Genomic DNA, 72,089 nt, shown 5'->3' with positions numbered 1-72,089 from the left:
CAATAAATATATACAGTAGCAGCAAGAAGAAGCGGACTGATCCAAACATCCTTCTTGATTGGTGTTGACTATCTGCCAGTAGCAGCTGTCTATGAGAACCTTGCATATGTCAACATGTGCAAGCTGTCAGCAGCTTCGAAGTTGATGAGGAGAAGGCCTCATGTGAAAAAAGAGTGTTTGAGAAAAAGGTGACTTTGCCCATTCCTTGTGAGCTCCATGCGCCGTGCACTACTGCAAAATTTGGCTGAGATGTTCACAGCAGCGTATGCTATTCGTGGACACTAGTTTTTCTACCAAGCCCAAGGGGTGGTTCAGGATCCCTTTAATTCTGTATGAATGCTCTCCAAATGTGTTCTGTTCCTTGAAGTTGTCGATTAACTGACACAGTACAGTCCGTCATTTGGCAGCGCCTTCTCAGCATTGTAACTTCTGGGTTGATAGAGGAGGCTTTGTAATCTTGACCAATGCACAAAAGGCTGAACACAAAGAGAATTAAAGAGATAAGACAGTCTTCTCTGTTTTCATTTGTCAGTGCATTTGCCATATTTGTCATGAACCCTTACTGTCTTCAGATTTAATGTTTTGATGATTATGTCAAGTTTTGCATGCATTATACTGTATTTTTTGCCGAGGTGGCGGTTAGGGAAGAGATTAGATTAGTTGCTGTGGTGACTGTTCTCTGCTGATTACCACAGACCACTACAACATTGACTGTCATAATCATTATTGTCTGCACTTTGCCATTGACTAGTGCCTGTATGAAAGGGGCTGAAGGGATTATCAAGATCATTAGCAGCATTTTTCCTCTGCCCTTCTCATGCAAGAAATGGGCAAATAAACTTTCACTTTCCAAGACAATAAAATGCAAGGCATTCGCCAACATTGCCAGCTTGATCGTTAAAAGTATTTTTGTCTCAAATGGGGCCTAGCATCCATTCTTCTCATCTTTCACCAAGGCTTACTTCTGCCATGTTATTTCATAGAGGCTATTATTATGATGAGTATAGTGCAGTGAAACAGTCTGTTGACAGGAAGATATGGGTTTTCTGTCTTCTTGTATATTTCACTGCATTGCATTTATTGCAGCGAATGTCAGTCAATTTGTCCAAGTATCTGCTTTGCCATATCAGGGCTACATCTGAGAATGTATGAGAGCATTAAATCAGGACCTAGAACTGCTCTGAGCTAGATCAGTTTTTTTGCTTCCAAAGCTCATTGTCAAGAATTGAAAAGTGCATTCTGTATTTGCGTGTTTGATGACTATGGCACTTTCATTGACTCTAGACTTACAAACACAGGCTGTAAAAGAGATTTAGGGACCTTATAAGCAAACAGTTGTCAACCTAAACTGATGGATTATCATTTTAAAATAAAAGGTGCCTACACTCTTAAGCAAAATTACACCTTTTTGCCACACAACAATAATCATCATCTGCCTTGTCCGCATTTCCTTTCTTTAACGCGGCGAGCTCGGTACGTCCCAGTAACGAACGGCATGCATGTTATCAGCATGACATAGCATTCCTGACAGGACAGTAGTGGGCACGGTGTTTTCAAGAAAGGAAACACAAGCAAGGCAGATGACGATTATTGTTGTGTGCCATAGATACACCCCAAAGGATGCAACTTTGCCTAAGAGTGTACTGGTGCCAATTGTCGATGACAGAGCTTTTGTCAACAGAAGGACATAAACGTGAAAGTTAAATAGTAACATAATTTTTTTTAAATTTGAAATAGCCACTGCTGATGTTATACAAGTGTCACATAGTGCACTTTTGATGATCAACTCTGATCATCAATCAGTCAATATAGTATCAATCAATAACAGCAGCAATTGCTCAAGGGCAATTATTTTATCTTGTTAGAGAGCACATTGTATATGAGCATTAACTAAGGTCTTATCAGATATTATACAAAAAAATTAGCTGATGCTGCTCCCTTCATACTGCCCTGTCATGACTATGTTCAGGAATGTGGCATCCTCTGTGCAATAAACTAGAATTTGCCAAAGGAGTAATTCTTTCTGCTGTCGCTGGTAAGCATTGGATGTGCTAGGCCGATGTATAAGTGACACACAATACTGTGTTTCATTCTGGGATGATCTAAGGGACATAAAGTGTTCTGCCTGAAACTGAAATATTTTGAGCAGCTAATTCGTCTTCGCTGAGGACAGATGCCAAGAGATTCATAGGACTTTGATCACTAGTTCTGGCCTGACTTCATAGTTAACTGTAGTGTAGCTGTAAGGCTCGTGGCTTCTTGTGTGACATGTTAAGTGGTGCACAGTTCATTCTGCTTAATTTGTTTTACTTTCTCATGGACAGTTAAAGTTATGGGATTCGCAATACCTGTTGACAGTACTACTTATCACAACAGGTTGACACTACACTCTCTTTTTTGGATGGATACATATGCAAAGCTCTTGAGGCAGGTGCAATGCCTTACAAGCCTCGAGTCTTCACTGCAGTGACCTTGGAAGGCAAGTGAATCTACTCCTCCTTGTTTGCAGCTGCAGTTACTATCATGACATCAGTTAAATTTATAATGTGGAAATTCTTAGCTTGAATGTATGTGGGCCACAATTTTTAGTGTAGAAGCTATTTATTGACAAACAACTTGAGTGAACTATTAAGTACATGTTGAAATGGGAAGCCAGAGATGTGTACTGTGGGTGAAGACTAAACCATGTTGGTAGAAATGGGTCTACTTGGGTGATGTGCTGTTGTGATATTTTGGATTCAAGCCCATTCTGGTGCAAAATGCTGAACAATGCTCACTCAAGTGCAATGGCACTAAGTGAACATTGCAAAAGAATACAAATGTGTATAAAAGTGGAAATATGTCGACCCATTCAGTGTGCTCTCATGTGTGCACAGTGAACAGATCAATTAACATGTATACTTTGTGCGACCGCAGCATCGTTGTACAGCACATAGTCTGCATCCCCTAATAGCTCTAATGCTACTTGTATCTGCCCTTGACCAGTCATGTGGTTCTAGTGCTTCAATATGACCACATTTCATGTGAAGTACACAAGAAGTTTATTCATGTTTTCACTGCAGACAGGAGGGGGGCAGAAGGAAAGTGAAAATGACCTTTCGCTTGATGGGGTCTGAGCCCCCTTCACCGGGCAAGGCAGCGATCAGTTGATACAGTGAAAACAAACATAGTTATTCACTGACATGGTCACTAGCAAAAAAATTTATGTACACGATGGGAAGTACATTTGCCGTATAAACTCGTATTAGGGCTGCACTTTTTTTTTTTTTTAACAATTTTGACGAGGTGTGGCCCTTATACAGGACTGAACTCTTAGGTCAAAATGGTGCCGGCACAGCTGGCTACTTGTGCACACCCTGGATCTTGTGCGTACCCTGGCTCTCATCATCTAGTAGTGGCACATGGAAGTATGCAGTGTGCAAAAATTCGCCTATGCATGTGCGTGACATCGGGGCAATGAACGCAATCGCTCTTCTGTTGGATGTTGTTTTTTACATATTTTGGGCTAGCAAGTTGGGGCTGTGGCCATTACACAGGAGTGGTCCTTTCAGGTGTCTATACGGCAATATAGCTATACAAATGCTAATAAAACAGCACAAAATAATTTATTTGTACGTACAAAGAAATCATTTTTTTTTTCAAAGTTTATTCATTTACTTTTGCATTTACCTCTCCTTTGTAAATAAACATTAGTGCACACCAGAAAATACCTGTACATGTAGCACCAACACAGGTGATAGCAAACAACACAAAATCAGAATCCAGAACGAGCATGCAAAACAAGTCATGGAGGGGATACGTTTATGCTCACAAAGCACATTAAGACTCCTGTGGCTATTGCTGTGAATTCGCCTTGCATTTCATAGAACTGGTGCCATTTTCAGCTGTCTTTACAATTACCACGGCTGAATTAAATTCTTCTTGTGCTGCTGAAGCGCATGCTCAGTTTTTACTTTATTTCTGTACTAGTGTTGACTGACTACCATCATGATTAACTCAGAAGCTCATAGGGGTCCTTGATTTGTTATTTCTGTGTTTCAGATGTGAGAACTGCATCCGCTGCTGTGTTCAACTTGGACATAGCTGGCGCCACTTGCTGTTCGGAATCAGACATGGATGTTTTGTCTCCGGACTATCATTCATTCGCATCTGATGTGCCATTTTCTGAGAGGTGAAAGGAGCATGCATGCTTCCCATAACAATGCTTAAGCTTAATCATGGGGATTTCTAGTGAATAGTAAAAGTGAAGAATATTAATGAATCTACTTACAAAATATTTTCGTTGTACGTAATTTTTTTCCTACTCAAACCAAAGTGTACTACTCTGAACAACAGCTGTTTACCTGTTCTTTCCATTTTTCTTTTTTTCGCAGTTAAGGATAGAGTACTTTAACTACCAGAATTGTGGTGCTCTATGACCTAAGTTTCATCTAGTCATATATGGACTATAATTTAACAAGCACTTGCATTATACTCTTTAGCAGTGTAACGCAGCATACTGCATTATGCTACTGCTCATTGGGAGACCCCGAATTCCATCTGTTGTGATACATCATAACCATTAGCCACCAGAGACCTGTCTGTTGTGGGGAAGTCAGAAAATAATTATGCTGTTAATGGGTACATAAACATCAGTAAGCAATCTCTCCTTTTTTTTTTGCAAATTGCAATGTCATAAACATGTTGTCCCACCTTGTAATTAAGCTTGTTTCCAAGACTGTCTTTATGGCACTATGTACAGACAGTCGAATCTTGATAACTTTAACTCGAGGGGCCCTGAAAATGTGTTTGAATTAAAAGAAGGACTTCTTCTTGAAGTATTCATGCACCATAGCATGATGCATGAAAGGGGCAAGTTGTGAAATATTGCGACGAGCAAGCACACTGTGAGTGACCATGAAACTGCCCACGCTGACCAACGCTCACTTCCCAATAATGGCAGAAAACGAAACTTCAGGGAGCAAGCTGGTGCCGGCATGGAGGCACGCGCACGCGCAGACCGTCGAAGGTGAGGGAAGTATGAGGGAGTTGAGAGGGAGAGTGAGGGAAGCGGATTTGCTTTCCTGCCAGCTTGATGGATGGTGCTAATTACGTCTGCCACGTAAGACTGCCACCGAAGTAGCAGAGTTGCTGAGGCTGGACTGGGCCTTCACCACTGCTTCCCTCTGCGTGCTCGCGTGCTTTTTCCTTCGTCTGCTCACAGATCAGTGCTGTGTGTACATTCTTCGTCCTGTATTCTTAACGTGAGTAATGTCTTATCAAGATGACAAAGTCGTTTCCACTGATCATGATCATGTTGGTGCGCACACTTGTGTTGCGGCGGCGGCACATTCAAAAGACAAGGAGAATGAGGTACTGGGTGTCGCCTTCTTGTCCTTGTATTCAGGGTCTGTCTTGTCATACAGAATTGGATATGGCACTTGTCTCCAACAACCTTTTCATTGAGCGGCGACCTTGTCATTTGAGAGAAGGTGAAATTTCCGTTACGGTTTTTAAATTTCCACTACGGTCCTAAGCTTTTCCTCAACGGCGAGGTAAGATAAATGCTGGTTGGAAGCACGTGATTTGGCGCGCTGCTGAGAACATTGTCGGAGCGCGGTATGTTCGAATTAACCATCGCAAACGCTTGAGCGATCCAATTACCAGGCATTTTTGGCCATTGGAATACACATAACTTTGACCGGACCACAGCGTCAGTTCAAATAAATCGGAAGTTCGAATTAAGCGCGTTCAAATTAACTAGATCCAACTGTATTTGATATTCTTATACTGATTGCCTGTTCCAGTCGGTATAAAATCTAATTTGTGGCAGGTTGCTGTACAAGCAGTAATTTTACTATGCTTTGCATTAGTTAAAATGGAAGGACCATCATGCAATCACGTAATCACAATAACACAAATTTTCATGCGGGCTACTCACAGCCATGTCAAAGGCATTATTCTCATCAAAGAAACTTGCTGTCAAGTCACATGAGATCTGATTGCCAAGGTGTCACTCAGTTTCTAACCAATGGCATTTTTTACACGTCCAGTTCTGAAAAGGCCAGCCCATGGTCAGCAACAGGCCGGAGAAAAAGTGAAAGCAAAGACCGCATAGATACAAGACTCGAAGGCAAAAATGTTGATGTAAGTGGGTTTGTGCAGAATCTTACTTGTATTCCACTGACTCATTTATTTTGCGATATTGTGGCTACAAACTGCTTCTTCATGGCACCTCTAATCTTCCTAGCCGTCATGATCTGCTGTCACATGAAATTTCAGAGCCTTCCTATGCATTTTGAGCCATGGCCACATGTGTTCCCCAGCCTTCTGTGACAGTACTAGAAAACTAGCTGCCTTATTTAAAACCCGCTTACTTGTTTTCGTTGCCATAGTGACTTGGTGCCTGCTTGTTATCCATGTTATAGAACATATCTTACCTTTTCATCCTTGTACCCTGTTTTCCCCATAAATGTTTAGTTGGAAATCGGCTTTCATGCCATCCACTCTTCTTGCACTTTTGTTTCTTTGGTACTGTTATTTGTCATCTGTCCACAGTGCCTGTAGCAGGTTGTGCAGGTGTGCAGAAAGTTAAAAGCTTGCATTAACAGGAAGAAAGCCGCTGCGTCATACACACCCAGTTTTGAAATTCTATTGACTAAGAGTATTACTGGAGAACAATTAGAGTCACAAAGGCCCCCAACCTATGCAGATCCACTTTCTCTTCTACCTGCAGAGGAGTGCAGTATTGCTCTGTGTGATCTATGATAAATGTACCATCTCAAATTAATAGGAACAGTGCAGTCAGTACCTTGTGAGCTGCAGGAAGATCATGCCATAAACATGTGCATAAAGAGTCTGTTACCATGTAAACTTCTGCCAGTCACGGTAGCCCAGTGGCTGGCGTGTTCTGCTGCCGTGCACATAGTTGCGGGTTTGCTTTGTGGTCATGTTAGTATAGTTGCAATGTAGGCTGAATCTGGAAAGGCTCGTGTACCCCCACATTGCATTTGCGGGAAATTAGCGCTAGGTCAAAGTACCTCACTTGGTCAAAATTAATCCCAAGCCCTACTACACTATGGTGGCTTTCAGTTCTTATTGCACAAGTGTTGCTTCAGCATGTCAAATATGTCATCGTGAAATTATCTTTGCAAGAGAACACCTAAAGATTTTTTCAATGCAGTGTAGTTGTCATCATGACTAGATGGTGTGCAGAATGTCTACTCTACTATGTCCACTTTTAGATATGATAGATCACTGGAAATGCCAGTGCTAGCCTAATGAGAAAACCATTGGAGTTAGTGCAATGAAACTCAGAAGAGGGGCTGTCAAGAGAGATGTGTACACACAGTTGCAAATGTGTGGAGTAACCAGGCACATTCTGTGAAATTGCTGAATTTTTTATAAAGAACTCTTTGGAGATCTGTGGGACAATCAACAGTACATCACTTTAATTAAGGCATATAGAAATGATACTTAGTAGGATTAACGTGCATGGTATACTCGCGAACAACTTTCTGTGGCTATGAAGAGAAAGCTACAGCGGCGGACCTTCTGCACATGTGTTACCGCACCAAGTAATCCGCCAGCGTTTGACAGTGCTTTCGATTGCTCGGAACAGATGCTGAATCGACGCAGCTTTCATGTGCGATGGTTTCGCGTCTACGAAGACACGGCAGGGAAAAGCTGCGAAATAAGTAAACTTTTACATTCAGTGATGTGTTTTGCTTTATCGGACTGTTGCCAATAAAGTATTTATGTTTTCTCTTTCCCAGCTTAAATTAATGTGGATGAAAACGCGGGACTCTTTTCAGAAGTGCTCTCACTTGTGCATGCTTTGCCTCCACAGCTTTCCCTTCGTAACCACAGAAGTTGTCCGCGAGTATATGAGAAACATGCCAGAGACATTTTGAAGTTGCAGGTATGCTTTGAGGGTGTTAGAGGAAATTATCAAAGTTGTGGTTAGTTGGTGTTCATCTTGATGCTGGCTGGAGAACCAAAATATTCGCTGTCTGTGAACTTCAAAGATTATATGATGAGGCTTTATAGGACGAAAGTGTACATTCGTGGGAATGTGCCAAAGAAATTTCAAGATTATAGGTATATTGGGGACTCGCTAAGAAATGTTCATTCTGCTATTTCAAGAAAATTTCAAACTGTATAAAGGGGCTCTACAGCGTGCCCAAGAAATCTCCTTAGGAGGTACCAGTAGCACTGTCACGATGGGGCGATAGGTACAACATCACATTGTGCCACTGTTATGATGGGATAAAATTGTTAGGAGCAGTTCGTGTACGTTTGGCATCACAAGTACTATGAAATTGTGTTCTACAGCCATTTTAATTATGACCTACAGCAGAAAATGAACTACACAAGATGATATTTATAGCAGGACGTGTTTTGCCCTAATAATAACCGATGGCACCGCCAGTCTGTTCCTACAAATTGTGCATTTTGGCATCACAACAGACTAGGCTGCTAAATGTCACCTGTGTGCGAGTTTCAAGCATTAATAAACCGCCATGCCATTTTGATGGTACTGGCGATGCAGTGAAGTGCTGCAGACTCGAGGAATCATTCGTCTGAATTTGCTTGTGCCGTACTCATGTTGGCTATACAGAAACATATGTTCCACAACACTGCTGCTCCACATGACCAGATGTGCTCGTGTATACATATATATATATCAGTTTGCTAACTTTTCAGCTAGCATTCTGTGATCACTTGGTTAGCTTATTGCTTACACAACTGTCAAAGTGCTCTGTCAGGTATGTGTAGTGTAAAATGTCAGCGATACGGAGTCTGCTACATGGTTGTGTGAATTGTTTTGTAGTGCACATGAGTGTGACAGTATCTCGTGAAAAGTGTTGCAATCATGGGAGCAATACCATCAACAAGCTGTGCCAGCTTGGTAACCATAGCGTCTTAACTTCTGGTATGTAATGCCACTGCTCTGCTGCTATTCGGCACCACAGTGCTGCTCCATTGGGAGAGTGAAATATGGATTGAGAGCCGCAAGAATTCGAGTTAACGGCAACTCTAACTTTGCTTGTATCTAGAAGTTTATGCGTCTGATAACTTACGCTTGTGAGCATTATCATAATTCTTTTTCTGAAACAGTAGGAATACTGTTTTGACGGGCTGTGAATAGATTTAGAACAAAAATGTAGTGTAAAAAAGTTCCAGGGCCCCTTTAATACATTCCTTATGGCAGTTTATTAAATTTTAGATTTGTTGCTGTAAGCAAATAATGTGTGATTTCTGCTCGTATCTTTGCACATGTATATAGGATACTTCTTGCTCTTAATTTGAGAGTGCTAGTTGTAAGCGGTCATGCTTTCAGTGTTGGAGGCATTGTGGACTGTGCACAACAGTTGTAAAAAAGGTACACTGGAAATGAAAATGTCTTTGCCAGAAAAACACTCCGAGGCTACAACAAGTAGTGCTCTGGACACAGTAGCCTCTTCATGTGAAGTGCTGCATCACTTGAATCTTTTCTGTGATTATGCAAAGTTGCAAAAATCTGTCGAATGTTTTTCTCATGTGTCCATTTAAATATTAAATTAAGTTAAAAGAAAGTTGCCTTGGAATTGTTGTGATTGCTACCAATATGATCCCATGCTTGTGACATATCTAGAAAGTATAAGCAACGATAAATGTGCTGGATATCTGAGAAAACCACAAATGTAAGGTTATGAAATGTGTACGCTTGATTTGTGTGATGATTCACGAACCATGTATTTCATACACCAGCTGGCTTGACAGCAACTTTTGCTGTGATGCAGTAAAAGCTCGTTAATTCGAACCACAAGGGGAAGGCGCTTCAGTTCGAATTAACAAAAGTTCAAACTAACGAAAGTGAAGGAGAACAACAGTACACTGCAATTTGGAAGCAGTAGGGCATGTCAGAAATTTGGCGCGTCAGAAAGTGATGGCGTGTGCCGCGGGCACACGCCGTCTTCAAGTCGCAGCTCTGGGCCCGACTGTGCCACACCACCGATGTCCACTGAAACGAACGTTAGCCGAGGCTTTCACAAAGAATCGTGACGGCCGGTACCTCCTAAGCTGAAAACAGACGTGCACAACCGATGAAGACTGCCAAGACAAACACGCTGAACATGTGAAGGTGGCGAAGGCCCCGATTTGTCGGTTCTTGATTGCAAGCGCAGCTGCGACGCACTTGATTCACTGTGTTTTGGTGCTTGCTGCACCATCTGCCACACATTAGCAGCTACACAAGATTTGCAAAGCCTCCGAGATAGATTCACGACGGGCAAAAAGTCTCGGAGGTCACGTAGAACGGAGAGGAGGCAGCCGCCGCTGCCTTCTGGCCGAGCCCGCGCCAGTTAGATTTTTCCAGATTTTGCCTTCTCTCGCCGTTCTCTCCGTTCTGGAGGTGACGCAGCCTTGTGTGTAGGCAGTAGGCGCGTTTCCCTGGCTGTGTGCCAGGCGCCAAGCCACCGGCACGGTGGCGCCTAGTTCGAATTATCCGTGACGGAACTTTCTCGCGTTCGAATTAACGGCCTTTTTTATACATAGACTTCTGTGGAGCTTGGCCGGACTAAATCGTACAGTTCGAATTATCCATAAATACGAATTACGGAAGTTCGAATTAACAAGCTTTTACTGTAATATTTAAATATGTGCAAGATGTTAAGTTGCCAAGGAATTTTACATGGAAAATGCTACAAGAACATGGCAATGGCTTATGTAATTCAGTTGGTACATGCTATTCCACTGCCTACAGGGACAGACTTGGAAGTATTGAGAAACCGAATTCCGCCAGCACTTATGCTTCCTTCATGTGTCTTGTTGCTAGCTTAGCTTTTTAACTCTTCTTTGTAGCTATTGAATACAAAGGATCATATTGCTTGGCAGTTGCTAACCATGACGTAGACTCCAGAGATCCAACTGCTGCGTAATGCACATTGGTGTTATACAAGCACTCTCAATTGGTAACTGAGCAGCAGTTTAATTTATCGAACCATACTGCCAGGCGATTGTCATTCACAGTGTTAACTCCGTTCACAGTCTTGTTGTCACTTTCAATGTATGGCTTTGCTGTCACATTTCTGTTGTCATGTTAGAATTAGCTTACAATTTTGGGAACTCGGATATCTTGAACATCATCATTCTTTCTACAAAGGTTGGTCCATCGTGCCAGTTTGCAGATATGCTCATAGATGTTTGTGGCATGTTCTGCAATTTACCTGGTCACTGTAAGCACATCTAGAAAATTCAATATTTTAGACACTGTTGGGGTGTGATAAAGGTTCTGAATGATTTCTCCATGTGCTCTATTTGTCAGGGAGCCGTCTACATGGCGCATAACTCATTTTTGTACGTTCAGGTGTCATCATGGGATTTCAATATGGCATGTACAGCAATCTTTTTCTTTTTTTCTTTTATCTTTCTAAGTCTTCGAAACAGGAGGATGTGGAACTCTTGAAAACACTTTTCTCACCTATTTCTAGTACGAATGCAGCGAAGGTAAGTGCTATATTTTTTATTTCTTGCCAGAAGCTATATTTACACATTTGTGATCAGATGTCCCTTCATTTGAAAAAGTTGACCAGCTCATACCTGCATTTTTATGCTTTTCTGCTTTCTTTGTTTAGGCTTTATTGAGTACGGTTCTCAGCTTAATTGTGTCAACTCATTTTGTGAGCATATGTGTTTGTTGATTAAACTGCCACTCTGCTTGCATAATTCATATCAAGAAGATTAAGCTTGCGATGAGAATCTGGAGAATATCTGGTTCGTAGGAAACAATTATGAGTAGAAGGAGAAAAAAAGAGAGTGGAACATCAAAGCTCAGCATTGTGCTTGCATGTTTCTTCCATCTGCGTGAGTTCAGGTGTTTTCCTGGTCACTAGCATACCAGCACATGTCAATTACTACAGAGCTGGAAACTGGGCCAATTGATTCATGTTTCTCGTTTGAGATCAGTGCTACATATTATGCAGGAATGGATAAATAAACATGAAAGCTGGAGGGGTGCCCGCTTTCTTGTTTTGCTCCCATGATAGACAAAAAGCGATGTAAAGCCAACACAGGGAATTACAACACATTACATTTTATTCTCGTTTTAGTAGTTGGTGTGTAGTAGTGAGCTATAATTTGTCAGCAGTTCTTGTGCAAGATTCAGCTTATATCGTGCTGGGCTGCACTCATTGTCTCGTGAGTTTTGTTTTATTACGCCCTGGTGGCAAATATTTTGATGAAATGGAATGGCACCCCCCAGCGTGATGCAAACGACCTATCCACAGTTCCAAAAAGAAAAAGCCATCAGGTCCCACGCCCTATGGGATCCGACGGTTATGCGAAGTAGTGTGCAGGGAGCCTACGAAGTTAACGAAACCACCATGAGAGCACCAAGACATAGGCAGCTGTTTCATCACCTACATGACACGCATGTCATGACGTTCAAGTCATGACCTATCATTTATGTTTGCCATACTCTCTTGTCGTACTATGCCAATTTTGGTACATACCAAATTAACAAAACAACTATGAAAGCACCAAGATGTAGGCAGCTGTTTCATGACCTACATGACACACATATATGATAGTCATGTCATGACCTATCATTTATGTTCGCCATACTCTCTTGTCGTACTATGCCAATTTTGGTACATACCAAATTAACAAAACAACTATGAAAGCACCAAGATGTAGGCAGCTGTTTCATGACCTACATGACACACATATATGATAGTCATGTCATGACCAATCATTTATGTTCATCATACACTCATGTTATACTATGCCAATTTTGGTACACATGAAGTTAACGAAATGACCATGAGAGCACCATAACGTAGGCAGCTAGATAGATATAGTCAGAGTGGCAAATGTCCGTCCAGAAATACTTCGCATTTAGAAAGTCAGATAGCAACAGTTCATCTGTATTAGAAGTTGTACACTGCTTACTTTTAATTCTCTGAGAGCTCCAGTGTTAGTAATGCCTGAAATTTTTATGTTACTTAGTGTTTAGTTACACACAGGTAGGGTTCCTCTAAAGGGGAGAAGGGGTGAGGAGGTGTAATTCAAAAGAAAAGTGTGCTGTTCAACGTCGGTAGAAGTCTGTGAGGTAGCACAGTGTGTGAGCCAGTTGACATGTTACTGTAGGTTCCTTTTTTTGTAGAAAGGGCTTGGATGACGGGTGGAGGGGGTATTATCTGCCCTGCAGGAGGTCAGTGAACTATCGTCTCTCTGCAAGAGAGAATAAAAGAAAGGTGTTATATTCAACATCGGTGGAGGAATGTGTCAGCCAGTTCACATGTCACTGGCCAGTTGACGTATCACTGTTCTCTCTTGCAGAGAGACGATAGTTCACTGACTACAAGTGGAGCAGATAATCCTTCCCCTCCTGTCGTCCAGGCCCCTTCCACGAAAAAAAGAACCTACAGTCACATGTCAACTGGCTGACACACAACGCTACCTTACTTTCCTCCACCGACATTGAATAGCACACCTTCATTTTGACTTCTACACCTTCGCCGCTAACACGCCCTTTGTCGTTGCCTTGCCCAGCCACGTTCCCACCTTTCCCCTTTAGAACCCTACCTATATATATATTGTGCCGAGGGAAGCATATGTCGCCTTGAAAAAGACAGTTCCACTTGTCGAAACTTTGGCTCCTTCTTTTAGCTAGTTCTCGTTTTGCTCATCATCTTGAAGCATTTTTGTTGTTCGATAGCATCCTGAACGTGCGGCTAACATCTGCTCTTGCTTGGTTAGCTGTGTTCCCAGTATTACCAGCATCAAATAAATGTTAATTTATAATTTTTATTTCATTTCAGGCTGCTTCAGTTGTTTCTCCAGATTTTAACTCTGGAAATGTTGATGCGGCATCGTCATCAGGGCTGCAACAACGAACGGCAGCCGTGTCTAAAAGTGCAGAGCTCTGGGGAATTGAGCTAAAGCAACACAGCTGATGAACGATGAAAAGCATTGTAAAAAGCTGAAGTGCTTCAGTATTGTAATGTAATGTTTTGAATATATGCATGACATTTTCCAAGTGTTATGGTAACTATCGTGTGTTGCATTTTCTGAAGCAGTTCGCTTAGGAAAACCCTGAAAAATGCCCATGAAGAAACATTTTCTCCGCTCGATGGAGTAATATATCTGGTGATTCATGTAATAAGGGTAAACCGCAGCTGGGTGAAACCAATGACTTGTTATTTATCGTCATGTGGCACTCCTCAGAGTGCTGTTTATATTCACATTTTAATATCGCTTCAGGGCCAACTGCATTTCGTTATGTTGTAGAGCACCCACCTCGGCTGCGGGAGGTTTTGCGTCGTATTTCCACCACTGCCGGGCACCCACTGGTTCGAATGGGCACAAGTGTGCCCCGACCTGGTGTTCGGCTTCCTTCAGGGGAGATACGCTTGGGAAAGGAGCCTACACCATAAATTCCTATTGAAACCCTCGTGAACACAAAAAAAAAAAGAGAGAGAAGACATATTTGGACCGTTCCCGTGGCAGCCATTTCCCATCTCGCGCCCCAAATGTACCTATTGAGGTGGGAACGCTTTTGGGCTGGGGACAAACACCCCTTTCCAAGCGTTGAGGTCTCGTAAGGGCCTAGCACCAGGCCGGGAGCGTGCTTGTACCTACTTTACCGGCATGTACCCGGCAGCAGCACTTGCCTCCCACAGCCGTGGCAGATACTTATCAGGCCATCTGTGGTTGGACAAAAAGGCGCCCAGGAACAGCTTGGAAATCTGCATTGGGCCCCGTTTCGATATGTGAAGCCCCAGAAGAGCCAAGCACCAGGCCAGGGAGCATCGCTACCCATTAGAAAAAAACCTGTGCGTTTCCAGTGGCACCGGGATTTGAGCTTGATACCTCCTGCATACGAAGCTGATGCTCTACCACTAGGCCACTGCTGCGGTCCAGTTGTTTGTGGCAAGGTGCCTCCTGCGTGAATCTTTTTTCTGGCATTTCAAGAAAGTCTGCGAAATATTAAAAAAAAGAGAGAAAGAAAAAGGATAGGACTGCAATCATGTGCTATCATATTGCAGGGCTGTCAACTGTGTTTCGTGCATACGAAATGTGTGTGGGAACCGTGACACAGTGAGCAGCTGCCACACCTGGCATCAGCTTGACAGTGCAGCAACTTCTTCAATGACAGCACTTGGAAAGGACTTGCTGCCATCTCTGATAAGCAACAGCCAAGCCGCCGCATAGTTCGTTCGCTCAAAACATGCTTGAGAGCGATGCACTACGATAGCGCATGAGCGCAATCATGTGTTTCTTGATTTTTTTTTTCATATTTCATGGAAATTTTTTTAAATGCCAGAAAAAAGCGCCACGCAGGAGGTACTTGAAAAAAGGGGTACCAGCGAAACACAAAGGACAAGCGCACAAGGAAAAGGTATTAGACACGGACGGACGCTGGATCATATTGGATAATACCAACATCCGTCCGTGTCTAACACCTTTTCCTTGTCTGCGCGTCCTTTGTGTTTCGCTGGTACCCAATTTTTCACGTTCACACGCACCAACTGGCCCAAGAGCTAGCGCTAATGCAGGAGGTACGTTGTCACAAAAGCTGGATTGACAAACATTAACTATGGTTAGCTGTTCATTTCCATCAATTTGTCATTTCTTTAATTAATTTGCAAGTACAAGTAACTTCCCCTATGTTGTCCTTGGTGTCAGTGTTTGTTGGCTTCTTATAATATGCTTAATAAAAATTGGGCCCCACAGCTAACCCTCTTTCTTCTCGTTTATTACGTAATGAGGGTCTCGAATCCAGCAACATTGATGCCTTCAGTAGCATGCATGGGTTTATTGACCAGTTGCCTTCACCCAAAAAGATCACATGCTCATGACGCCTGTGGCAGAAAGGATGTTACACATCTTCCGCCAAGGTTTGCGAGTGGTAGAGGTGGCTAACACTCCCAGGGTTCTAGTAGAAAACATAAATACCCATAAAAGTGGATGGGAAAACGGTGCCGCGGTAGCGCAATTGGTTAGAGCATCGCACGTGTAATGCAAAGACGTGGGATCGTTCCCCTACTGTGGCAAGTTGTTTTTTCATCCACTTTCATTTCCATTAATTTAACATTCCGTTAATTCATTTAGCAACTACAAGTAATTTCCCCTATATTGTCCTTGGTGTCAGTGTTTGTTGGCTTCTCATGATATGACTATATATATATATGGAAAACACTCCGAGGAGAGCCACATGATGAAAAACACTTTGTCAGTGATTTCACCCAGCTGCGCTTTACTGCTTTATTTTTAATCACTGGCTTATATTACATGAAACGCCCAGTATTTTTCACACAATGCAAATCTAATGCAACCATTCAGTTACATAATGACATGGCCTTGTGCGAATGCTAGCTTGGTTGACAATGAGTAGAATGTCAGTACTCTTGAAGTGTTGCAACAGAACTGCTTGTTGGCCTAGTTGGTGCTTGCTAAAGGACATGATTTTTGCTGCTGGTTAAAACGCACACAAAAGGAAGACGCATAAAGGCAACACGGGCGGCAGTTCCAACTGATTTAATTTGCAGCTTTTGTGTGTGTTTTAACTTGCGGCAAAAAACATGTCTCTTGAGGTGTTGCACAGAAGTATAAATGAGAAATAATGTGACAAAGCAGCACCAGGAACTGAGGGGCTGAAGAGTGAAAGAAATGCAACCGTAACAAGATAAAAGAAAACAATGCCCGCTTAGCACAAACAGTAAGCACAGGAAGTTAGGGAGCTTATTCAACTTCATGGTTAACTAACAGGTGCAAAACACATGAAAAATATGCAATATTCTTGAGTCCTATAAATACCAACATTTTGAACTGTTTCGTTCACCTACTGAAACTAGTGACAACAAAGAAATAAGAACAGAACTGGCATTCTGTGACTGAGTTATATACATTTAGAAAGACCAAAAATTGAGACACACAGCATTAAAAAACTAATCACATTATCAGTCAAATGATGTCACTTTTGAGGATGAAATGTGTTATACTTAGCGAACACTTGTATAATCTTAATCTAATTTTATTGAAATAATGCATGCACTGGTCTCGGCATCTCTCGTCATTCTCATCGTAATTTGTGTAAGCATGCAGTACAGTCATTTAGGACAAGAATTTGTAGCAGAACAGTTTGACGAGCATGCAGGGTGTAATAAGTTTGCTTGGTAGGTGTCTGTGATGAACATTCTGTGTAGTAGGCAGCATTGTTTGATCAACAAGTTCCTTGACTGCACCAGGAAACATGCTACCCTGCCTTAGAGTTACTGTCCATGCTCCCGTATACAGTAACCTTACCCTGCCTAGACGAAGAGTGCTGTGCTGCTCCGCCATCAATGGTCAATCTTATGTCGATAATAAAAGCTGCTTAGTGATTGAGACCTGGCAAAAAAAAAAAAGAAAATGTGCAGATCCAATACACATGTTAGAATCTATGTGAAGTGAACGTTTCATGAAGTGGTTAGGATTTTTTTTTATTAATTCTGACATTGAATGTTTAACTCCAACGTCACAAAATTACGTTTACTCTGTCATATACAGACCACCTGATTCATCTGTAAATAATTTCACCAGTGTTCTTGAAAAATTATTCAACTACGTAAATGACAACAACTTAAGACTAATTCTTGGTGGCGACATTAACATCAATGTACTAAAGTCTTCTCCCCTCGTAACTGAGTTTGTGGCTACGGTTGTGTCAAATGGTTACAAGATAGTAACAGATACCCCCACACGTATCGCACCAAATTTGGCAACTTTAATTGATGTTTTTATTACCAACTTAAACAAAGATAATGTGGAGTCAGGTGTGTTGTGTTGCGATATAAGCGACCACCTAGCACTTTATTTTATTACAGACAATGCTGCCAAAAAGCCCACGGAGTTACCGACTAGAACAGTTCAAGACATCACGCCTCTTACCTTAGCTGCTTTTAGCACAAGTTTTTACCAAACAGATTGGGGTAGAGTCTACCTTTCATTAACTGCAGATTCAGCCTACGAGACATTCATAGCTATCTTTAAACAAATTTATCTTAAGCATTTCAAAGAAAAGGTTGTAAAAGAATGCCGTAAAAATCGAAAACCATGGATAACTCATGAATGTTTAAAAATGATCAAAAAGAAAACGAAACTCTTTAGAAGGTTTTAAAAACTAGAAACATATCAGACCTAAAAACATTTAAAGAATTCCGCAACAAAGTAAATGCGTTTATTAGGAAAGAAAAAAGAAATAATTTAAGCCAACAATTTGATCCAGACTGCTGCAATGGGAGTGCAAACATCTGGAGGAAGCTTAATACGTTGCTTCACAGGACACCTATTTGCTCAGGAATTACGGAAATAGAAATAGATGGCCGCATTGTTAAAGATCTAGAGCTTGCAGAAAAATTTAACCACTTTCTCATAAACGTTGTACAGCCAACGCAACAATTACAGCCAACGGTAATTCGGGCAGAGACTACAGAAAAGAACAGCATCTTTTTCGGACCAACCGACCATCAAGAAATAGCCTTAACGTTCTCTGCGCTAAAGAACACCAGCGCGCATGACATAGACGGCTTTCAGATATCTCCAATCAAGCATGTAATCCATATTATAGCTCCTATGCTCACTCACATTTATAACCTGTCTTTATCAACAGGCTGTTTTCCAAAACAAATGCAAACGTCTGTTGTCACTGTGCTATATAAAAAAGGAGACAGAAATGACCTTATGAACTACTGACCCATTTCTATATTACCTATATTTTCAAAAGCCTTTGAAAAAATTGTATTTAAAAGACTCAAACTTTTGCACCAAATTTCACATAATAACAAAATCACAATATGGTTTCATGAAGGGCAGGTTGACTGAGACTGCTTTACTAGCCCAAAGAGAAATAATTCTAAAATCATTTGAAGAAACTCTGCATTGGAATCTTTGTAGATTTTTTTAGGGCCTTTGATCATCTCTGTCATTACACTTTAATTGAAAAAATAGAAATGTGTGGCATTCGTGGCATGCCACTTTCACTCTTGAAATCATACCTGAAGTGCTGTTCGCAATGTGTAAAAATTAACAATTACTTCTCCTCTCTTCAGCTGATAATGACTGAGGTACCACAAGTTGGCATATTAGGGCCGCTGCTTTTTAACTTGTACATTAACGATATATTAAAAATTAGTGATGAACCTAAATATATAATCTATGCCGATGACACTAGCATTTTCTTCACTGGTAATGATATGGGTGCATTGACTACACTTATCAACACTACATTAGAGAGCCTAAATCCATGGAGTGAGCAAAATTAATTAGTCATTAATGCATCAAAAACACAGGCTGTCATTTTTCACTTGCAGATGCAGATTACTTCTCCAGGCAATGCCTTGCGCTTAGGTAGTGCGACGATTGAAATTGTAGAGACGGTTAAAACTTTAGGAGTGTTTTTTAATTGTATAATGTCATGGGAACGACAAATTAATAAGTTAATAACTAATATTTCCAAATGTGTATGTATACTTTGACGACTGCGTTCCTTGCTTCCAGTTTCCGTTAAGATAAAACTTTATAACAGCTTGTTTTTATCGCATGTCAGTTATTGTTTTTTGGTATGGAGAAGTACAACAGCAATGAACATAAATAGACTATACAAATTACAGAAAAAGGCGATTAGGCACATTGCTAATGTTGACTATTATGCACACACGGGTGAATTATTTAAGCAGTTTAACATTATCCCAATTTATCAGCTTAATGAGTATTACGTAGCAATAAGATATGAAAAATCCGTGCTCAATAGCAATCGCGCTTTTTTGGATATTCTTCAACTAGAACCATACATTATCCCATACCCTACTCGTCACCAATAACAATTCCACTGTGCAGAACACACTTTGGCCGACAAACGCTTCACTTCACTCTTCCTGTTTTATTAAACAAATTAATTGAAAAAAGGATAATAATTGAAGGATGTGGTGCACGTGTTATTAGGGAAGCACTTTTATCATGAAGATCAGTGCAATATTATTTATCACTAACTAAACTTTCAGCGTATATCGGAATTTGTCTTCATGTATTGTACTGTGTAATTTAACCGTAAAGGAATCCGTGTACCTATATTTTCAATTCATGATGAATCTATGTGTATTACGACTTGTAAAATATTAACCCCTTCTTGCTATGAACGAATGTTGTTCGTCTGTCCTCAATGCTTTCCATGTATTGGTGAGGCTCGGGTTCCCCTCAAGTGACTAATGTCACTTTTATCCCGAGCCTGCCCTCATCCTTTAGATGAAAATAAACTGATTTGATTTGATAATGAAATGCTATAACTTTGCCCATTACATTCGTGCATCTTTGGTGTAAGCGGCCCTGACACGAGTAGCAGCTCTTCCATACCCGAGCTACAGTGTGTGAGAAATCTTGTGTAGCCTTTTATTTCTTCATTTCATATTACTTATTTTAAATGTACTGGCTGCTTCATGGCCAGTCTCCCATTGTAGGTATCTGACATAGTATGGAAATCAAAATCGTCAAAATGCAGCAATCATCTTAAAGAACTAGTTGCGGATGCACTTCTTGGCCCAAACCCTGTTGTATGTGTCATTAGTATGGGTATAATCATAACATGAGGCGATCATCTCAAAGAACTAGTTGGCGTTAGGACGATATTAATCTCCTGCTTCCTCGTCAACCCCGTTGTGAGTATGCACCATTGTATGGAAATCATCATCATCATCATAATCAACATGCAGACACACTTGGCTGATCCCATGTTGTGGGTACGTGCCAAAGTATGGCAATCGTAATCATCATCAAAATGTGGTGATCATCTCAGAGAGATAATTGGCTATGCAGTGACATGTACCTCCCACTTCCTGGCCAATCTCCTGTTGTGAGTATGTACCATAGCATGGAAATCATCATTATAATCAACACGTAGGAACCATCTGAAAGTGCTGGTTGGTGTTTGCATGAGAGAAGTGAATGTGTGGTTGTGGCCTAATGGTTACAACATTGGGCTGCTGTACTCTGGGCATTTATTTTTATATATATATATATATATTTTTTTTAAGTATGAAAATCTACTTAGTGAAAACCAGAGTGAGTGACCAACCCAGGCGAAACGATAGAATGGGAGACAAAAAAAGTTTCGCTTTAATATTACCAAAATTAGGGGCATGTGCCACCAACTAACCGGAAGGCTCATATAATCATTCAGATTGTGTGCTACTGTATTTGCATGTGGGTGTTATATAAGTTGGTCATGATGAAAGACTGGAAAGGACTGTGGATATATGTACAAACTTTCTGTTACTGAACTGATGCAGAAGAGAATGCTAAAACAGGCATTTGGAGATAAAGTCGTGGACCATAGCCAAACAAACAAGTGGTCCAACTGATCGAACAGCGTCCACTCTGTTACTAACAATAAACGCCCTGGATGCCCTTCAACTGGAATTTCCAACTTAGCAATGGCTTGTGCAAAAAACATGAGCCATTCTACACTGTGAAGGTGGATGACCAGCGAAGCTGGTGAAGACCACCACTACAACTGCTGAGGGTGGTATGCAAGGCTTTATGGCTTTGGAGTAGTAGTAGTAGTGCTGTATTGAAGTAATCGTAGTAATCATAATTTTGACAGCATACCGCAGCTTATATCGGTGCTGCAATGACATTGAAATCAGTTGCTAGGGTGGTTGTTTTATATACGAAAGGCTGGGACGTCACACCCATGTCGAAAGCTAGCGTCGCTGTGGTGGCTTGCGCAACTGTAATCTTTACCAGCAAACGTTTGTGGGGAGCACTATCTGCTCCGCATTGCTATCATGAGTGCCTTATCATCAGTTATGTGATTTCGGATGCTTTTTTTGAGCTTGTTCATTATTGAAACCTATGCTGTTCTGTATGTTGTATGCGTGGTTCTAAAGAATGTATGTACTGTTCGCTTCCTATTACTGAGTGCTTGTAGCCTCTGCCTTATGGGGCTATGAGCGATTGCAGTGTTTGCATGCTTATGGGGTTATGAGCCAGATAGTGATAGTTTTTGTTCGCAGAGAAAAAAAATACACGAAACCCTAAGCATATAAAGCTTCGCTGTAAAATTGTGCTGAGCCACCAGCGAGCTTTAGGAATCATCTTGCCAAACATTGGACCTGCACTGAAACTTGGCAGATGAACTGGGAACGTGCCTCATCTATGCAAAATTTGTTCCCACATCTCCTCACGACCAAAGGGAGCATGGAGAATGCATGGATAAAATGAACCAGTCCGCGTGCAAACACGCATACATTGCTGCATGCCCGGTACTAGTGGTACTATCAGTGAGAAATAGCATTCTAGTAAGGCAAGTAGGAAGTGCCGAGTTTTCAAGAAAGTAAATGCAATGCAGACAGATTATTTGGGTACAAGATACGTCCCAAAAGATGTTAAAACTTTTTTAGAGTGTAGGGTCCATCATTTTACTCTCAGAATGAGGTCAGAAGTATGCCCTACGAGGATGGTTTATCCCCTACCTTAGAGTGTTGATGCTGACGCCGGTTTTTATCTTCCACAAAGCTGTGCATACTTTAGTGCGAGAATGCACAGCTATGAGCGGAAATAGGGGGAAATGGCGATGGTGGCACGTCCCTACGCTCGCCCGATGCAATGGATATCAGTCCATTAATTAAGTGCAGAAGGAGTCGTTAAGGTTATGCGCTTACCCTTTGCAGCGAACGTGTCTGAGAGGCGTGTGCATCGTGTTCAATATATGCCCTGAAACCAGCGGAGCTTGCATGGCCAGGAATTCAACTAGCTCCACTTTTCTCGGTAGCGCCCGCCAAAAGTGTGCTCGTAAATGGAAACGTGGCCCTGAAAGGTCAATAGTGCGCAAGCGTGCATTTGTGAGGGCACTAAGCAAAAACCTGAATTCTTGTATGTATTTTGGCCATTGATTATGTTCTGACACATATCTGTCTCGTGGAGTGGTCTAGTTCATTTGCACCTTAGTTGACTTTCCATCCCCTGGCACCTTTTGTTCGAAAGTTAAGTTAGCTTAGGTTATTTATAGAACATTGAAAGCGCTTCTTTATGGAGTGTACGTTCCTGATCGCGCCGTCCACCTCACAGCATATATAAGGGGCTTGAAGTTGCACGTGTGGTGCTGAAAAATCTTTAGTGTTAGTATTCCGCCAAAATTATTTCCGTTGGGGAAGCTATGGCTGTTTGGTTCTGCCAGAGGGTAGATATATGACAGGATTTGTATATTAGCTACAATACAAGGGTTCGGTAGTGAACAGAAATGTATGGTAGTCAAAAGAGAATCGCAAAGAGAAACAAGCGCAATGCAAGTCACAGTAGAATGCAAAAAACCAAAAGGCGTCAAAAAAAGTTGTGCAATTCTTATCGTCAGTGTGCACCTTAATTACACAGGTGATAACCAGTCACGTCTCTTGCCTATGGTCTCCCTTCGTTCCCCTCCTTTAGCCTTTTGGCGGCACATCTCGCTTCGTGTCATTGCCTAGTCGTACAAACCCGCTCGGAAACTACGATGACGATCAGCTGCGCACATTTAGTAGCTCTCCGGCTACGAGGCCAACACATGTTTCAAAACGATGCCGGACGGTCACATGCCGATCATGTTAACTGAAGAGGGGATTGTAACGCGATAGGGTCAAGTGCCCCGTGTCACTGAAAATCCAGCGTTGACAGTCGTTTCGGCAAAAATCACTCCAAACCACGCATACCCAACCACTCTTCCATCACCAAAATTGCTTATTCGTTGTCTTTCATTCTTTACAAAGTTATTCCTCGGAATTTTAAGAATAACAGCCCACAAACCAATGTCATGAAAAGAAAACGCGGACAGCACATACATTTTATGTTAGATCTCCTCAGACTGAAATATTAAAAGTGCGGAGCAATAACAGGAGGTCGGCCCACACAAGAGGCAGCATTTCTGCCAGAAAGCTCGCCTTCATGCATAATGTTCGCCGCCAGCGTTTCCCAGAAAACATTACGATTACATAAGCTGCATTTGCCAGGAAGCGTGGAAAGCAGTCGGGGATCTTTGAATGCCATTGCATTCCACTTTCAAAGGCGAAGCTTAAGCGTCCTCCAAATTTTCATCTCCCTTTTCTGCCTTGTCATGTTTTTCATCCCGTTCTACCGCTACTCTCACAGCGTAGCTATTAGCCGCTCGTTGGTCGGCGTTTTTCGTGTCCATGGGAAAAAATGTGACCTGTGTCCATGGCCCACATTTTTGCCCACGTGACCCGTGGGCAAAAATGTGGGCCGATCGCGGAGATAGTGCAATACCAGGCCGACACGTGGTGGAGGTGAAGCACGGTTCAAGTACTCGGCAAACTGAAGCAAAAAGTGCGTAATTCTTTAGAATCGCGCATACAACATACAGAACAGCATTCGTTTCAATAAAGAACAAGCACAAAACAAGCAACCGAACCACACAATTGATGATAAGGCGCTCCTGATGACAATGTGAAGCACGTAGCGCTCCCCACATACGTTTTGCGGTAAAGATTACTAGTGCGCAAGCTGCCGCGGCGACGGCAGCTTGCGACGTGGAGAGTGACGTCATTAGCCTTTCATATATAAAAGAACCAGCCTAGAAACTGATTTCATTGTTGTTGCAGCACCGCTATGGGTAGGCAACGCATAGGACTCCCGAGGAGCAGCGTGAATACGAGGAGCGGCAAAGGGATAAAGAGACTGCAATACTACCAGCGGCGACGTGCTGTCAAAATTACCATTACTACCATTACTTCCATCATTCTAAATCACCATTACTACCATTAGTCTAAAGCAGTAAAGCATTGCATACCCATCTCAGCAGTTGCAAGGGTGGTTTTCAACAGCTTCGCTGGACATCCTTTCGCAGGGCCAGGACGGCGAGTAAATTTTTTCCTTGTATTTTTCAACGGTTATAAATATATGACGCATAATGAATGAAAGTGATTCAGGGTGTCTACCAATTGGGAAAACCGGAATTCTCAGTGATTTTAAATAGTCTGCAAATACTCGGGGAAAAATCAGGCAATTTGTGCTTCTATCAGGGAAAATGAGCTGTAATTTTTATTGACAGGGAACGAAAGTCGCGCTAATGCTGGCTCGAGTAACGGAGAGGAATCATAACGAATCGTTTTTGAAGCTGTGTCCGCTGGAGGCGTTGCTACTGTACAGTCAACGACCGAATTTCCGTATGCCCGATGATTCGGATGGCTTCGCGGCACCACCGTACCCCATAGAGTCAATGTATAAGAACGTCTGGAATTTCGGACGCAAGAACCCTTCGCCGTCCGGTTTTCCGGACTTTTGTCGTGACCGCAAAACCGAAACGGCATTAATCAAAGCCACCACCGCCGCCAGTTTGATTACCTCGCTGCCTCGAACCGGCGCTCGCACGGAGATCTGCTGGCAGCCGTACCTCTGCGGCAGCGCTAGGCCTAGCTACTTCGATGTTCGCTATTAAGCTTCTTGCGGTTCTTTGCCGTGTTTTTCATTGAAAGAATTCGCCGCTGTGAGCAGTGGCACCGACTCCGCCTTTGTGGTCCTCGCGATTGGCTTCGAAGCTTGGAAAACACAACGCGTTGCATAATGCCGGTTCCCAAAAGTCAGCTTCGCCTCTATACAGCAATGTTACATTGTGAAGCATACGCACAAGTATTGCGGTGAAGCAAAACAAGCGTGGGGTAGGGCCAATTGCCACGGAACCCAGTATGTATTTCTTAATTATACACGCGTGCACCCGCCATCTCCTGTCACAGTACGAGCACCGATAAGCCTAATAAGTGTTCTGGCAGGCCTTCAGAGCTTTTTCGGATGTGCCTGTGGCGATTTGAACCAGCAGTAGAAGACATGCATTCATTTCTTTCGAACTGTCCTATTTTTCGGACGTTTTCGCGGCCCCTAGGGAGTCCGAAAAATCGGACGTTGACTGTACAACTGACCAAGAGAGTACTTCAAATGGTCCGTGGGGCGAATGCGCGTAGGAAGGAACACGACAACAGAAAGGACCTACGCGCTGAGAAATGAACGGGAAAGGAGGCGTGCAGCCGCCACTTTGAAGGAGCTTGAGCACAAAAAAATCAAAGTGTTGGTTTACGCCGAGATGCAGGTGCCCCTCATGCAAACCAAAATAAACTCTTTAAAGCAGTGAAACCCAACACTGAGGCGTTGTGCGCGAGCTGAGCGTATGTCAGGATAGTTGAGGTTGACTTACCAGCTGTTGAGAGCGAATCTCACTTGTGACAGAGTTCGGGCCTCATACCAATGAGTTTGCTGTGAGTTGATAGAAATAGTCCATATTCGAAAATATTTGCTTCTGGATGCGTCTCCTTTTTATTCGTATTTGAGAATATTATACTCGATTTGCAATGGGATTTACCATTTTTTTTTCGAAGACATTTTATTCGCTGTTCATTTTACTAACCCCTCCCTTCTGTTATCTTTTTCAGTAAACACTACTCCTTACTATTCAAACTGGATTAAGTCGTTTTTATTTTTTTCACTTGCTTACTAGAGAGTGACAGCATCGAGTGACATGGTGTCAGCCCGTCTCAACACGAAACAAAGTTCTGCGTCACTCAGGAAATTTTGCAAAGGCACTCAGGGAAAACATGGAAAACTCAGGAAATTTGGAAATGTCAACTTGGTCAATTGGCACCCCATGATCGCATCTAATGACGGTGACTTGGGGTACCTGCATAAAAATGAAAAGATAAAGGAAAAAAAAAGGCGAAGAAGCCCAGTACCCTTGTTTATAGCTAGTGTTATTCGAGTGAAATATTTTACTGTAATTTGTTGCAAGAACGGACTACAAAAATTCTACGTTTTCACTTCTATAGTTCACTGTTCACCGGATCCTAAACATACAGTGGTGTTTGCTGGTGAACCTCACCTAATTACACCTGTTTCCCAAGCTCAGTGAAATGCTGCTGTTAAGGCTCTACAATATTGCATTTGCTGCAGTGTTCTTGAAGGCAGTCACATTTTACCGCAACAGCTGGTACCGAAACATTCACACATCTCGGCGCGTATTCATAGTCGGAAAACTCGTGGCTCATTTCCATTACAAGTGCAGCGCGAAAACCACGAAAGAAAAAGAAAGAAGAAAGGAAAAGAAACTGGATATAAGCTTGGGGTAGGATCTGAGCTATGTTATAGCCCGCATCCTACGTACGTGTTACGCTGCACAACCGTAAATTCGCGCTATGCAGAATTTGATTTACCCACGCCTTTTGTAGCTGTTGTAGCATTGAATACCATTGTCTATAGGCTGGCTATCAAACTTTCCTGTATATTTAGCGCATATATAACCTATTCGACGCCCCGGTGGTACCACGTGTAGAAGCAAGTTTGCAGGAGGACTTGTAAGCGCTAATGTTCATGTCAGCAATCTTCTTTTTTTTAACATTTTTTTAACATTTTTAGCAGCCGCGTGTGGAGCATTTCTCGTTCCCTTCACCATTAAAACAATCGTCGAGGGAACAATTTGCTTGACTAGGAGTCATTAAAGGCACACGAGACTCGGACTACGTGTCCTACCGCTGTAGTCCATTTTCTGCAATTCACAAGCACAATATATGAGAGAAGTTTCCCTAGCTATACCACAAAGCTTGTAACTCGCGAAGTTTTTCGCCATAGACACCTTGTCCGTGCATTCGGAAAACTCTTCATAGTTGTTATATATGCGTCCCCCCCCCCCCTTCTTTTCTTTCTTTTTCTGGAGGCGCAAACAGAACTTCACTTGACCATGAAGGGCAGGTGCTTCCAGTGAAAGTGACGTTTCCCCGGGCAATCACCTTTTCGCACGGAATGAAGTGTGAGCCCCATCTGAGAGTCATCTCGTAATGAAAGGCGTTGTTCCAAACAGAACAGCTGTCTGCTTTTTTTTAATCTTTTACTTCTATTTTGTCGAACGCCACTTAGTAGACGACTTTCGTAAGGCCGAAAGAAACACGAGAGGTTCCTTTGACTAAGTTTCCGTGAAGTCCTGCTGAAGTCTTTTGACATCCGGAACGAACAAGCATGACAAGGGCTCCAGATTAGGCGGGGAGCTTTGATTAGACCTCTTCGTCGCAGTCCAATAAAGTGTTACAAGCAAAAATAGCAGCTCTCACTATTATGCTATATATCACTGCTTTTTGATCAAACGCCGCGTTGATAGTTACTGCATGGCGCAGAAGAGCACAAAGAATGGTTGCGCTGATATATATATATATATATATATATATATATATATATATATATATATATATATATATAGCAATTGCTATAGCAATTGCTATATTTGTAGCAATTGCTACGAACGGGTGGATGTCTGATTTTCCCTTTATTCATTACTTCTCTCCACCTTGCGGTTTTCCGCAGAACTACTACGTCAAACTTGCCTTTGCTTCGCGTTGTCGACAAATTCGACTTCGCTCTGCCATCTGCTAGCCGCCTGGTTAGCTTGGCTAAATTCAAGCGATTTTAATTTCAGAGAGTCAGCATAAGCTAAGCTGATTCTCTTTTTAACAATGTATTCGCATGGCATTTCTGTAACGAGGAAATAAAGAAAAAAAAAAAAGCCTGGTTAGCTCAGATGGTAGAGCGGCTGCCCCGGAAAGGCGGTGGTCCCGGGTTCGAGTCCCGGACCAGGACGAATTTTTCTTCAACTATAAGGCTTTTCTTTCGAGGAACCCGTATGGGTTTCCTTTGTAACTATTGCTACGAACGGGTGGATGTCTGATTTTCCCTTTATTCATATGTATAATCAATGCCCAACTTCTATTTTTTTTACCTTCGCGCCGAAACGCCAGCAGTGGTATGTAAATATGACGTCACACTGCAGAGGTTGATATATTTATATATTTTTCGCTTTGACAGAACAAGAGCTCTAGAATCTTGCCAAGTTCGTTTTCTTTGGTTCTTTTAGAACACAATTATGTCCATCTTTACCGACAACAAAAACATTTGCCAGACCTGGGCAGATGCTATCAAGATCACTGGCGTCACGGCGATTTGGAGCGGGAACTTCAAGGCGGCGTCGCCACTCGTCTCTCGCTTTTACGGCTTTTCTGACTTGCCGAGCTTCTTTTCACGGTAAAAGGGGCCTTTTTTGTTGTTGTTATTGTAAAAGGGTAATTTGCTAATACAGGGCCGAGTTTTTTTTTTCTCTTGTTCTCTTTAGCGCCCCTTTTAATATAGCCGCTTTTGATATTTATTTCCGGTATTCTTTCGAGCAATGGATACGAAAGAAGCCACATTCATCTAACGCAGTATTTCCCTAGTTGCTTTCCGAACTGTCCGAGGAGGGCGAGTCTGCCTGCAAGCTAGTTTCGTCCCGGACGTCTAGGGGATCAAAGGAGGTGATTCGAAAACAAGCCCCCGAACATTTTCCTCTATACCACTCCTTGCGTTGGCGTATATGTCCCTAGGCGTACATGAATGTCCAAGGGTAACCGTATAACTGGAACGCGCGGAGGAGGCTCTTCTGTCGCGGATCGCCGAACCATCAGCCGAAGTGATGAACAACGCCCAGTACGCCAGAAAAAGAAAAAAAAAAAGAAAATAACAGCGATCTGGCGAGACAACGCACGCTGTTTCTGCCCGGCAGCTGTGGGCGAGCAATCGGATATGGCTTCCGTGAAGCCGGTTTCTTTCAGTGCACGCCGCACATAGACCCTTTCCGGGCGTGTTCTTCTTACCGGAAGCAACACACAGAGAGGACGGTGTGGCCTTCCGTACTACCCCGGGCATGAGCTGTCTTCCATTAGAGATAGCGATATGTTTTCATTAGTAACAATGCTGAAGAAAAAAAAAAAAAAACCAGAGGAAAGAGAAACGAAAAGGCTTACTCGCCCTCCTTTTCCCAATTCACCGAAAAGGAGAACGGCGGTTGGAGACGGGGCAGCGAGTGCAGTCTGGATTTCGAGTCAGCAGCGGAGGAAGCGAGGGCCGACAAACGGTAAACATGCTGCGACGGAGGAGCTCAGTTTTGCTCTGCACACTCTGATGGCAGTTCGCTGGGCGGAGAGTGCATTAGGAAGTGAGCACATTTGGGCGACATATAGTATGAACTTAGGATAAATAGGCGGGGGCCTCCGTCGAAATGTGCTTCCCCTTGTGCCGGCTACGCGCTTGGTGTTATAGGATTACAGTCGTGCAGCGCCCGCTCCTTTTCCGCGCGTATAGTGATGTTGCACCGCTCGCACCCCTTGTCTAGTTACACACCATTCATTCTTTACCCAGCACATCATGGGCGGCGTGCACATGCGTATATCAGCTCCACAACGCCGCTCTAGAACGCGGGACTAGTGAGCCTGGTATACCGGTGGCGCCGCTCGTTCGATACACTTCTTGCTTCTCAGCATGCGCTGCCAAACGGGCAAGCCATGGAGTTCTCGAGAGACGCCAATATTGAAAGTTCGTCTCGGCCATATCGTTGAGCAAATGAACGATTGTAATTAGCTGGCGCATCTGTTTCTACGAAGATATATTTACGACTGCAGTTTTAGGTTCTCACCGACTATATGGTCGATGAGGGAACTCTTGTGTTTGGGATGCCTGGCGAGTGGCTAAAGCCGCTTTGTCGCTGGGACGAGGCATTGGCAAGGCACAGCTACGCGAGGCAATGAAAGTAAGACCTACGAATAGCGGTAGCCTGGTCAGATTGCTTAGAAACAATCGAGGTATTTGGACAGAGCCAAGGCGCTACGGAGCGTATACAGTATACTCAATGGTAAAGAAGGCTCTGCATTACTGGGAAGTTATTGGCTGTGATTGTGAAGTTCGAAATTGAATCGTTGCGGAAGACAGGGGGCTCTTTTACAGCGAAGCTGTCTATGGTTAGGATCTCAGTGGAGTTCAGCGTTGTTTGTGCAGGCGGCTGCATGTAAGGGTCACACGGGGTGGTCAAGAGAGACGCGTGGTTCGACACCAAGACGGCGGCGGAAAGTTATAGCCGTCGGGGGTGGTGGAGCCACGGTGTACGGACAGCGCGTAAGCGAGTTGACTGTTAGTCGGTGCTACCGCCAGTCGGTTCGCAGAAGCAGTGCCACGGCTTTGAAGTCAATCCCTCACCGCTGAACCGCACCATGCCGAGACATTCCGCGAACGGACCAGATGCCCCAACGAGCGTCGAAATGGTTTCTTTGGGGAACTTTGCTTTGCGAGGTTGTGAGACAAAGAGACCCGTTGCACTGCGAAGGATGTGTGACAACGGCCTTGATGTATTGAAACTCCGGATATTGTCACCCTAGAGCACCGTTGTGTGCACACTGCGCGCACCGCGTTGTGATTGGACGAACGATAGGGTGAGGAGGATGTTGGGGATGCTTTTAGGTACGTGCAGGGCCGTTGGAAGGATTCGGTGGAGACTCAGCTAAGAAAAAAAAAGGCTAAAAATTGTAGCATCATTGTAACTTTTGACTCGTAGTCTGATGTCTGTGTAAATAGTTTCCATTATGTCGCTTGCCTATTCTATCTTAATAAACAGTTAACCCCTTGCAACCAACGTCACAGCCTTGACTATACTGCAATGTGACTTCGCGACATCCATGACACCTTCAAGTTTCCCTCGCCGACATCGAGGCGAATATCAACTGGCGCAGTTGATGTTCGCCTCGATGTTGGCACCTTTCGCAGCTCCGGAATGCGAAACTCGATTAATCGGGTTTTGTTTTGAACGAAGTCAGCGGACGAGTACGATCACACGTGTGAACTCGCCTAAACGTGATGCAGATCAGTCCGGCGCGAACATGCGTGCCGGGAAAAGGCAGAAATATCACATGTGGCATGATTTCTCCAGAACAGCATTGCCATTTGTTGGGCGTGTTGGTAAACTGATTGGAAAGCATATTTAGCGCCAGCAAACAAAGACAGAAGGGAGACGACACCACATGGCGCATTGTGGTGTCGTCTCCCTTCTGTCCTTGTTTGCTAGCGCTAAATATGCTTTCCAGGTCTTATTAAGTGCGCGAGTACTCGCCACGTACGTGAACTGATGAAACGCAATTATTTGTAAGCGTGAGGTTGAGTCTGTTTTGGAGCACTTTAAATAACCCACGTTGACCATATTAATATGGACAACTCAATTATGCGGCACCTTGCGCGAAAACACAGTGACGCATGTGCTGTTACGTCGATGTTCCCCACATGCACTGATGGTTCCAGGTTATCCGTACAAAGGCGCTGAAGTCAAAATCGTTTGCGAGGACTTGTTCGTGTTGAATTAGGTCTTAATCCCATTGTTTCGCTTTATACACAACATCACCTACGTTTTATGTCCACTGCAGGACGAAGGCATCACCCAGCGATCTCCAATTGCCCCTGTCTTGCGTTAGCTGATTCCAAGATCACGAAGTGACGAATCGCAGCGTAAAGAACCAACACAAGTTGGTCTATTATTTCAAACAAACAACGAGCGTAAAACGTATTACGGCAGTCTTGAAGCACCAGCCGTAGCTGCGGTCCGGCCACGGTCCGGCTATCCGTGAACAGCGCAACAAATTCAGTCGAGTCGTCCTCACGGCGAGCAGTGGCCTTTCCATGACACGCAGTCTACTTATATCCTTCGCTGTTGAGACCGGTGACATGCGCAGGTGGGCATCGCTGGACGAAGCGACGACGCCGCGAAGGCTTCGGCAGAACAATGGGTGCATTTGTGGTTATAGCATATCGCCACAATCACCCCCACCTAATTTTCTGCCGTCCTTCACTGCGCTTCCCTTCCCTTGGCACCCATTCTGTAACTGTATAGGAACACCGGTTATCTGCCTTACGCATTACCGTGGGGACGTGGAGTAGAGGTATACAGAACATCGGACTTCTAATTCGACATATACCTATTGCCCAGAAATATTGCCTAGAAGCCTCTCTTTCTTTCTTAAAACAAAGCATTATACATTCTTCATCATTAACCGGAGCATGAAAGAGCCAGAAAAACTGCAAAAAAATATGTAAGAAAAAGGGCAAACGTTGAGTCACCGCCTATAAGTTTCCCTTTTACCGGAACGCAAATTTTACGAGCTTCATCTATGGACAGCGCATATAAGAGAGATGATCAAGCTGAATATACAAGTCACCGCGCAGGTAGCAATTTCTATATGAACAATTATCGATGTTCTGTAACTTTACGAAATGACAGGTGGATCGCTTCGCGACCATGTGCAAATAAAAATGGGAGCCCTTTTCACTCACCACCGCACACTCATTTTTGCGAAGTACAACCTACACAACCGCAGCACTGCTGTCACGATAGGAGACTGGATCGACGCGCAGTGTTAGTTTGATTCCTACTGGCGCAGCTCTTTTCATCCTCAAGTACATGTACCTACAGGATTTCATTATTTTTCTGGCCATTCGGAGTAAGCCAAGTTCAAAAACAGGAGTTTCGAAGTGTGCGACAGGCAGCCTCTTTCATCGCCTCCTGCCTCCCTGCCGCACTGTTCCATCTTTCCATTGGCGTGCAAATACAGGGAAGTCCATCGAGTTCCTTTCGCTGTTCGACGCGCTTTCGTAGACCGTCAATTCGTAGTTTGGTGAGAACGAGGGAGACATTTATGATCGAAGATGCTACGTGATAAAAAAAAAGGAAATTTTCACTGCTCCAGAAAAGACGTCGCCTGCGGCTCTATTGGCACGCTACATGTACAGATTGAAAAAGAAGGCCGATAATTATTGATTACCGCAGAGAAAGGACACTGGTAGCGAGGATCGATACACTGGCACGAAGACACAGTTACTGTCCAGCCCTGCGCCTCCGGGGCCTTTCTTGTTTATCTCTCGCTCTTTTGACGGCTTTACTCGCGGGAGCTGCCACCTGGTTACCGCAGCCATCAGCGTTAAGGCAAGCAGAAAAGGAAAGAGTGAACGATGATTCGATGAACACTGGGTGGAAATCCCTGCTGAATTGAGGTGCAGCTGGCGCTGTATCCCGCATCTTCGTCGCTTGGACCTTCCCGCGCAGTTGGCACTAGACTGATGACGCGGTCTGCCTTGAACGACAGCGAATCTTTCGCGGCGACAGCTGCAGGCCAATCGTGGGCATTTAGTGTCACTGGTCAAAACATTAACGATGCAACGTGCATGGAACAACAACTTTATGGGCACGGATTTGATGATATCAGGTGACCTCTTATTCTAGTTGTTCCTTGTTCTAGCGGATATTACGTTTTTATGTTTTATGTTTAACAGACTTAGACCTATTTATCAGTCGCACGTGGTTAACCACGGGGGCCCGGAAGATTATCTTAATTTGCATTTATTTCTTGAAACAATATAAAATTTCAAGATATGTAGCGACAAAGTCAATGAGTGCCTCACAGAGGTCCCCGATTCCGCCCAGTAGAAACAGTACAGCGCACATAAATAAAAGCACATCTCCTACAGGCAATCCTTTTAATTAAATAATTTTACGCGCTGTTTAAGTCTGCAGAACTAATGTATCACTAGTAAACGTAATAGTATTGTCGAGGTTATACGCAACAAAGTACAACCAACATATATGATTTGCAATATTCACAAGAAAGGAAGACTAGCAGATGTGAGCGATCTTGGAGAATTATAACCCGATTTCCAGCGAAGTTGTTTCCTTCGAGCAGTTGCAATAAAAGTTTGTTTTCTGTAATTCTTCCGCGTACTTGAAAAAGTTGCCTGTATATGACTGTTCCGTTTGAAACTTTGCCGGCAGGTAATGTTTCGGAGCACTTGCCCTTGGGAATCTTTTAAAAAGCCAGTAATGTATCGACACACATGTTACTTTACCAGAACATCTACCATGGTGTCCACCCCCCCTGCCCCCACATTTTCACTAGATTTTATACCGGTTGAGTTCACACTTCTCCCAGGGTAACGGAGTAAATTCTGCTTTGTTCGTTAAATACATTCATAAAGCTCCGGATCACTTGCATGCTTAGTTTAATGCAAATGTCATAATAAGTCGCCTGACATTGAAGTTTGCCTGCAAGTTGCGCATAACATGCCATTTATTTTCGCCATATATAAACAATGTGTCCTGTTTAGCTCACCGAAAACATCGTGTAAACCAATTATAGGAACGTCTTATGGCACATGAAAATAGAGGGGGTGGCGGGGTGTTGTGAAAGTCATGGGTCCGTGCGGCCAACGAAGGTTCCATGAATGGTGCCGTGCCAGGTGCCGGGAGAAAGAAGGGTTCCGAGCGACGTTGAAGAGAACGAAAAAAAAAGGATTACATTAAAAAAAAAAAGGTAAATGGTTCAGTTTCACAATACGGCTCCAACTATCGGAGCACACTACATGCTAGAGTATTTGCAGTCGTCCGGGTCTACTTTTTATTCCGTTTATTTCTCTCTTTCCTTCGTCGAGGGAATTCACTGGTCGATCACAAACGCCGAACCCCCCACTTGTCTTCAACATTGTGCACCTGTCTCCAACGTGGCACACCTGTCTCCAGCGTGGCACACCTGTCTCCGACGTGGTACACCTGTCTCCAACGTGGTACAATACGAGGCAACCACGTGGCAAACAGTGAACCCGCCGTTGATTTCCCTGGGAGTCCCTGACAATGACCCTGTCATCGATCGGTGGCCTCTTCGTGACGGTCAGGAGGTCGACGTTGCTGTTTTGAAATCAAGTGAATGATGAAGCGTGAACATCAACCGTGACAATTGCGTGCCGCGGGTGGAGCATCCTTTGTTCTGGGGGATCGTGAGGCACAACAGGGGATAGAACGATGGCTCAGTAATTATTTGCAACGCTTCTGACTGAACCGGGAACACGAAAATTCTGTCACACATTGCACATACCATAATTCCTCTCCCCTTTTCGCGAAATATATACCTCTTGTAAACTACAGATATATGTAGAGACACTGGAAAGCATAGCTGATAGCGGCCACAACACAGGCTGTAGCACTTGAGTAATACATTTTTTTACAAAGGCCCTATTTGATCCAACGACATTCCACACAGATAGTTTCCATAGCGTACCACCAACTTTCGCGAAATTTCGTTTTGGTGGCGCTTACAGTTCTGCCGGGACAGCGGGCTCAATTCCGTGTCAATCGTTAGACACGCTCATAACGCTCTAGAGAGCTTGCATACGTAATTTATTGCCCATCTATTATGAATTACCCATCTATTATGAACTTTACCTGTACATCACCCATTATCTGGTCCTTACAGTCACCAAACATAAAGAAGCTGCCTCCTTTAGTTCAGTGAGGACACCAGGCGAACGTAATATATCACGCATGAAAAAGTAACAAAAAAAAAGAAATGAGAAATGAGGGCTCAATAGTTATTGCTAACGTTCCTGAATAAGCCATAATCGTTAGAACCTTGCGACATAATGCATTAAAAGTTCTGCTTATTTCTTTAAAGCATAAATGGCTGAAACACAGGATTTTCTTGGAACGTTGGGAAACCTTACTTATAGCAGCAGCGTGATACTTTCGAGTGCTTGCTTGCGAATTTTTAAAGCTGTATCTGATCAACACGCATTTAGCATCGCACACAAACTTGGCATATTGTTCGCCTTATGTTTGGAAAATTGGACCTCATTTGTAGTTGTAATTATGCAAGCACAGCAGTTTAAGTTTTACACTGCTTGTAACACACACTAATAACGCTATGGACCGCTTGCACACGCATTCAACTGGAAAAGGCGCGCGTATTTCACTCACTCACTCACTCACTCACTCACTCACTCACTCACTCACTCACTCACTCACTCACTCACTCACTCACTCACTCACTCGCTCGCTCGCTCACTCACTCACTCACTCACTCACTCACTCACTCACTCACTCACTCACTCACTCACTCACTCACTCACTCACTCACTCACTCACTCACTCACTCACTCACTCACTCACTCACTCACTCACTCACTCACTCACTCACACTGCGCGCAGCCTATCATATCCTCTCTTACAACGGTCATTGAAATGCAGCATTTGAATCACTGCCAGCTTTTGCGAAGTATGAAGACTTTCTCACCAATTAGCCAGAGGTTGCAAATGTTCACTACACTATTGAGATCACAGTTACGTGTGTGTGCGTGCAGCAGAGACTCAGACAATTTCTAAGAAACCATAGTGAACTTATTGTTCAAGTATTCGACCATTAAGCGGACCACTAAAATGACGCTCGAGCATAACGGTCTCCTGCTAACTTTGTCTTTGTTATGGCAAATTCTGTAGTACGTCATCGCTTACGATGACAAGAGCATTTAAAACACTTGTACATGTAGCTTATATGCGGATATTTCGGCTTGCTGCGCGGGGGGCGAAGATCGCTCGTATTCTAACGCATGCTTAGATGTCGTTACCTCAAAATAACATGTCGTTTGTTACCTCAAAATTGGATTGACGCTACAGCTAGCACCGATTTAATTCTCGCTGGTCTTAATGTGCAGCACAATACACATATTTGACCGCCAGTGCTTTGCTCCTGAAACCGAGTTCTCAAAATCGTGAATTAAACAGCCTCTGCGGAAAAAGTTCGACTCGCCTGTATATTATTACGTTACTGGAACGGTCTGTCTGCCGACATCACGCACCACTCCGACACTCATCACTTCAAGGCTGCTCTCGAATCACTGTTTTGTTAAAGCCCATCCCTCATGTAATTTAAGTAGAACCCTTTTCGTAAGCCTCCAAGTTTCTGCCTCGTACGTGAGTACTGGTAAGAAAGACACAGCTGTTATACACTTTTCTCTTGGGGGGTAATGGCAACCTGCTGTTCATGATCTGAGAATGCCTGCCATACGCACCCCAGCCCATTCTTATTCTTCTGATTATTTCAGTCTCATGATCCGGATCCGCGGTCACTACCTGCCCTAAGTAGATGTATTCCCTTACCATTTCCAGTGTCTCGCTACCTATCGTAAACTGCTGTTCTCTTCCGAGACTGTTAAACATTACTTTAGTTTTCTGCAGATTAATTTTTATACCCACCCTTCTGCTTTGCCTCTCCAGGTCAGTGAGCATGCATTGCAATTGGTCCCCTGAGTTACTAACTAAGACAATATCATCAGCGAATCGCAAGTTACTAAGGTATTATCAATTAACTCTTATTTCCAATTCTTCCCAATCCAGGTCTCTGAATACCTCCTGTAAACACGCTGTGAATAGCATTGGAGAGATCGTATCTCTCTGCCTGACGCCTTTCTTTATTGGGATTTTGTTGCTTTCTTTATGGAGGACTACGGTGGCTGTGGAGCCGCTATAGATATCTTTCAGTATTTTTACATACGGCTCGTCTACACCCTGATTCCGTAATGCCTCCATGACTGCTGAGGTTTCGACTGAATCAAACGCTTTCTCGTAATCAATGAAAGCTATATATAAGGGTTGGTTATATTCCGCACATTTCTCTATCACCTGATTGATAGTGTGAATATGGTCTATTGTTGAGTAACCTTTACGGAATCCTCCCTGGTCCTTTGCTTGACAGGCGTTTCTTTAACGTGCACATAAATATAAAACCATGGAAACCGAAAGAAAGTTGTTACCATATATGTGTTCTTTATATTGCTTGCTCTTGCGAGCGCGAATACTCCACTCGACTTTTTACTATTCCTTAAATCTTGAGTGCGCCGTCTAGCGGTGCGAATGCGAAGCTGAAATCGCCAAGGGATTAGCTTATGTCTCCATATTTATGTTTCAGTTTTTTTCTTTCTTCCCCGCTCAGCTTTTAGCCCAAGGTTCCGCATATGCGTCCGGGATCGTGTGCTTTGATCGAGGGTTCGCGAGAAAACAGCGCCGAAGAGCCTTCGAGGGAGAAAATAAGGAACAACCGCGGATGTGTCTCTTGGGTCGCTGGTGTGCTGCGGTCCTTACGGCATCTCAATTTATGTGATGGCATGTGAGCGCGGAAAGGCAGCCGTGTCCTTTTGCTGGCGTACGGCTACCATAGTAACTGATTCTTCCTGCATTGCTCCCTTTTCTTATGTTTGGTTGTTTTTCATCGCCTAGGCTTGTGGACCAAGGACCTTTCTCATCAAACGACCACGATAAGAACCTGAAAGTGTCGCGATCGTCGGTGAGCTTCGTTGGTTTGTTGAAATGCCGCGCGATATATCGAGTGACGTAACTTTCTGCCTCGCTGAGTTACGCAGCTGCAAGGCGTATAAGATACGCTTTGTCCGGTCGACATTTTATATGACGCCAGGAAAATTCTTACTTGGACGATTTCTTTTCTCAATTGCTCACGTGCGTTTTCTTTATTGTTCGCACTTCGGAAAATGAGAAGGAGTGAAAAGCTTTAAGTTCATCCAACTGTTTGCCTCCTCACTTGTGTTTGCTGTGTTTGCTTATGTAAGGTCTTGGAGTACTGTTGTCGCGCATACATGCACACAATGACTCAAGAAGGCAGATGAAAGACACTTTCATGTCTTAGATGCAGACACATTCTCGTCTGTATGCGCCAGAAGATGCCATACTCCAAGATGCCATACCAACAAGCCCCTATTCGGCTAGTTCTGCGACCCCAGCCAGGGGAGTTCTCATTTCGAGCGGCGTCGTAGACGTCACAAGCCTCGGCGCGGCAACAGAGATGGTGATTGTTGCGAACGGACGAATCCGTCCAGCTTATATAATATATTACGCATAACTGATATTCGCAATAAAATTAAAATTGGGTCCCCAAGCTTGCTACCGTTTGCGTGTTCACTGCGCAGCCGTATAACTTAATGCAACGAAGACGGAATACATATCATTGTTTGGGAGATGAAGTGTTCACCTGAGTGTCACGAGTATTGGCGCGGCGGCAAATGTGAAGATGGCTGGGAATGAACGAAAGGACGGAAGATTAAACAAGTTCAGTCCAGTTTCTGATCAATGACTTGCAGCGAAAATTTAGCTCTCTCAAGTTCGTACATATATAGTGTCTGTCAGCGAGTATTTATGTACACGAATGCGCGGATGTGGGGGAAGCGTGAAAGAGAAAACTTTTGATCATCGTGAGGGAGAGCACGAAGTTTGCTCTTAGTGCAGACATTATGAGCCACATGTTTTGCAATACGGACTTACATATTTGTGGGAGCAGAGCATTTGCCTTTACCTCGAATGACCTCCTTATCACAGCTCAAGACTCTCTTCACGATTTATTCCTCGTGACGTTGCTTCTACAGTGGTCCCATTTCCAGGATGAACTTTCCACGTATTAATGTACGTCTGATGCTGGGTCTTTCAACGACCATGAATTTTAGGGTCTTGAGCCGAGGCCTTCAATAGCGGTTTGGGTGCCGTTATCGGCGCTTTCATCATGTTCCTTTCCCGAAGTGCTCGTGCTGCCCGAAAAACGCCGGGCATAAAGCAAGGGTATTATCAGCAGTTAATTATAATAGCAAATATAATAATAACAGTTAATTATAAAACACGTTAAGCTATTATTGCTTAAATTTGTGCGCAGCACACAATGTTTTCTCCCTCCCCTCTCCCGGCTTTATTTGTTCACCACATTTGAGAAAGTGATGGCTCAATTAGACATACTGTACTTGTGGCAGCTAAGTTTCTGAGAACACAGTATCACACAGCCGCTGATTATATGAACCGCGATGAAGTATGGTACAGTAATTTGGGCTCGTGAACTTCAAATGGCTGGCGCAGCAGAAAATTCTTATAAACATGGTCGTTTTGCGTGCTTTCTTTAAAGTGCATGCCATAAATTGAACACAAAACAAGAATAAGCCTTACAAAATACTGTATATTTAAAGGCCCATATTACAGCCTACAATACAACAACGCTTCAGGTCCTCAGGCAGCCTCAAGACTCCGTCAGCTGGGTCACTTCAGCTCATTCCCGCGTAGCTTGGTACTCATGCACAGGGCTGCTTCGTGTTTAGGTGGTTATCTAGACGATCTGGCATCATCAACGAAGTTGAGGCTTGAAGGTTTAACAGGAGCAGGGCTGAAAGGTGAAAAATGAGAATACTTATTTACTCGGCATTGGCTATGCTGGTACACCAAACACACGCGTGACAATTCGGTTCAACTATAAGCAACCCATTATTGCCAGAGTACATTCATGTACGCACACTACGGTTTCATTCTTGCCGAGATAATAAAATCCCAGTAACAAATGCTGTCTCGGAACAGTAAGTTTTTACTCAGTGCTACGGTAAATCGGCTATGCTAAAAAGAAAAGCAGAATAAAAAGAAAAAAAGTAAGAAAAGGAACCAGCCACTAAAAAGAGGGTTTAATACGTACAATCGTGCATACTTGGTGTACATTAAGCACATAAACTGCATTGCTAGATTTCCTCTAAATTGCTCTCACTAGATTTACATGTGCGCTCGTAAGAATTTTGTATGAAAAGCAACCATTTAAATAATAAAGAGATATCAAACGTACATTCCTCAGAAAGAAGTGCCGGTTCGTCGATTGATTGACGGTAACGTGCTACGGTTGCGTCGCTACTTTTTTGTTTAGTTGAGTTATTACCGTGTGCATAAATACGTAATTATTTTATTTAGCTTATTTCAATAAATAATTGAAAAGACGTAGCTGTCACCATCATATATACGGTGACTAAAACTCCTCCACTGATTTTCATCTCAACAGGTAAATATAGAAAGAAAAAAATATTGAATATATATGTACGCTCTGAAAAGAGGCTTCACTTCAGAACATTCTAAGTACACTACCAACATAATCTTTCAACCCGGCCGCTCATATATTAGTGACATAAGTCAAAATGCCAGAAACTCAGCAAGAACTGCTTTATCCGGGCGGACCAGTTCAGTACTTGTACTTGTTCAGTGCAGTACTTGTAACACTAGTTCAGTGTGGAGATAGCACGCGTTATTGTTGTCATCTGAACGCGGAGCTAAAACACATCATGGGTGACTGGCCAATACTCAGTTGGACAAGGCTTAATGAACGTGGAAATTAAATTTCACTAGCAAATTTGTTGAAGCTTATAACTTCAATGTGTCGAATGCAAGAAAATGAAAAGTTCGGCAGCATGTTACATTCCTGTAACACGTGAAGACGAAAGCCTGCTGCATATTTGGTAATGCATTAAGTTATACGATTGGAAGAGGGAGACTCCTTGCAAGACGTAACAAGCCGCAGTGTGAAGGAAATGTGTGGCAAGCCGTTGATTTGAAAATTGTAACAGTGCTAACACATGCATCCACAAAGTAACAAGGACGAGACATAAGCGCTGTGTCGTCTTTGTTACGTTATGGATGCATGTGTTAGCGCTGTTACAATTTTCAAATCAAGTATGCACCAACTAGCCCAGAAAGAAGTTTTAACGAAGGCAAGCCTTTGTCTGCGAGCTTCGACCTCCTTTCTACGTTGCCGTCTCGCATCGTCGGCTAGCTGCTTTCGCAGTTCGGCTTCGGCTCGTTTTCGAAGCTTAGCTGCAGCTAAACGTCGAAAGGCTATTGATGATTCGGATGCTTGTTTTGAGCTCGTTGCTTATTGAAACGCATGTTGTTCTGTGTGTTGTATTTGTGATTTAAATGAATGTATGCATTGTTCGCTTCACTTTGCTGGGCGCTTGTAGCCTCTACCTTAAGGGGACATATGACCCATTACATTTTTTGCTTGCTTAGGGGGTATGAGCAATTCTTGATTATTATAATTTTTGTGCCGCTCGACTAGAAGCCGCGCTTTTAGGTATGTGCAATTGGAACGAGCCACTTAAGGCTTTCGCCTTAATAACGTATAGCCTGAATGTACTAAAAATAATAATGATAAAAGAAGCAGCTTTGTTTGATAAAAGAAGCAGGTCAATTGTTTGAAATGAATAAGAAATTCCTGGACGGCGACGCCAGAATCCCTGTGGCTGTATCCCGGAGTCGAAGCTTCAATTGAAAAGATAATCGAATTGTCAGATCCAGGCCGATTTCGCGAAAGGGAATTTCGAAGATTCCTTATCTCTGTATAATAAAGCAGCTCCCCTTCCTTCATCTCTCTGTTTTCCTCTTCTTCTGTAGTTCGGCAAAACCGGGCCAATGGCCCCCACAGCCCATTGATAGAATTGCTTCAGCTCTTTCAAGTTGATGTCAGTTGACATCAGTTTGTAAATGAAGCTCGAGAGACTGAAGAACTAAAGCAAGGGCAGAGATGTCAACTAGAAAGCAAAACTGGTTTCCATCTCTTGCGTGGCAGACGAGAGTACGGGATATGACTATAAAAAGACGAAGGAATTAAGAAAAAAGAAAGCAGATGAGGTTACGAAAGTACATACTATATATTTATTATATAAATATGGTATTACAAACTCCGTTTCGCACCCTTTAACAGATTCTTTGGGGCCCGCAATTCTTTCGAAACCTAAATTTATTTTTTATTCAGCAACAGAAGCATGTGCTACGCAGTTTAATATTATCTTACTGAAACCAATAACTTACCTTGCTAAATTGATTCTTCTGTTGTTATTTTTCTTTAATTCAGTTTTCTGTATTAATTTATTTATTACTGTCTTTCCCACAAACTAGAATTACTTTTCTCAATTTGTTAAAGCTGGATTCACACCCAATTGAGAAATCCGGCCTACTCCACGGGTCAAACAGTCACGTGGTCCCTTCACGTGGGCGCCGCCGGACAAGGCCAGATTGCACGGTGGGAGCGCGCTCACAGGATGCGCACCTCTCGACTCTTAGCCTAACGCTTTCGCTCAATACGGAAGCAAGAGAGACGAGAAAGTTCTTCTCTGCGCGTCACTCAAATTATAGCACATGTGTTTATCGCCAACAATACAACAAAGCAAGAAGAAATCAAGAGCCATCCCACTCTGTGAAGGTGGATGAACAGCGAAGCTGTTTAGCACATGAAACCGAAGGGACAAAGAATTTTGACAAAAGGTGCGAACACATTTATTGTCCTGATCGGTGGTCATCGTGACGATGAGTGCGTAGACATATTATCGTATCACCTCTGTTATTAAATGCGTAAGCATTTATGTGCCTACCCAACGCGAAATTTGTCCGTCACGTAAGACATCGAATGGCTGATACCCCCCTAAGCAAGCAAAAAAAAAAAAAAAAAAAAAACACATCTACCTGAGAGTCTAGTGATCTTGGAAATGGTGCCTATTGATAACTAATCTATTGAAAATGCATATCCAAGTAATAAGACGTATAAGCTTCTGCGTAGAATGAAGCGATTCTGCATCAAATTCGGGGGCTGAGTTTTTCAACACGGAGATTTATTTACTGACACGCGTCCGAGTGCAGCACCGGGTCAGGCAGGAGGGAACTCTCGGTGGTCATGCTCTCCAGGCGGCCTGATCGTACTCGCGTCCAGCAGTAGGAAGGGGATGGCTTGCCGTCCGCCTTGTAGTCCAGCTGCACCGGTTCGCCGAAGTCGTCTGACACTTGCGACGGCGGCTGCTCTATAATCTATGGGCCGTGTGCGCAAGGACGACGAGTACCAGGTTAGAGGAAGAAGACAAGATCCGCGAAAAAGTCACCGAACATCTGTCAACAACAACAACAACAACAACAACAACAACAACAACAACAACAACAACAACAACAACAACAACAACAACAACAACAACAACAATGACGATGACCTGCACACCTCCTTTGCGCAAAAAAAATAATAAAAATAAATGGCAGGGGAAGAAGCATTGAATCCACATAACTGACTACTTTACTCAACACACAGGATGCTGAAAGAAACTCGTGTACTGTCTGCTTTATTTCTATTGAAGATATAACAATAATGTATAGCATAGTCAATATATAGTTTTTGAGTTGAGAGAGTGAAGATATAACAATAATGTATAGCATAGTCAATATATAGTTTGTGAGTTGAGAGAGAAGATTTAATGAGAAGAAAAGCCGAGAAGTATGAAGGGGATATGCTTGTGCAGCTGAATGAAAGTGGGTGGTGAAGAGGTCAGATATGGTGTTGTAAAAAGGGTGTAGGCTTATCTAGGCGATAAGCTGGACAAGAAATCATGGAGTCTACTGAGTGCTTACAGGACCTTATAATGTATTGATGGCTTACAACACAATTTGTTGAACCATTGCAAGATGGTCTCGCAAGACCTGGACAGGCGACGGGATTCCCGCCTTTGTCCGCCCGTCACGCTATGATAAAAAAGCAACACATCTCACGAGAGCTCCCTAATGGCACCCGGTGTTACCAGTGACCGCAAGTGGCACGCCGTGAAAAGTGCATTATACAATCGCTGTTGCAGTATCTCTGCATGTAACGGGCCTCCAGACGTATTTACAATTTCGATTCCACATTATGCTACTTGGCAATCGTTGCGAATAAAAAAAAGAAGGCTCCAATCCACGCTGTGGAGGTGGTTGACCAGCGAAGGTGTGGTATCGCATGATCCGATAGACCAATGTTGTGACGTAGCATTGAACCATTAGGTCCTGCCGAGCCTGAGCACGACGTTGTTGTACATATTGACGTTGCTGTTCCTTTCGTCGATCATCGTATTCGCACTGTTCTTCAGGTGTTCTAATTTCGGATAGCTTGCTTTGGGTAGGAACCGCTGCGTCCTGCCCAGCTTAAGCACAACGTCGACGCCGTTTGATGTAGCTGTTCCCGTCGCCGCAAATCGTGTTCACGCTGCTCTTCCGGAGTCCTAACTATATGCGCGGTATTTCCATAGAGCTATCACAACACAAATGAAATCAGTTGCTAAGCGGGTTCTTCTTTTACATGTGAAAGTGTGATTATGTCACTACCTGCTTCGTATGCTACAGTTTCCTCTTCCCGCCAACTGCAGCTTATGCAACCGTAATCTTTTCCGAGAAACGCTTGCGGCGAACGCTATGCGCGAAGGCGAGCTTTGTTTTTTTTTTTTTCTCTCTCCCGGACGGCCGGTGCCGCCGCTGGATGGATGGATGGATGGATGGATGGATGTTATGAGCGTCCCCTTTGTAACGGGGTGGTGGGTTGCGCCACCGCTCGCAGCCGCTACCGCGGATGCGAGCTCAATCTGGTGGTGCCGCAAGGAACCCAGCTGCGCACGCGGCGCGAGCCTCCCGCTGTGATTGGTCGAGTCTTAGGCTGCGGAGGCGAAGAAATCCCACGATGCTAGTCATATACCGCTTCGCCGTAAAATGTGGCTAAACGATGTCGTGAGAAAATGTACCCGTTAGTTGACTGAATTATTTCTGATGAGAACGGGGAATCGTTACGACTTACAAGGTTTTAGCTGCAAAGCGCGCTTTTCGTCGAAAATTTTTTTTTTTTTTTTAAGAATGCGCAAGCGCACTAACATAGTGCCTTACTTCATTTCTTTTTTCTCGGACTGGTATTGGTGAGGAGTTTATACGTAAAACGAGAAAAAATGTGCGCCATCTCCGTAATTGGATAAAACCCAAGTTTAAAGACCATCTTTATTATTAAATTGTAAGCATCAGCTGCGTGGTGGACGCTGTCGTCTTTTTCATTACTGGCATCATTTTCTATCATACTGTCGCTGTCGCTCTCGCACCGATGCGGAACGTGGCGACAGACTGCCTTTTGAAAGCCAGCTTTTCTGAAACTTCCATTTCCCATGTGCCTACTTCTCCTCCTTTCTTTTTTTCACTTGCCAGTGTCCGCAAGCTGTTGCAGCACCTCGAACACCATGACATCGAGTAGAGCCAAGCTAAAAGAAAAAAAAAGTTGGACCACACAGAGAAAAGGTCAAAGGCAAAGGCACGTCCCTATGCAAAGGTCAAAGGGACTACGCACATGCCGGTGGCAGACTGATAACCTATAGCAGCACATCTGCTTCACGACCCACAAAAGACGCTCCCGCAAGAATCGAGAAGCAACGAAAGAGTTTGCAGCCAGGTGACGCCTGAGTCGGGTTTAAGCGCCCGTGGAGAAGAAGCAGGGAGGCGAGGGGGAGGCGCTCTTGCTCAGTGACTCGCCTTTGAAACTGTATTCACCAAAGCCGCCCACTTGTTTCCAGAGTATCAAGACGGCGCTCTTGTGTCAAGTATGCACTGCTATTAGGACGCCTTCCCCTATCGCGGAGCACTAGTCGGCCTAGCGAGGCGGATCAGACCAGCGGTAGTTGGCTGAGTAATTAAAAGTTCTCCGCCGCATGTCGCTCTCGTCTCCTTCAGCGTCACACGCTTCGTTGCTAAAAAAAAATGATAAAAAAAATACTTGCCTTTGTATGCATAACTTGCTTCTTTCTCAAACGCTTTGCCTTTCGTGTTGGGTTGTTTCTTTTGCTTGTCTTGAAGGTGTGATCATCTATAATTCCGCCTGGGCACAACGTGGAGATGACCCAGTTCCAGCGAAAGGAATGGCAGACGTACTTAGCGGTCATGCTTAAGTAGTGCATACAAAAGAATAGATAGCTTGAATGGTAAAAAGAATTTAATGAGAGTCGCTACAGGTCACAGACAAAGAGTGACAACTGCTGGTCACGCCACATTTGTTTGCACCTGTTATGGAATTATTTCAACCACTGGTCACTTTAAATACTCTGCTCAGATATTATAAAAGAAGATCGTTAAGTGAGAACGTTCATATATATGTAAAAAAAATAGTAAGCTCATAAAAGCTGAGTACGAGTAAAAACGCTCACTAGTTTAGATTGATAGCTTGCTATTTGCATATATACAACCAGATGTGTTGAGGATAGCGCCGTTAGATGCATTCTTTACAGAGAACTTCCGTTTTTCAGCTTCAACAGGAGAGGCTGTTTTACAGCATACGTTTGTGCGGCATTTGCAGCATTTCCTCTGCACAAACGTCTCATACTGCAAGCGGCTGCACAAGATTCGTAAATTAGAGAGCTTTTGTACGCCTTTTCCCCCCAGGTGGTCGAAATTTCCGGAGTCCCCCACTACGGCGTGCCTCATAATCAGAAAGTGGTTTTGGCACGTAAAACCCTATAATTTAATTTTTTTTGTACGCCTTTTCCGCGCCATGTGCACAGGCCCACAAAAGCTTTCGGAACGCGGAAACTGCGAAAGTGCAAAATAGTTTGCTGTCTACGCATGCAGGCTGTAAGTGAGGGAGGCGTTATTCTGTCAGTGTCATATTTATGCAGAAAACCTGTAAAGCGGCGGTTGAATACGTAACATAAACCGCGAAGTATTTTATTTTTCTTATTTTTTATTTTTGCATTTTTCTGCATTTGGTAAACTTTTGTAGCGAGCGGCGCTTCGTCGAACTTGCGTGCTCAAACGCATTGGATTGGATTGGATTGGAGAAACTTTGTTGCACATTTCTTTTTTCTATATTACCACCGTACAAAAAAAAAAAAAATACAGCGCCTGCCGTTTACTTTTAATATTTAATAAGCTCTTATGATCATATATGATTCTTGGAGTGGGGGACATGCATTGTTTGTTTTAGTTGTTTTCTTTTCTTTCTTTTTTTAGAAATGCTGTTCCAGATATCTGGTAAAACCAACAGTGCATTCATTATTGCTTGCCACGTCGACATCAAGAAAAAAAAATCAAGTGCAGAGAAATGTAAAATCGCTTTCTCATGGGGTTCCCAACACCCTCTCCCGCTTGTGATTTGCGTTGAGTCTTTATATATTTCTTAGACTTATTAACGTTGTTTCCGTCTCACTGTACACCAGACATATTAATCAACGCTTTCCTTATCTACGAAGCAACGACATTCAGCTGTCGCATGACAGAGTGGGCTCCCATCGGGGATGAGAATTTCATGCGCATACATGTCACGCAGCACGAACTCACATCGCACGCTGAGGTAGCATCCGTATGAGGCGAACGTCCCTGGGCGGTGAACAGCGGCGCAGCGGTACCAGCCGGCATGCTGCCGCTCAATGGCTGAGAAGTTGACGTATCCGTCGGGGCTCTGAGGTACCGGAGGTGGTACGTCGTCCTTTAACCATCGCGGCTCGCACGGCGGGTTGGCGTCCAACGCGCAATGCAACGATACTGGCATCTTCTCCAGGTATCTTCTCCGAACCCAAAGCTCGGCTCGCGAGAGATCGAAAAGGACGGCACATCTGAAAGAAAGAATATAGCAATTACATCACTACGAAAACTAAAAAAAAAACATTAACATTTTAATTTAATATGCTATTTATCCAGACATGCGAACAATATATCCACGAAACGCAACAACGGTATACGTCTACGCCCCAGATATGACATGATACAATTAGCGATTGAGAAAAAACAATCCACTAGAAAAAAATGTGCGACATAGTGATACGCAATACTGATTCTACGAGAATAAAAGAAAGTAGACCTGAAGCACGCAGTGGATCTACAATGTAGTTACACAGAGGTAATAAGCATAATAAAGAGAATCTGGTAGCATGGAAGAGCGACATACATTAAACTTACAAACATTACATAGCTCAAATAAAAAAAAAAAAGAACGCTGGTGCACCTCGCACTTTGGTCGAAAAGTAACTTTATTTTCTGTTAAATTAGAAAGTCAAACAAGGAAGGGTAAGTATGACACGTAGTTACTACCCGAAACGCGATCGGAAATCGCTCTTCGAAACGCATGTTTAGTTTTCATCCAGTTTCACCTCACGCGATTGGCCTAGGCCACGCGTGAAGCGAAACTGAACGCAAACTGGAAAATGCGTTTCGAACAATGATCTCCGATCGCGTCTCTGGTTCCAATAGTTTGTTTCTGAAGGCTGTTCCTTTTCGGTATATTTAGCCAGCAAGAGTGATTGAATTAATCATTTCCTTTTCTGCTGACCCCATTCACTAACTAGCAAAACGAATGAAGAACGTCAAGTGATGCGGCGGCAGCCGCGGACGTTGGCCACGACACGTGGTACACGTGGCAGGAAAGCTGCAAGCCGTGCAGGTCCCGCGATGCATTGAGGCTGAGCACACTGCGCGATGTGCACGAGTCCTTCTGGGTAGAGAATCAATGAACAGCTGGCTGGCCTCTGTCATGTTTGCTTCTCCCAGAATACATTGCATGTTTCGGACGGCGGGCCCGGCACGACGAGCCACGCAGCCCACCTCGACTTCTTCATGCTCCGGGATGGTAACGCGGGAAGCTCTCGTTCAACCACTCGCCAACTACCGTCAAGAACGGTTCTTCAGGGGCGCCTAAAAGCGTGGTTCATAGGCTGTTCATATTCAAGCACATGATCTACTTGGACATTGGAAACAGCACTATCACTGCTTATAGTGTGCTATACAGTCTTCCTATAGGACAGTGTTGATAAACGACACGCCTTAATAAGATTGCAATGTGTGCGCTTGTGATGGCAGCATCTGAGAGCTTTATGAAAAAGTCTGCAGGCAGCGCGGGTTGGATGGTGACATTGCGTGCGTACTGGTGACCACCAGCTTGAGCACCTTGGTCACCCTCCTGACGGAGTCGTCGTCGGCAAACTCTCGGCACTCCCACAGGCCGTCGTCGGCTCGCGTCACCTGCGTGATGGTGAGCGCGGCCGTGCCGTCGCGCGAGATGTTCCACTGGCGACGGCGGCCGGCAGCGCCCGAGCCCAGATCGAGAGCGGCTGGGTGGCCATTACGCATCTACTGCACGCTCCCACCGGGCGTCTCGAAGACGCACGGTATGCTGAGGCTCTCGCCAGGGTTCACCACCTGTGGCCTCCGCAGATAAACAGACCGGTGGGCGCTGCTCGTCAGGGTGTCCACACGTTTGATAATTGGATGTGGCTTTGAGACAGTTTTGCCATAAGCCTCTCACAAGCTGTCTGAGATGTCGCTCAACAGAGCTTGGATTCAATATGCCAGCCCCTCACTCTTTATATATATATATATATATATATATATATATATATATATATATATATATATATATATATATATATATATATATATATATATATATATTTTCCCATATCACTTGCTATCGTTGTGCTGCCATTACCGCTTCTATCGTCATCGTCTATTGTGATCGTCTCGAGCGCAGAACTGCGGGAAAGTCTGTCGCTAATTTCCACTTGTCAGCGATTCATAGCTAGCGGCTTGCCACGACAGTAACACCAGCTTTAGCAGCCCACTTCAACTGTGAACTTTACAGTCCGTACTCGTCCTCCACCTCTTCTCCCCTCCTCTTACTTGACAGGTCGTATTGATTTCTACACCCTGTTTAGATATACGGCATTGAACTATGAGCCACGATGCCTGCTATGACAGGCGAACGAATTCTGAAACGTGCCTGAAACCTAGCGCCTTCGGCCCCAGGCTCACTATTGCAATTATTGCGATGGCTTTACGGGTTTTACCTTACCTATACACCTAACATCACGACTTCTCCGCCCGAGAACCTGCAGGTTTCATTCTTTTATTACGATCTAAAGTTGCAAAAATGCATGCGCTTTACCTCCACCGCGAAACTAACGCGTGCTTTGACATACGTACATCATGCAATTAAAAGAACTGTAGAAAAGTCGCCATGCGTTACCTGATATTTCACTTATTTTTTAACAGGCTGCACGATTTTGTCTCAAAGCAAGACTTTCAGTAACTAATGCGAATTTGAGCACAACACGGCGGGATGGATGAACACGGTGCCACGAAAGCTATACGCTATTGCATGAGCAATATCCATATGCCTATCGCCTGAGCTCTCGACATTCCCAGATCAATTTTCATAAAACATTAAGAACGGATTGTCCTGAAGGACACTGAAGGTTCGGATCCCAGGATGAGGCAAATTTCTCGATATGTGGAGCCGAATTTCAAGGTGATCTTTCCTGCTATAAACTTCCCTTTTGATTCGTTCTTTATAGGGTGTCCCAGCTAACGTTAGTCAAGCTATCAAAAAAAAAAAAAAAAGATATTGACAATAACGCGGTGCAATATGACATATTAAGACCTACGGTTCTCGGTTGCCACACCTCTGACGACCGAAATGCGTAGGTCTTATAATTCTATCGTGCACCTTGTTTTTTAAATATCGTTTTTCTTTGAACAGCCTGACTAACGTTGGCTGGGACACACGGTATATACGCAAGCATTGCACTGCTAACAGTGTCGGATGTGGCGCTTTGCATTGCATGCACACACGGCAAACCTTTCTTTCACTTTGCAGCGTATTGAAATTCAATAAGTACATTGCTCATGCATCGCAAACGACTGGTTTTAAATAAACGCCGCGAAGGCCTTGGGTAACGCGTGCTTGATTTATCCATCTATTGAGGTTGTTTTCGCGAGGCTTAAACGGTATTTAGTTTTCCAGTGTACATCAGAAGTGTGTACGAATAAGTAATCCTCGCTATCACCGGTGAAGTATAATCCAGAACTCCGCACTTTGACGGCATTCGATTATTCACCGCCATCCAATTAAATCGCCGTGTGGGCGAAAGCCTTCTTTGACTGAATACACTGAACGAGAAAGGCGCGTATACCTTCTCTGGTGGCTCCACGTTGTTGGCGGTTGAACCACTGGAGCGCGACGTCGTTGTCGATACCCCGAAAAGGCCGGCGCAGATTACAGCGGCCAGCAAAACGGGCCTCACTCCAGGTTCTGAAGCTGATAACGAGAATTTATAAAGATGAATTTGTTAGTATCTATGTATTAATACTCATCATGCATCTATCAGTTTATTTTTTTGTATTATTTGATTGATTGACTTGCGTTTAACTGCAGAAAAGGCAGATTGTGCCTTTCTTTCTTTTGCTGTTTTTTTAGATTGTTTGTTTAAGCACGTCTGCAAAATGGGCTTTATTGCCGGAAAGCTTTTAATCTCACCTCATGTTATCGCGCTTTGATTACTCAGCGATTTATTGTTTGCGGAGAAGCCGGCAACACAATAGTGGGCAACATTTACAAGTAATTTTCAAGTAATCACACACTCGGGAACTATTTACTTGGGAAATGTAAGACACAGCCCGCCAGTGCTTTCAGAACTCTGATACCTCACGTCCCACCAGATGTATGAGCTGTCGTAAGGAGATTCCTTGCTTCTCTTTCCTATGACCGTAGCGTCAGTACGCACCCTCAGCATCTCGCAAAGCCACGACATTTCGATTTTTAGGGACGTTTTTAGCATCTAATTTGTAGAAACCAAATACCCTAAATGGAAATCAACTCAAGAAGAAAAGTTACAGTAGGAATTGAATCCCTGCTTCTGTAGATGAAAGTATGCTCACAACCCTAAGCTTTCTCAAAACCATCATGCACAACGCTGCACAATAATAGCTGTAAGGTTCTCGTTACTTTTTATTTTTTTGAGATGTCCAGATCAAACCAATTCTTTCATTTTCTCGTTCCTCAAACAATGCATTTAAGAATGAAATACTTTTCTCACCTTTATTTTTTTAACGCTGTAACTGAAATTTACTCTTCGTGATTTGTATTTGCTCTTACACATTGTTTTGTCCTGTACTTGGTTCTGTTGAGCTTTCTGTGTGCGAAACATTCTTACTTTATTAATGCTATTTGTAGTTAAGTCAGGGTAATGGTTAGTGGTAAATCTGTTCACGCAGCTTTCTTTAAAATCAATTTAGCTCTTACCTTTATGGTGTAAAGAAAGAAATTATCATTATTATTCTTGTTTCTCCAGCACCTCTCTACCGACGACAACGTCGATTTGATTAACGACAACTCCCCTTAAAATTTTTTATATAGTCAACAGCTCACTACTCTTAAAGTTTCTTCGCAAAACGAGTCACAAGCTTTTCTTCCAGCCTTTAAGAACCTGTTCATAAATATCTTACGGAGCGTTAAGTAGAAAAGAGGTTCGACAACACCGACGCTGATAATGACCATTGCACAGTTATTACCGTTTTTTTTAGAAGTTAGCACTGAACTTGAACGTTAGTGCGGCTGTGGCTGAGTGCTTCTTCACGGTGGGTGGCACAAGCGCGGGGCGTGATGACCAGCGGCTCCGCAAGTTTCACGCGTTTCCTTAGGCGGCGAGGCTTAACGATGCCGAGCCGGTAACTAATAGAGGCACCGCGTCGTGGTTCTCGTTCACTGTAGCTTTCCTTGTTGCTTTCCCGCCCCGCCTTTCTCATTCTCTCTCCCGAAACAACTCAGTGCAGTGAGTGTTGAAGGGGAGAGGGTGAAAGTTTGCCAGAGCTTCATGTGCGGCTCGGATGTACTTATTTCTTGGGTACTATGTAGCGCTCCACTTAAGCTCCTCTCAGGCTTTCAGCCGCCACGCACACATTACCGGCAACAAATAAACCTAGGCAAGCGAAACGAACCACGTGGCAAGAAGACCCAGGGAACCGAGAAGAGAAAACGAACCTGAGGAGGCGTCGATGCCGTTGTTGCACACCTCGGGGGCAATTTATTTATTTATTTATTTATTTATTTTTTGCCTGAACGGGAAGGATAGGTTCTCGAGGCAAGACCCGCGACCCTTGCTCATAAACAAACGTGTTTTGTCCGTGTCCACGGCGAAGCATGGTAAACAGCCTGGTGCAACAGAGACAGGCGGTGAGAGGGGCAGGGGGGGGGGGGGGGAAGGTATACGTGAGAAGGTGCGGAAGTAAATTACTCTGCTTACTAGCACTGAACTGGCAATTAACTGCGGCTGGTCCCCTCGGGGTTCCTGCCATCGATTGCTTCCGCTTTACCTTGCGGCCACTACGAGACGAGAGTGCTGCGAGGAGGAGGCCGCTGTAATGCCCGAGCGTAGTTGGGCGCCGCCGTATGATGCGCATGAAGATACGCTACAGGGCGTGCGTCAGCACAATGCAGGCGTGTGCTAATCGGGGAGTAGCCATGTGAAGTTCTTCTTCCATTACCGCAAGTCTAATCGAGTCGACCGCTTAGCGTTTCAGGCAACATGGTGATGCGTTTTCGGGTCGCGAGGATAAACACGACCGTTATAAGAAGAATTTATTAAGTGAAATTATGGAACACTCTTCAGTAGGACTGTCTTGAAAGTTTGTGCGATCTTCGTTAATGGTGTTTGCGTATAAAGCTTCGCAGAGTTTTGTGTAGGGAAGAAGTATCTCTAGAGTAGCTGTCAGTTGGGCATGTTGGTAAACGCTCGTGATGGAAAAAGCGCTACTAAAAACGGAGACATAGCAAGAACACAGGACAAAGCGCTACTATAGCAACTGGGAAAATTTTTATTTATGAAAGTTTTTCTTATGTACAGAATGGACGTACGTCGCCCAATTCTGTTTTTCAACGATAGTGTCTTCGTGGTCACGTATATCCATTATGTGCATAAGAACAACCTTCCTAAATAAGAATTTTCCCGGTTGCTATAGTAGCGCTTTGTCCTGTGTTCTTGCTAAGTCTCCGTTTTTAGTAGAACATTTTTCCTTTTTTCACCAAGACCTATCTCTTACTACTACTACTACTACTACTACTACTACTACTACTACTACTACTACTACTACTACTACTACTACTACTACTACTACTACTACTACTACTACTACTACTAATAATAATAATAATACTTCTTGCTTAGACACTTACTTTAAGTACGGAATAGTGTATACTCAGTGGTTTAATGGCCAATGGTTGGGTAATTAGGGAGTAGCAGCAATTATTCCGTCGCAACATGATCGAACCAGTCAGGACACAGCATAGTTAATCTATTCTCGTGTTCAAAAAGCGAATTTTGCAATGAACTTTTCGGTGAACTGTGTACAGGAATCAGAGCTTCGTCAAGTTGCTAACGCACCTTCTTTCTTGATCTCCTTTCTACATGTATGTATGAATGGGAAATTGAACGAAAAAATTCAGTGCTGTGAAGGTGGATAACCAGCGAAGCTGTGTATGTGGGTCCCTTAATGGCGAACTGTCCATTGCCGTGCGTCAGACGCCATGTGCACATAAATGGAAGGCGAGGCGTGACTAGTCGCTCCTCCACGATGCTGAGCCTCGGAAGATGATGAAGTACCGGAAGCTATATACCATGTATTGTTGCAAAACGTGGTACGACACCTTTTACTAACGAATCCAGGCACGTAGAACAGACACGAACCTCACCGCACTTCAAGGGCACACACTGCTTCACCATAGCCAAGGAGATCGTGCGTTGGTCGCCGTCCTGCACTGCAGTAATGGTTGTGAAGTCGAAAGCCACAAGCGGCCACACACAACACAGGACACACAAAATTGGTTCCCGACAAACTCCCTCGGAAACCTGGCCGTTGCTCCGGTGAAACGCTCCAAGTTTGCGGGATCCGTGCCACATGGATGGTTCGCATTTCTTTCCGCCTCGCGGTCGCGGCGGGCAGCACGCTTACGGGAGCCCCACCACGGGAGCGGAAGGAAAGGAAAGGAGATACTCAAGCGCTTGGAAGTCCCACTAAGAGGGCGGTGCGAACGTATATACATGGCCGACGCGGGTCAAAGTGTAGTAACTGTTCTTATAAGCTTAATATATGATATGGGTTGTATTTGTACTAAGATATTAAACTAATTTTTGCAAGTTGGCGGCGTGCTTAAAGCCTGCTTCACCTCCACCGCGGGTCGGCTCGGTATTGCACTCTCTTCGGGACCGGCCCAAGTATGGAGAAAAATTCTAGATCTACACGGCTCTATAGACGCACGCAATTTTTCCAGAACCTAGCCACATACAGCTTCGCTCTAAAAAAAAAAATAAGATAGAAGAAGAAGAACTGCCTGTGTCCTCTGCCGCGTGACACCACCATAGACGGGATGATGCCATAGAGCCAACTGCATGTGTAATTGTCTCCAACGCTATAGTATCTTAGAAGTGTGCAGAGCAGTACGTATTCGCAACTAATTTCGAAAGCCAATGTCCCAGCGATATGACCACCTCATTTATGTGTTGGTTCGGATTGCTAGCAATATACCGAGAACACATACAAGAGAACGGTGCGCCGACAAAGCGGGCGACGGCATGACGCAGTACTATGGGACGGAGGAAAGCGCTAGCAAGGAAAAGGGCGGCCGTCGAAACGGGGACGTAACGGCGTGCAGGGAAGCAAACCTTCTTTCCAACCCGTTTGGTAGGCAGAACAAGGAGCAGCAGCGGCAGCCGAACGTGAAAAGGCGCAGCTCTTTTTGCCGGTGCTCTCACTCATAGAAGGAGGAGTGCGTCGAGAGAAAGAAGGGTAGTACAGGCTATAGCTGAGCAGCCTCTTCCAAATTTATATCTTCGTCCCGGGTCCCGCCTCCGCGTAGTACGTCGGTGCTCTCGCCCACGCGCGGAGATGCGTCCATCTATCTGTGTACCCGAGCGAGTGTTTCGGGCTCAGCCAAGCGTCGGCTTGCCGTCAAGATAGGGTTGTATCTTCGCAGCATCTTGACAGAGGGCTGCGTCGCGCGGTGGTGGCGGTCGGCACTGTAGCCGTAGCCGTAGCTTTACCTCTTTATCTCGCGCTGTCTCCTACGCCAAGTTGTTCGAAGCGAGACACATCGAGCGTTCCCGGAGAGGCAGCAGAGCCACGCCGGGACACTCGGTCCACAGAAGCAAGCTCGTACGCGTGGCATGCTTAAAAAAAAAAAAAGAACATCAGAAACAATAGCCGTCGCTCCTTTGCTGCCGCCTCATTTGAGTGCTCTTGGGATCGTTTTCGCTATCTTCTTTTACACGCTCGTAGTACGTATACGTGTTACATCAAACAACTGCGCAGCCTTCTCAAGATTGCAGCTGGCTTGGGCTTGTTGACGGCACAAGTATAAGGACGACGTCCGATCTTCAAGCTAACGCCAATGGCTAGCAACATAACAGAGAAGGTTTCGGCCAATTATCAGCTATTAGTTCTAATCGAACAAGGTTTTCGTGAATTGGGCCATCGGCTGACTCGCGGCACTTGTAAAACTTGCGCAACATTGTACAGGATTAGTTAGGCAATGTACAGAAGACGTTTTCCTCCGCATTCTTAAAGCGCTTTCTCCCTGGTTATTGAAGCGCGAAACAGGGCGTACGATTGCCGGCAGGAACACTAATCAATGTCCCAGCTTGCACCCGCACAATGTCACGAGACTAGGAGCCTCTGAAAGCTGATGCCTAGTGTACTTAAAGTGTCTTGATAATCTTTGCATTTTAGAAAAGTTATGGACGTTAAGTGTACTGACCGAGTAAAAGGCAGCGGCGCAAGCGCAGTTTTGTCCGAGCTGATTTGTGAAACTGTTTGATCAATTCGATCATTTCATTTCTTTAGTAAGGCAGCACGGCTGACATAGTGTAAAGAAGTTGGAATTGCCATGTGAAATAGCTCAGCTGCATATAGTGAAGTGCACATGTTATAAGTATTCCAAGAATGGGCACTCCTGCCCTAATATAATAAAACAGAAAAAGAAGCACGCTGTTAAAGCGAGCAGCTTTGCTTTTACATTTGCAAACAAAAATGTTATATATAGAACTATTCGCGTCCAGTTGTTTCCTTTCTTTCCTTCAGATATGTATGTATGTATGTATGTATGTATGTATGTATGTATGTATGTATGTATGTATGTATGTATGTATGTATGTATGTATGTATGTATGTATGTATGTATGTATGTATGGATGTATGTATGCATGTATTTAATAATTCTGCATACGCACGCACGTGCGCGTATTGTGCGCGTGCATGTGGAATTCATATTGCGCCCACTCTTGCCCACCTCTAGACAGTTACCATGTTTTAAACTAATGCTTCCCCGCTTTTTCCGGTCGTCTGCTGCTGACAGCGCCTATGTTGACGGCCGCCGCTGCAATTTCAAGTGCGAGAACGCTGTTCGAAAAGAAGAAATGCAGATAGCGAGTAAAAGTGAGAAAATAAAAATAGTTGAGCAAGTACATGTACCAGATCGATATACGTAAGATACAAATCAAAAGCGTCCGAGTAATAATTTATCTGGGGAAAGAAAGCACAGCGTAGAAATCGGAGACTCTAAAGAATACGCAATAAGCGCAGAACACGCAAAGGCACAGGCACTTGATACCTCTGACGTGTTCGCTCCCGTTCTGGAAAGAAAGTACGCACATGTATAAAACCGTACACGCTTCGCGGCCGTGCTACCCAAGTAAAAAAAAAAAAGAAAGAAAGAAAGAGAGAGAGAGAGAGAGACTTTGTCGAGCGTGAGAACTAGACGCGTCATGCATGCTCTGTATATCGCCTTTATGTGCAGCACAGAAGGTGCTAGAGAGAAAAGGAAAGGCGTGCTACAAACGCTCTCGCATCTGGAATGCGATAAGTTGAAAACGTTAGAGAAGTCTCCTTGCGAGAACAAGAAAAAAAAAGCTGGTATCAGCGCTGCCAAGGACTAATGCACGAAAATTCATTTTCGCCCTTATGCAACGGTCGTAATAATATCCAGGGCTAAAAGATGTTTCCAAGGTTCGTTAATGTTTTTATAAAATAAACAGGAAAAATGGATCTTGCTTGCGAAGCTGCCATAAGCTATATATAGATCTCTTCTTGCGCCATTCGCAAAGGAAAAAAAATCAAATGGCCTTTTTCTTTGTTCCTTAGCCTAAGAACTGAGCTCGCAAGCCGTAACATTTGAGGTACTCAGAGGGACGTTTAATTGAGCTGGATTGATAACTTGCACTTAGAGAATACCAGAAAGTTAGCGTGAGTGGATGCTTGCAAAGCCAGAGAAGACGCGCACTAGTAACGAGGGTGGCGACGCCGCCTTGAATATGTCGCACTATACTTCCGAGACGTCATCAATTTTGACAGCGTATGCCATGGAATGGTATTTGTTCATCGACAAGCAAGCGCTACATTGCGCTGTAAACGTACCAAAGTGTCATTCTGGGAAGTTTGAGAGCTCTTTCGGCGCGAAAAGGGAAGAAGTGTACGAGCTTTGCACGTCACATGTCGACAGTCACGTTTGTGCACGACAACGCCGTATTGATTTGAACGACGAGCAAATTAAGTGCTTCTTATATAGTAGGGTGGTCTGAATTGCCGCTGCGCCCTCTGAGAAATGTACGGGAAGGCTGTGTCACATAACATATCACATAACACATTTTCCGCCGCTTTACGTTTCACATAGAAGTGTCCTAATGTCCGCATTTGCGTTAAGAATGACGCCTTGATGTGGGGGACTTACCTGCACGATGGATTTGCATCGTCTTCGCGTCTCACGCTACGAATGCACTTTTAATCTTCCAATCTTCTTGGGAGGCTTTCATCTCACAGAGACGCGCTGATTCGTTCCGAATGTGGCCGCCTATGTCTGTTGTGTCAGGACGGTCAGTTCTGTGGATGTAATTTCATAAGCCACCGCATAAATGCGGAGTAGCATGGCGAGCCACCAGGTAGGCCTCCCGAATTTTTACTGAAGAGTCTTGCCTTCTCCCTGAACTTTTTCAAGCCTCGTAACTTTTGTTAGTGTCTTTTATCGTGTGCGCTCCTTTTTTTCGTTTGTTCTTTTGTTTTGGAGAGTATTCTTTGTGAATTTAGCTATAGACCATTTTATCAGCGAGGAGGAACAGCCTCGAACCAGCGCGCCACGCCGCTATCTTCCTCGCCCTGATGTGTGCATGACATTACATGACAAAAACTCTATTTAGTCCTGAGGAACTAAGATCTAGAGGAGCCGAAGGCTGTTCAAGATCAAGTCGGTGGCTCCGCCCACGATGGGAACGGGAGACGAAGTCCCGCCGCAATGCCGTGGGCCCTCTAGACAGTTTGGAGTTGAATGTGAAGATTGCTACTCTTGAGGGATTCCTCCCGTTGCTCTTTCGGGATGGGTGGAAAGGCGTTAAGGGCTGGGCACAGCCAGAGCATGTGATCAAAAGAGCGTGAGTCATGACCACATTTGGGGCACGACTGTGAAGGGTCAGGGTCTATCCTGTTAAGAGACGAGGAGTGGGATACGAACGGGTTTGCAGAGGTCTGAGTGTGTTAGCCTGAGGTTTGTTCAATTTGGGGTGGGAGTGAGGGGAAATGTCCTCCTGCCCAGACGAAAACGGGAGACAATTTCGTGGAAAGTACATAATGGATCTTTGTGGATGTTGACCTCGTTCCTAGCCCGGCTATCCGCGACAGCGCGGTACGTGAAATCGCGCGCTCTCCGGTGGGCCTGCTGGTTAAGATTACATCCGAGCGGGTTAACTGAGCCATATAGATGGGCTGGGAACCACGAGATGTGGTATTTTCCTTCGCTGCTTTCCCGAGTTTTTTGAAGTGCTTTGTTCACAATACTGTTCGTCTGTTGAGACACGAGGGCGATCGAGAAGGATCTAACCGCCGTGCTCGAATCCGAGAAGACGATAGGGGGAACTTTCGCGCTGTGAAAAGTCAGGGTGATCGCCGCTTCCTCCACCACATGGGCTAATTTAGTATAGACTGAGGCTGCATTAATCAGGTTGCCCCCTGCGTCTACAACCGAGACAGCGAACCTATCCCCATTGTCATATCTGGCAGCATCGACAAAGAGGGCACCTAGTTTGTGCTGATTAATCTTTTTAAGGATGGACTTGGCCCTCGAGAATCTTCTACTCTCTTTATGCGCTGGGTGGATGCTTCGCGGCACGGGGTCAACCATGATGCCAGTTGTGGTTTGCCGAGTCAGCTCTAACTTTATATATATATATATATATATATTTATAATGAAGTCAACTATTCCTTCGTGCACGCTCATTAAATTTATTATTTTCGAATGTGTTCCAAGATTATCATGTTTCGCAACCGAGCTTACGGTAGAAGTTGACCGGGGACCTATTATGAAAGCAGCACGCGCCGAGACAGAAAATGAAGGTGTTTTCTTTTTAGTTTTGTAACCAAAGCCATGTCTACCGTGAGCCGGCCGCCCCTAATTCACATCGCGTCTTCCCTGCATCCGAATCTCGCCGACAAGCTGCCTCACTGTATCACTTTTAAAAATAATGTCGCTTGTCATAGAGTAGTTGCGCGTTTTTCAGTTCTCTCGACTCGGTGAAGCGACCGTGCACAAGCACCACTCGAGACCTAAGAGTGCGCATATTGTTTGAACACGTTTGGTGCGGGGTTTATCGCGGAATAAGTTCGCTCTTCTCCTTGAGCGGCCATTTTTCCTAGAAAGTATGCCTTCCAACTTCTCCGCCCTTAAACTGGCTCTCTCAACTACTACACGCAGAGACAAAGAAACAGCGCGCGCATTAGATCCCATAGATGAGATGAATATTTACAATTAGTATCAGGGTTATAATTATATTCGAGTGCTGATTGCCGTGCTATCGTTTGCTAACGAAGCTTTCCCTCAAGTCTAAATATTTTAAGGCAGTTTGTCGTGTGCGTATCATGGCTACGCACGCTTATATCGCATTCCGTTTCTCTACCACGGCTGCGCTTTAAAACCACGGCGCTGAAGTTTTTGCTTTTCTCTTCTTTCTTCTTCTCCGCCCTTAAACTGGCTCTCTGAACTACTACACGCAGAGACAAAGAAACAGCGCGCGCATTAGATCCCATAGATGAGATGAATATTTACAATTAGTATTAGGGTTATAATTATATTCGAGTGCTGATTGCCGTGCTATCGTTTGCTAACGAAGCTTTCCCTCAAGTCTAAATATTTTAAGGCAGTTTGTCGTGTGCGTATCATGGCTACGCACGCTTATATCGCATTCCGTTTCTCTACCACGGGTGCGCTTTAAAACCACGGCGCTGCAGTTTTTGCTTTTCTCTTCTTTCTTCTTCTCCGCCCTTAAACTGGCTCTCTCAACTACTACACGCAGAGACAAAGAAACAGCGCGCGCATTAGATCCCATAGATGAGATGAATATTTACAATTAGTATTAGGGTTATAATTATATTCGAGTGCTGATTGCCGTGCTATCGTTTGCTAACGAAGCTTTCCCTCAAGTCTAAATATTTTAAGGCAGTTTGTCGTGTGCGTATCATGGCTACGCACGCTTATATCGCATTCCGTTTCTCTACCACGGGTGCGCTTTAAAACCACGGCGCTGCAGTTTTTGCTTTTCTCTTCTTTCTTCTTCTCCGCCCTTAAACTGGCTCTCTCAACTACTACACGCAGAGACAAAGAAACAGCGCGCGCATTAGATCCCATAGATGAGATGAATATTTACAATTAGTATTAGGGTTATAATTATATTCGAGTGCTGATTGCCGTGCTATCGTTTGCTAACGAAGCTTTCCCTCAAGTCTAAATATTTTAAGGCAGTTTGTCGTGTGCGTATCATGGCTACGCACGCTTATATCGCATTCCGTTTCTCTACCACGGGTGCACTTTAAAACCACGGCGCTAGCTTCCCACGCTATGCGTGCCGCCATCGCACCTGGTTAAGCTTTTCTTTGACGCTAGAACTATGCTTTGTCCGCGCAACCTTGAGCGATCGGAAAGCGCGTTTCCCCCTCTTGGCCGGCGGAGAAGGGATGCTTCGTTCCGGCCGCGAAGCTCTCCACATCTCTGTAAGGTGCCTTGTGGATGTCTCGTGCTGAAGATGCCCTCTCGGTGAGCGCATATTTCACCCCTCATCTTTTAAGAGGCTCAATACATACAAGCATTTGTCTAGCAAACCAGATTTTTTTCAAGGGAATTTTCCACGTCTCAGTAATTTCTCTCGTCGTATTCGAGTGCTGATTGCCGTGTTATAGTTTGTTAACGAAGCTTTCCCTCAAGTCTAAATATTTTAAGGCAGTTTTCCTAGCCTCTAAAGCCGCTCGAGTTCGCTCTTCTCCTTGAGCGGCCATTTTTCCTAGAAAGTATGCCTTCCAACTTCTCCGCCCTTAAACTGGCTCTCTCAACTACTACACGCAGAGACAAAGAAACAGCGCGCGCATTAGATCCCATAGATGAGATGAATATTTACAATTAGTATCAGGGTTATAATTATATTCGAGTGCTGATTGCCGTGCTATCGTTTGCTAACGAAGCTTTCGCTCAAGTCTAAATATTTTAAGGCAGTTTGTCGTGTGCGTATCATGGCTACGCACGCTTATATCGCATTCCGTTTCTCTACCACGGCTGCGCTTTAAAACCACGGCGCTGCAGTTTTTGCTTTTCTCTTCTTTCTTCTTCTCCGCCCTTAAACTGGCTCTCTCAACTACTACACGCAGAGACAAAGAAACAGCGCGCGCATTAGATCCCATAGATGAGATGAATATTTACAATTAGTATTAGGGTTATAATTATATTCGAGTGCTGATTGCCGTGCTATCGTTTGCTAACGAAGCTTTCCCTCAAGTCTAAATATTTTAAGGCAGTTTGTCGTGTGCGTATCATGGCTACGCACGCTTATATCGCATTCCGTTTCTCTACCACGGGTGCGCTTTAAAACCACGGCGCTGCAGTTTTTGCTTTTCTCTTCTTTCTTCTTCTCCGCCCTTAAACTGGCTCTCTCAACTACTACACGCAGAGACAAAGAAACAGCGCGCGCATTAGATCCCATAGATGAGATGAATATTTACAATTAGTATTAGGGTTATAATTATATTCGAGTGCTGATTGCCGTGCTATCGTTTGCTAACGAAGCTTTCCCTCAAGTCTAAATATTTTAAGGCAGTTTGTCGTGTGCGTATCATGGCTACGCACGCTTATATCGCATTCCGTTTCTCTACCACGGGTGCGCTTTAAAACCACGGCGCTGCAGTTTTTGCTTTTCTCTTCTTTCTTCTTCTCCGCCCTTAAACTGGCTCTCTCAACTACTACACGCAGAGACAAAGAAACAGCGCGCGCATTAGATCCCATAGATGAGATGAATATTTACAATTAGTATTAGGGTTATAATTATATTCGAGTTCTGATTGCCGTGCTATCGTTTGCTAACGAAGCTTTCCCTCAAGTCTAAATATTTTAAGGCAGTTTGTCGTGTGCGTATCATGGCTACGCACGCTTATATCGCATTCCGTTTCTCTACCACGGGTGCGCTTTAAAACCACGGCGCTAGCTTCCCACGCTATGCGTGCCGCCATCGCACCTGGTTAAGCTTTTCTTAGACGCTAGAACTATGCTTTGTCCGCGCAACCTTGAGCGATCGGAAAGCGCGTTTCCCCCTCTTGGCCGGCGGAGAAGGGATGCTTCGTTCCGGCCGCGAAGCTCTCCACATCTCTGTAAGGTGCCTTGTGGATGTCTCGTGCTGAAGATGCCCTCTCGGTGAGCGCATATTTCACCCCTCATCTTTTAAGAGGTTCAATACATACAAGCATTTGTCTAGCAAACCAGATTTTTTTCAAGGGAATTTTCCACGTCTCAGTAATTTCTCTCGTCGTATTCGAGTGCTGATTGCCGTGTTATAGTTTGTTAACGAAGCTTTCCCTCAAGTCTAAATATTTTAAGGCAGTTTTCCTAGCCTCTAAAGCCGCTCGAGTTCGCTCTTCTCCTTGAGCGGCCATTTTTCCTAGAAAGTATGCCTTCCAACTTCTCCGCCCTTAAACTGGCTCTCTCAACTACTACACGCAGAGACAAAGAAACAGCGCGCGCATTAGATCCCATAGATGAGATGAATATTTACAATTAGTATCAGGGTTATAATTATATTCGAGTGCTGATTGCCGTGCTATCGTTTGCTAACGAATCTTTCCCTCAAGTCTAAATATTTTAAGGCAGTTTGTCGTGTGCGTATCATGGCTACGCACGCTTATATCGCATTCCGTTTCTCTACCACGGGTGCGCTTTAAAGCCACGGCGCTGCAGTTTTTGCTTTTCTCTTCTTTCTTCTTCTCCGCCCTTAAACTGGCTCTCTCAACTACTACACGCAGAGACAAAGAAACAGCGCGCGCATTAGATCCCATAGATGAGATGAATATTTACAATTAGTATTAGGGTTATAATTAGGGTTATAAAACCGACTATCGCGGACAACATGAGTCTCTTTCCACGTAAGTGTGAGGCTCGGAGGAGGAGCTGTGGCGCTTGAAAGTAGCCTGGGGCCTGACGAACCAACCGACTGCGCTATCTTTCCGGGCAACATCGAAGGGTCACGAGTTCAAATCACCTGTTATGTTCCTTTTTTTTTCCGCCCCTTTTTCTTTCTTTTTTTCTTTCTTTTAATGTCTTTTCCTTTATTTTATCACTGTACGGGAACCCTCCTAAAAAAAAAGAAAAAGAAAAGAAAGATATATATCTTCAAATATGTATGGCCTCACACTCACATGTGCAGGTCATAAACACCAGGTTCTCTAGCCGAGTGCCATCCATGCGGTATAACCGAGCTCAGATTGGTCCACCTTGACTGACCAAGTAGGGCACCACTGTAGGTTAAATGAGGCGTACAACTCCTGCGGGAGCCGCCGTGGTTGCTCAGTGGTTATGGTGTTAGACTGCTGAGCACGAGGTCGCGGGATCGGACCCAGACCACGGCGGCCGCATTTCGATGGGGGCGAAATGCGAAAACACCCGTGTACTTAGAATTAAGTGCACGTTAAAGAACCCCAGGTGGTCGAAATTTTCGGAGTCCTCCACTACGGCGTGCATAATCAGAAAGTGGTTTTGTCACGTAAAACCCCATAAATTAATTTTTAATTTAACTTCTACGGGGACGGTAGAGCATCCGTCTCCAGTGCAAGAGGACCGTGATTCAAACCCCGGTGCCGCGCTATTCTCCACCGGAAAATACAAAAAAAAAAAACCGTGTGTTGAGAAAATTGCACAAACAGGCCTGGAGTGCGGCCTGATCCCGGTGACCAGAACCGGTAACGCACTCTCTCACCAGAGCAGGATTGGCCACCCTGGTGCAGTTCTTGGCCACAACCTCCTATATGAATACAACAATCGAACCCCGGCCCTCAGTCCCCAGCAGCCGCGAAGCAACTGACCACGGCGGCGGTCAGATCTGTGACGCTGCAGAGGGTGCTAAGAATACCTGGCTCCGGACAGGCCGCCATTGGAATCTGAACCTGGCAACGTTTAACGTTAGAACGCTATCTAGTGAGGCGAGTCTAGCAGTGTTATTGGAGGAATTAGAGGGTAGTAAATGGGATATAATAGGGCTCAGTGAGGTTAGGAGGACAAAAGAAGCATATATAGTGCTAAAAAGCGGGCATGTACTGTGTTACCGGGGCTTAGCGGAGAGACGAGAACTAGGAGTCGGATTCCTGATTAATAAGGAAATAGCTGGTAACATACAGGAATTCTATAGCATTAACGAGAGGGTGGCATGTCTTGTTGTGAAACTTAATAAGAGGTACAAAATGAAGGTTGTACAGGTCTACGCTCCTACATCTAGTCATGATGACCAGGAAGTCGAAAGCTTTTATGAAGACGTAGAATCGGCGATGGGTAAAGTCAAAACAAAATACACTATACTGATGGGCGACTTCAATGCCAGGGTAGGCAAGAAGCAGGCTGGAGACAAGTCAGTGGGAGAATATGGCATAGGCTCTAGGAATAGCAGAGGAGAATTATTAGTAGAGTTTGCAGAACAGAATAATATGCGTATAATGAATACCTTTTTCCGCAAGCGGGTTAGCCGAAAGTGGACGTGGAGGAGCCCGAATGGTGAGACTAGAAATGAAATCGACTTCATACTCTGCGCGAACCCTGGCATCATTCAAGATGTAGACGTGCTCGGCAAGGTACGCTGCAGTGACCACAGGATGGTAAGAACTCGAATTAGCCTAGACTTGAGGAGGGAACGAAAGAAACTGGTACACAAGAAGCCAATCAATGAGTTAGCGGTAAGAGGGAAACTAGAGGAATTCCGGATCAAACTACAGAACAGGTATTCGGCTTTAACTCAGGAAGAGGACCTTAGTGTTGAAGCAATGAACGACAATCTCATGGGCATCATCAAGGAGTGCGCAATAGAAGTCGGTGGTAACGCCGTTAGACAGGAAACCAGTAAGCTATCGCAGGAGACGAAAGATCTGATCAAGAAACGCCAATGTATGAAAGCCTCTAATCCTACAGCTAGAATAGAACTGGCAGAACTTTCTAAGTTAATCAACAAGCGTAAGACAGCGGACATCAGGAACTATAATATGGATAGAATTGAACAGGCTCTCAGGAAAGGAGGAAGCCTAAAAACAGTGAAGAAGAAACTAGGAATAGGCAAGAATCAGATGTGTGCGTTAAGAGACAAAGCCGGCAATATCGTTACTAATATGGACGAGATAGTTCAAGTGGCTGAGGAGTTCTATAGAGATTTATACAGTACCAGTGGCACCCACGACGATAGCGGAAGAGAGAATAGCCTAGAGGAATTCGAAATCCCACAGGTAACGCCAGAAGAAGTAAAGAAAGCCTTAGGAGCTATGCAAAGGGGGAAGGCAGCTGGGGAGGATCAGGTAACAGCAGATTTGTTGAAGGATGGTGGTCAGATTGTTCTAGAGAAACTGGCCACCCTGTATACGCAATGCCTCATAACCTCGAGCGTACCGGAATCTTGGAAGAACGCTAACATAATCCTAATCCATAAGAAAGGGGACGCCAAAGACTTGAAAAATTATAGACCGATCAGCTTACTGTCCGTTGCCTACAAAGTATTTACTAAGGTAATCGCAAATAGAATCAGGAACACCTTAGACTTCTGTCAACCAAAGGACCAGGCAGGATTCCGTAAAGGCTACTCAACAATAGACCATATTCACACTATCAATCAAGTGATAGAGAAATGTGCAGAATATAACCAACCCTTATATATAGCTTTCATTGATTACGAGAAAGCGTTTGATTCAGTCGAAACCTCAGCAGTCATGGAGGCATTACGGAATCAGGGTGTAGATGAGCCATATGTAAAAATACTGGAAGATATCTATAGCGGCTCCACAGCCACCGTAGTCCTCCACAAAGAAAGCAACAAAATCCCTATAAAGAAAGGCGTCAGACAGGGAGATACGATATCTCCAATGCTATTCACAGCATGTTTACAGGAGGTATTCAGAGGCCTGGAGTGGGAAGAATTGGGGATAAAAGTTGATGGAGAATACCTTAGCAACTTGCGATTCGCTGATGATATTGCCTTGCTTAGTAACTCAGGAGACCAATTGCAATGCATGCTCACTGACCTGGAGAGGCAAAGCAGAAGGGTGGGTCTGAAAATTAATCTGCAGAAAACTAAAGTACTGTTTAACAGTCTCGGAAGAGAACAGCAGTTTACGATAGGTAGCGAAACACTGGAAGTGGTAAGGGAATACATCTACTTAGGGCAGGTAGTGACCACGGATCCGGATCATGAGACTGAAATAACCAGAAGAATAAGAATGGGTTGGGGTGCGTTTGGCAGGCATTCTCAAATCATGAACAGTAGGTTGCCACTATCCCTCAAAAGGAAAGTGTACAACAGCTGTGTGTTACCAGTACTCACATATGGGGCAGAAACCTGGAGGCTTACGAAAAGGGTTCTGCTGAAATTGAGAACGACGCAACGAGCTATGGAAAGAAGAATGATGGGTGTAACGTTAAGGGATAAGAAAAGAGCAGATTGGGTGAGGCAACAAACGCGGGTAAACGACATCTTAGTTGAAATCAAGAAAAAGAAATGGGCATGGGCCGGACATGTAATGAGGAGGGAAGATAACCGATGGTCACTAAGAGCTACGGACTGGATTCCAAGAGAAGGGAAGCGTAGCAGGGGGCGGCAGAAAGTTAGGTGGGCAGATGACATTAAGACGTTTGCAGGGACAACATGGCCACAATTAGTACATGACCGGGGCAGTTGGAGAAGTATGGGAGAGGCCTTTGCCCTGCAGTGGGCGTAACTAGGCTGATGATGATGATGATGATGAATATTCGCGGCCATTGCCCCCATGGGCCGTTTTATTGGGCACTTCATTTTAACATACCTTCTGGTCAAGGTATTTTGCAGTTCCTTATTTTGTAAAGCTTGATGTCCGGGTGGCAGGTAAATGATGCTTAGAAAGTCCTACCGGGAAAGATTTTACGAGCACGAAAGCCAGCAAATCGTATTTCCTCGGAGCTTCGCTAGTTGAAGGATAGACCCACAAAAAATGTTGGCAGCCACTTAAGCATACGCTGAAGATGATGAAGGCGAAATAAAGCCTGCACGCTCACGACATTAATTCTCCCATCAAAGGTCGTGGGTTAGAGTACGTTAATTAAATATATTTTAATGAACTGTCCCCTAATTAACGTTGCCTTAATTAACACCAAAGGTCGTAAGTTCGACTCCCACTAAAGGTCGTGGGTTTGGCCATCAATGGTGGCAGCATCAATTGAGGTGCCATTGAATTTTGGTCCCACCAAAGGTCGAGGCTTCGATTCCCAACAGAGGCCGTGGGTTCGAGTGCCTCAGTTAACCTTTCCTTACTTAACACCAAAGGTCATGGATTCGACTTCCACCAAAAGTGATGGGTTCGAGTGCCGTACTTAACTGTACCTTAACACAAAAGTCGTGGATTCGACTCCCACGAAAAGTAGAAGGTTCGACTCCCACCCAATGGTCGTGGGTTCTATTCCCATCGGTTTCGGTGCCATTAAATTTTGGTGCCATAACGCAGGATGGTCAATTTTTTGAAAGCGCCGGACAATGGGTTTTTCGACTCATGAGCCACTTAACGTTTTCGCCTTAATAACACGATGCACGCTTGTTGCGTATCGTCATTGTTAAGGCTTGACTTGCCGCCTGTTTTGATTGCGCGCAGAGTTGTGTCAGCGGCTCTAGGCCCTCTGCCGTTCGATATTGCGACTGTATCGAAGCTCAAAGCTTAGTAACGGCACGCTAGGAAGTTTTCTAACCGCAATAAACTTGTTGATACCTCTCAGGAAAACGAGTAAACATGCCACTCGTTGTAGACAGCACGTTCGGTGAGCACCCGCTAGCGCGATCACACATACCAGCATTGCGTCCGACGATAGACGGCGCTGCGATCGCAAAATGGTGGCGCCTTCGATAAAGCGGTCTATACGATGTAGCCTCCTTCTCTGCTTCATTACGTGTTTTTGACGTTTTGCTATTTGCAACATTTGCTTTGAGAAGTGGTACTAGGGAAGCCTTATAATTCCCACCTTTGCCTGCCTTCCATATAAGAAAGCGCGATGTACGTACCGTTATATATTACTGTAGCGCCGTGCACTTGTGTTTTGTAGCAGTTTCGTAAAAGGCGTTTCTCTGATGAAAAAATTATGGTGAATGGACCCCTGTTGCTATCTAAGAATACCTTTAGCATACTTTGGGAGGTGGTTGTTTGTGGCACTGTGTTACACTATCAGTTATGGGTCGCGCTCTCATTACCACTGTGAATTAACCGTACGCGGGGAAAACTTACCGGTACTTCGAGTACCACTTGCTAAAGGCCCAGTTCAGAACCCATTGCTGAATCTGCGACCGACCAGAGGCGCAGCGTCTCAACGACACCGTCTCAAAACGCTGGCTTTCACGAGCGAAGAATGCGAGAACGCTCCCATCGCCACCATACCACCGTGCGGTACCACGTATGTACCACACGATACCACCGTGAGACTGCACTATCTTCGGAGTCGGCCCACGATAATGTTTATACAGTCGAAGCAATCGTGGTTAGTTCCCAAAGAAGGTTAAACGCATTAAAAAGAAGAAAAAGGAACGTCTGCTATGTTTCAGCCGTATACTATGACAGTATACTATGTGATGTAATCATGCCCAAAAAAGATAGAACAGAAAGCACCGTGTGTGTTGGACGCCTATAAGCAAACTGCCCGCACACGATGAGTTACCGTGTTGCCGATAACTATACGAAGACCCGGTTGGGTTATAACAATAGGATGTGGGAAATCGTGGGCATTTCTGCGCTGCTATCTCGCCTGCGCGCCAGTGAAAAGCTCTGCCCTAGATATCGTACCCCTGCGAGTCCCGCTAAATCACGGGCTTCGCCACACGATGACATTTTTATGAGGCCAGCCGGCGACGAGCTTGGTTCCACACTTTGGCGGCACACGCAGCTACGTCGACTTCGGTGATGTGGGCCGCTCTAAGGCAATGACCTCCACACAGCCTTTCCTAAGCACATCGGCACGCTAAGGGGTCCCACCACCTTAGTCTACACAGCCCGCTTTCGCAAATTTCCTATCTGCTTTCACCGATCCCGAAGGCTAAGCCTTGAAACATTGCTTGAAACATTAAAAGCTGCAAAAGAGCAATGCGCCTATGAGCGTTGCTATGAACGCTTAAACGAAAACAGAGAGCGTTTCGTTGTCTTTGAAGCTGAAATTAGGAACTCTGTTGTTCTAAGCAAACTTAAGTGACCCTTTTCCAGACAGCTCCACCTCGTAGAAAAAGTGGGAGGCACACAAGGATTTATAACCCTATGGCGTTCACGCTGAAGGGGGACTTCGACATGCTATAAAGCTATGACTCACCGGGGAGGAGTGGTCTGAGATCGGCTATATTATACTAGCCGTCGGCGTAGTCGCTCTCCCCGCCCGGTGCATGGGCGCCTGATGGCGAGAGATTTGTGGCTCCAATTTCGGACATGACGTATGCGGGCGATAGATCGTCCACCGCCGTTCTTATTTGCCGCGGGCAATGCCTTCGTTCACGAG

The 72,089-nt window shown here is 44.3% G+C and overlaps 1 protein-coding gene, 2 non-coding genes and 1 pseudogene across 3 annotated transcripts in view; 3 read left to right on the top strand and 1 right to left on the bottom strand.

Moving 5' to 3' along the window:
* LOC126531410 (AP-4 complex subunit epsilon-1-like) overlaps positions 1-14,014 on the top strand; it is a 43,465-nt gene extending 29,451 nt beyond the window's left edge. The window contains exons 16-20 of the mRNA XM_050178922.2: positions 2,377-2,479; positions 4,042-4,171; positions 6,033-6,126; positions 11,398-11,469; positions 13,785-14,014. Of these exons, the coding sequence (XP_050034879.1) occupies positions 2,377-2,479; positions 4,042-4,171; positions 6,033-6,126; positions 11,398-11,469; positions 13,785-13,919 (534 nt within the window). The 3' untranslated portion in view covers positions 13,920-14,014. The remainder of the gene's footprint in view (positions 1-2,376; positions 2,480-4,041; positions 4,172-6,032; positions 6,127-11,397; positions 11,470-13,784) is intronic.
* Positions 14,015-28,525: 14,511 nt separating this feature from the next.
* TRNAS-GGA (transfer RNA serine (anticodon GGA)) lies at positions 28,526-28,600 on the top strand. The gene has a single exon. It is a non-coding gene; the product is annotated as a tRNA-Ser (tRNA).
* Positions 28,601-40,593: 11,993 nt separating this feature from the next.
* LOC126532139 (MAM domain-containing glycosylphosphatidylinositol anchor protein 1-like) lies at positions 40,594-52,378 on the bottom strand (annotated as a pseudogene).
* Positions 52,379-56,096: 3,718 nt separating this feature from the next.
* On the top strand, positions 56,097-56,279 carry LOC126532588 (U2 spliceosomal RNA). The gene has a single exon (XR_007599828.1). It is a non-coding gene; the product is annotated as a U2 spliceosomal RNA (small nuclear RNA).
* Positions 56,280-72,089: the final 15,810 nt, after the last annotated feature.

The sequence above is a fragment of the Dermacentor andersoni genome, chromosome 5, assembly GCF_023375885.2.
Source record: "Dermacentor andersoni chromosome 5, qqDerAnde1_hic_scaffold, whole genome shotgun sequence".
Taxonomy (NCBI): Eukaryota; Metazoa; Arthropoda; class Arachnida; order Ixodida; family Ixodidae; genus Dermacentor; species Dermacentor andersoni.
The sequence above is the reverse complement of the archived record's forward strand: the minus strand, read 5'-3'. Positions and strand labels throughout refer to the sequence as shown.